Source organism: Blennius ocellaris (genome assembly GCF_963422515.1).
Source record: "Blennius ocellaris genome assembly, chromosome: 14".
NCBI lineage: Eukaryota > Metazoa > Chordata > Actinopteri > Blenniiformes > Blenniidae > Blennius > Blennius ocellaris.
In genome coordinates this window covers 18,627,876-18,692,351 of record NC_137663.1, presented here as the reverse complement: position 1 = coordinate 18,692,351, position 64,476 = coordinate 18,627,876, and the positions used below count along the sequence as shown (strand labels likewise).

The 64,476-nt window shown below is 43.4% G+C and overlaps 3 protein-coding genes across 5 annotated transcripts; 2 read left to right on the top strand and 1 right to left on the bottom strand.

Annotated features, from left to right (window-relative positions):
* The first annotated feature begins 7,430 nt into the window (after positions 1-7,430).
* On the top strand, positions 7,431-13,514 carry LOC308139103 (signal-induced proliferation-associated protein 1-like). Its single transcript, XM_080508444.1, has 8 exons — positions 7,431-7,545; positions 7,614-7,773; positions 7,864-7,905; positions 9,207-9,300; positions 9,505-9,603; positions 10,211-10,283; positions 11,568-11,646; positions 12,967-13,514. Exons 2-8 carry the CDS (start codon positions 7,696-7,698, stop codon positions 13,108-13,110), a joined length of 609 nt encoding a protein of 202 aa, XP_080364570.1. The 5' UTR covers positions 7,431-7,545; positions 7,614-7,695; the 3' UTR covers positions 13,111-13,514.
* Positions 13,515-28,693: 15,179 nt separating this feature from the next.
* Positions 28,694-53,883, top strand: LOC308139927 (sodium/potassium/calcium exchanger 3). Of its 2 annotated transcripts, none has more exons than XM_080509533.1 (17): positions 28,694-29,151; positions 35,809-35,913; positions 43,985-44,061; positions 44,432-44,506; positions 44,603-44,687; positions 45,087-45,190; positions 45,698-45,772; positions 45,858-45,883; positions 47,956-48,009; positions 48,649-48,788; positions 48,876-49,042; positions 49,151-49,388; positions 49,513-49,679; positions 49,769-49,883; positions 50,567-50,679; positions 50,758-50,823; positions 50,923-53,883. In XM_080509533.1, the coding sequence occupies exons 1-17, from the start codon at positions 29,046-29,048 to the stop codon at positions 51,031-51,033; spliced, it is 1,824 nt and encodes a 607-aa protein (XP_080365659.1). In that variant the 5' UTR covers positions 28,694-29,045; the 3' UTR covers positions 51,034-53,883. The 2 variants fall into 2 exon arrangements, with proteins under 2 accessions (XP_080365659.1, XP_080365658.1); XM_080509532.1 differs by having other exon boundaries at positions 35,803-35,913.
* Positions 53,884-54,929: 1,046 nt separating this feature from the next.
* Positions 54,930-62,539, bottom strand: dpf2 (double PHD fingers 2; the record flags this gene model as incomplete). 2 transcript variants are annotated; one of them, XM_080508786.1, is made up of 12 exons in its annotated part: positions 54,930-56,237; positions 56,687-56,768; positions 56,848-56,960; positions 57,056-57,187; positions 57,286-57,426; positions 58,951-58,992; positions 59,341-59,419; positions 59,513-59,605; positions 59,711-59,889; positions 60,301-60,408; positions 60,558-60,718; positions 62,508-62,539. In XM_080508786.1, the coding sequence occupies 12 exons, from the start codon at positions 62,537-62,539 to the stop codon at positions 56,155-56,157; spliced, it is 1,245 nt and encodes a 414-aa protein (XP_080364912.1). In that variant the 3' UTR covers positions 54,930-56,154. The 2 variants fall into 2 exon arrangements, with proteins under 2 accessions (XP_080364912.1, XP_080364913.1); XM_080508787.1 differs by lacking the exon at positions 58,951-58,992.
* Between the last annotated feature and the right edge of the window lie 1,937 nt (positions 62,540-64,476).

Below are 64,476 nucleotides of genomic sequence, written 5' to 3'. Positions count from 1 at the left end.
GACTGAAGTGTCTCTAGAGGCTATCATTAATAAAGTCATGGCAATCAACACACCCAGCCACAGATGTAATTACAGTTGCCTCAATCACCATGCAGAGCTTCAGCAAGATCTACTTTGACATTGTTTGTTTTTTAAAGGTGTGTTTCACGAGTTTTTTTTATTAACAATTTATCTGTCTAAATATTCCACTGACGTGTATCATTATTTTCTCCAAAATAGAGTTATCATTGTATCTCAAACTGCTCAGAAATACATACATATTGATAATAATATAAAGAAATAATCTTAGATACAAGGCATGTGATAGACTATACTGTATATAGAGGAAAAAGTAACTAGAATGTAGGTAGCTGCTTCCCTGAAGTGAAAGTAGAGGAGCAAATATTACAGTCTTGGAAGCTTACCTTGTTATGTTTCAACTGCTGGGATTGATGTAGATACCCTACAAAATGTGGGCCAAACCTTCTGAAGAACACTTTACATAACATTTTTCCCTGAAGAAACTTGGAAATACATGAATATAAAACATTAAATGTCAGCTTGTCATCATTTGAGACAAGAAACCGAAAAGAAAGACATTAAATGTTTCAAAATTCTCCAGAAATTACAGTTAAGGCACAAACGTAAAGAAAAAGCAACAGCAGATCATCCAAACAGTTGCTTACACGTCTACTCTCGTGTTGAAATAAATGGACACGTTCAGCTGGACCTGGATGTTTATTCCACAAGTGTTAACCTAAATCGTGACGTTCCACTCGTCACTGGCAATTCAAAGGATGTTTCTTCTCTCCATTTACAATAATGCGTCTTCAAATCCTCTTGTTTTTGAATGCAGCTGAATTTTCAGCGAAAGGTCGGAGTGATGTACTGCCGGGCTGGGCAGAGCTCAGAGGAAGACATGTACAACAACGAGAGCTCCGGACCGGCCTTCGAGGAGTTCCTGGACCTTCTCGGGGAGCGGGTGCGGCTGAAGGGTTGGGAAAAATACCGAGCTCAGCTGGACAACAAGAGTGAGCTGAAATCGTGCACTTACACCCGGATCGGTTGGCTGCATCTCACCTTGTCGTAGCGCCATTATCCGAAGGGCATCAGTGCACCACTGAAAGCCCAAGATAACTCCTATCTAGCCACATGTAATCTGAGTAATGCCTGCAAAATAGCATAGTCACTGCTGATTATCTCGGCGCTGTTTTCCCCTCAGTGGGCAGCAGGAAACAGAAAATGGGACAGATTTATCCTGACTGTGGCAGTTTGAGTTCAGTCTTTCATTCAGACATGTTGACTGATTCAAGTGACTCTCCACCTGCGTGGCTCTTTGTGTGACGTAAAGTGCGTTTCTCTGTGTTCTGTGGCTGTACAGCGGATTCAACCGGAACACATTCCCTCTACACGCGCTACCAGGACTATGAGATTATGTTTCACGTGTCTACTATGCTGCCATACACAGCCAACAATACACAACAGGTAAAACAACCAGAGTCAAACTGAACAAAATGTCTTTTTTTCTTCTTCCTCTTGCACTTGAAGTGTCTGTGTGCCTTTGTGAAATCTAAGAGAAAGCCTCTGTGTTCTGCAACAAGGATGACATCAAAATTCTGCCCCCCCAGAGTTCACTCCCACCATGAAGGTCTTTCTTACTGTCGACTCACAGGCAGTCTTCCTGAGCAGCTGGCTGCCACATCCTCATGGTTTAAGCCTGTCTGTTGTTATTTACAAAGAAACCGAAAGACATACAAGCAGAGGTGAAGAGACCACTGCAAAATGTTGCTCAAGTCTCGCCACGTTGCTTAAAATCCTACTCGATCATCAAGTTGAAATTATTACGTTTTTCAATTCAATTGTATTTGTAAAGAGCAAAATACAGAAACACATTCATCTGATGAATGTAAAACAATTTAGAAATAACACCATTGAAATCAAACAAATGTTGATGCAAGGCAGGAATTTATAATAAACTTAAAATGCAGCTCAAAATGTTTGAATATTAATTCACATTGCCAGCAGACACTGTGATGACTTATCGTTTGACAAGATGCATGATTTTATGAGTTCAATTTCATACATGTAAAATACAAATACCACACAATATCACTTTTTATTATGAGTATTTTGCTACTTCCTCTCAAACAACAACCAAAAAATGATTTACTCCCGACATACAATTTACTCATGAATTAAATTTCTGTTTCCTTGAACCCTTGATGTTGATTTTTAAGTCGTCAAAACGCAAGAAACATAATCAATGTACCTGCAATAGTCAAATGCATTTGACTTAGTCAAACCAAACCTGGTAAATTAATTTATCCTATTTATCTGAATAATCGCATTCGTCGCATTTTGTTTTCATGTGAACTAAACCTTTAACTGTTGCCTCTTTTTTCCTGGTTCTCTCTCTTTCAGTTGCTGCGGAAGCGTCACATCGGTAACGACATTGTGACCATCGTGTTTCAGGAGCCGGGCGCTCTGCCGTTCACCCCCAAGTCCATCCGCTCACATTTCCAGCACGTCTTTATCATCGTTCAGGTTCACGAGCCCTGCTCCGACAACACCTACTACAGGTCTGACATTCCATCTGGTTTTGGTTTATATTTCATGTGACTGCACAAATGATGGTGTGGGGATTATTCAGAAGTTATTACAGTCTTTAAAGAATGCTTCAAAGTTCTGCCGTCGGTGAAATCCCTCAGGTGTTTGAGTTTTATGCGTTGTTGGGGAAGTGTAAAGAACTGATTTGTAGAAAACACTGCAGGGCAACACATAACATCTAAAGCGGGTACTAAATATTTCTGCAGTACTCACCCTTTGCCTTTACTTTTACTCTCTCTGTGTTTCAGAGTGGCTGTGACTCGCTCTAAGGACATGCCGTTATTCGGTCCTCTGTTCCCGAAGGGCGCCCGATTCCCCCGCTCGCCTGCCTTCAGAGACTTTCTCCTCGCGAAGGCCGTAAACGCCGAAAACGCTGCCGAGAAGTCCGAGAAGTTCCGCTCCATGGCCACCCGAACGCGGCAGGAATACCTGAAGGACCTGGCCGAGAACTATGTGACCACCACGCCTATAGACTCCTCCACCAAGTTCCCCCTGCTCTCGCTGGGCGGCAAGCGCAAAGACAAACTGAAAGGTGCCAAAGGCGCCGAGCTGCACAGTGCCGGGGCGCTGGTGTGGGCGGTGATGGTCAACAGTCGAGACGAGTGGGAGGCGGGCGAGCTCCGGCTTCCCTGTCTGCTCGGGGTGTCGGCCGAGTCGGTGGTGCTCATCGAGAGGCTGACGCGCAGGGTGGTGTTCAACTGCTCCTGTCGCGACGTCATCGGCTGGAAGGCAGTGACGGAGCCTAAAGACGGGGGACCCTGTTTGGATATTTACTACGAGCGAGGGGAGTCGGTGTCGATCACTGTGATGGAGAGCCAGGCGGAGGACATACGCGAGGTGGTGCAAAGGCTGGAGGTGGGTGATCACGCCGCGACTGGAATGCTTTACCTTGTGCAGTTTGCGTGTTTCCGAATCACACACGGTGGGTTGCTTCCATGCAGCTGGTCACGAGGGGCTGCGAGGCGCTGGAGGTCACCCCGCTGCGGGACGGGGTCGGACAGCCCGGCTTCCTGATGAACGAGGAGGGCTTCGTCACGGAGCTGCAGCGGTTCTGCTACGCCGAGAGCGGCGGCCTGCAGCTGTGGGCCCGAGTGGTGCGCCTGTGTGGACACTCGCTCGTTCACCTGAGCCCCGAGGAGAGGACCCGACTGCTCCGCACGGCGCACAAGATCCACATCACTGTCATCCCGCCGGATGAAAACGGAAAGCCTCGCAGGTCGGTGTTTTGCAGCAGCATGGACACACGAGGGAGAGAGGAAGAGGAGAATAACGAATGCACATTTGAGTGAACAGGCCAAGTGTGAGACTGGAAAACAAACTCATGTTTGAATGAAACAAGCAGGCGGAAGTAAAGAGCAGTGAGACGAGGTGAAAGAGAGGTGGAGGAGGAGGAGGAGGAGAAGGAGGAGGAGGAGGAGGAGGATGAGGTCACAGAGACAAGCCAAGTGCCACCGTGGGGTCACAGCTTGTTGTTGGTCTGCAGTCGGTGACACGCTAACTGGCTAACGACCAATGCATCCCTCTAATGATCTTTATTCGAAGTGTCACATGCTGCCTCACTCTTATCAGCACCTATTAGAGCAACAGAGCATTTCAGAAAATCCTTCAAATTGTTAGACAAGCACTGAAGCTGTCATGGAAAGTAATTTACATGAGCCCTGAATGTTCTCAAAATACCAATCTCCCAATACAGCAAGCTAAAGAAACAAAAGTTTATTTTAACAAGAAATATAAAGCAGCGCCGAGGTCACTTTAAGTGAGGGCTGCACGGCGCTGTAGCGGTTAGCGCTTTCCTCACAGGAAGAAGAGCCCCAGTTGCAACCGTGGGCCGGGGCTCCTTCCTGTGTGGAGTTTCTTACTGTGCATGTGCGAGTTCTCAGGTTTCCTGCTGCAGTCAGTGTGGCGGATATGAGGCAGAATCTGTGTCTTTTAAATGGATCATTGGCGTGAACGAGTGTGGGTGATGTGGACTGACCCTGCCACTACCTGCAACTAAAACTTACATAACACCGTGACAATCAGTTTCTATTAGTCATACTATTTGGCCTTTTGTGTGTGTGTGTGTGCGTGTGTGTGTGAGAAACATGTTTGGTAATATTGGTGTTTGTGTCCCATCTGGAAAGATTTTCCTGTAAAAAGAGTTTATTCAGGCTGAAATCAGAGGTAAACCAGAATTAATGAATTAAACAGCTCAGAGTGAAACATTTTAAAGTCGACAGCAGAAATGTCTTCAGAGAACACCCCTGATTTATTTATTCTTCCTTTGTAACTACAAAGCACAAATTGTCATGAGTATCTCATGAGTCGTGACAGAGAGTTGAAGCTCAGTGTAACAGAAGCTGACTGATGCAGCAGTTTCGTTGCATGTCGTCATCGTTTTTTTTGGCTTCTCCTCGGTTGGTGGTTTGACTCACGGTCTGCTGGTTGCTTTACGTCCCGCAGGAGTTTCTCCGAGCTCTACCAGAAGGCCATCAAGGATGCGGAGTGCAAGCCCGGCGAGGATCAGTCGGGAGAGGCGTGGGTGCTGGACGAGAGGGAAGAGGAGGACGAGGAAGAGCAGGAGGTGATGGAGGACAAGCAGAAGGCGGCGGGGGCCAATGAGGCGGAAGAGGGGGAGGCGCAGGTGGAGGCCGAAGACGTCGAAGAGCAGCCATGTGATAGGGGTCAGAGCGAGAGAGGTCACGGCTCACTCCTCATGCCGCCCAGCTTACCTTTGCTCCGGGCCACTTCGCTGCAGGATCCACCGGCCAATCAGAACCAGGAGGGCAGTGCTTCACAGCTCACACGCAGCTTCTCTCTGGAGAGACAGCCGACCTACAGGGACTCATGTGACGGGTGGGTCTCACTGAAGCACAAGTTTATCAGGGTGACAAACAACAACAAAAAAGAATCAATAGATCATAATAATTTGAGATTCTGCACTTTTATTACTTTTATTTATTATAAAAGCTAAAATATTCTAGTTTGTGTGCAGTAGTAGTAGTAGTAGTAGTAGTAGTAGTAACAATAATAATAATAGCAATAATAATAATAGAATTAACTCAAAAGAGAACTTTTCCCTTCTATTTGTATTTTTCCAAATGTGCCTTGAATTTTTTTTAGTCACTATAAAAAATATTGTGTTCAACAATTGTGACGCTGAAAGACAAAGCTGATCAGTGTGTGTAAATTAATTTCACAAAAATTCAACTTTAGTTAGTTAGTTTATTAGAAACATTTTTTTACTCTGATTAAAATGTATTTTGTTTTCTCAGTATTTCGGCTTGGCATTCATTTCCAAGTTGAATATTGTACTTTTGCTTTACAAATTGGAATTTGCTTCTCCAAAATATGATTGATTGCACTATACATACACATGTACCGTTTAGACTTAAGCAAATGAGGTTACATTTACTTACCAAGCTGTTAAAATATCTTTTTTTTTTAGCTCTCTCTGATAAAAAAGTAACAATTATTTTAGTTTTTTTTAAAATCTTTTTACACATTTAGATAATGAGACCAGAAAATGATAGAAACCAACAAACTAAAGGGAAACAGAAATGGCACAAAACCATCCATCTACTTTCCATCCTCACAGAGACAGACAAGATTAGATCACCAATCATCTTGAAATGTATGATTTCTGAGCTGTGAAAGGAACGACAGAGAAAATCCATGCACTCAAATAAAGAAAACATACAAACTCTACACGTTAGAACTCCAAACTGCACTTGAGCTGGGGAATAATTTCACTGTTCTAACTACACTCTTACATTCCACCACAGAAACCCCAATGACTGAAACCACTTCACTATAAAACATTGCTAGTTAACCAAACCTAGTTATACCAACGCAACGCAAAACAAGTACTGAAGTTAAGACAAAGCCCGAGTTATTCGGATTTTTAGGTTCTGCTTTTGACGATGCAAAGGGATCTACCTGGTTACACGAGGAAAGAAGTGTTGATTTCTCGCACAAAACACACGTTGTATATCCACAATACGTGAGAATACTTCTTTCACTTGTACAACAGTAGTTGTTCAGATGATCTGGATTATTAGTAAAAAAAATTGAAGTGAAAATCATCTTGTTTCCAAGATAATTGTGAGATAAAAGTTAATTGATTTTCAGTAAATTATTGGTTCTGCTTGGCGTTGTGAAGTGTTGGAGTCCTCGTCTTGACAGTCGGTTCTCCAAAGCAGCGTCTGTCTGCTGCAGAGTGAAAGCACTCTGGTCAGTTGCGGGAAGAAATGGCGCACAAAGGACATATTCATAAGCTTGATATTAAATTCGGCTGCTGCACCAAATTGAATTTATCTGTTTTTTTATCATCGCACAAAACAGAACTGAAATATTTGACCGGACTGCATCACATGATACCTTTGATAGATAAATCTGTGGGGGCACGACATCACATCTAAGCCATCGCAGATTACTTTTTCTACGTGCTCCAGTTTCTCTTTTGACCTTTGGATCAGATTTCATTTTGATAAATATAAAGAAAGCTTGTAAGCATGAACAGCTGATTTCCCGTGTTTTCTCCCCCCCCCCTGACCACGTCTCTCTCTCTCTCTCTCTGTCTCTCTGTCTCTCTCTCTCTCTCTTCCCTCCCATCTTGGCCGACAGGCACGTATATGACAACGTGGGCCTGAAGGTGGAACACCACATCTATGAGAACGCCGGAGAGCTGAGGGACGCCACACCTGATCTGATCCTGGCCGTCAAGCCCAAGGTGCCCCTGGAGGACGAGCAGGTGACAAACCAGGACAAACTTAGGATTTCTCTCCCGGATTTCGGTCCTTCTTCTGACAGTTTGATCTCCTCTCTTGGTCGACCTCTGCTCTCAGTTCACGGCGGCGGAGTTCGACGACGACAGGGCTTCGGCCAGCGACTCCTCTCTCTCGTCGTCCCGACTGTCTTGCATAGACCGAGCGGAGAGAAATTCACGAGCCTTGAGCCTTCATAACTCAATCACCAAGAGTGAGTACCTATTTTTTTTTTACGATCATATCTAGAAATCCACATCCATTCGTCTTCATCCAACTTAGCGGTGCGAAGCACCGGAGCTGATCGCAGCTGGCAGAAGGCAAAGCTACATCCTGGACGGATCATCAGTCCTCCTCAGCGGAGATGCGGCGAGACAGACAACCGCTCACATTCACACCCACAGGAAATTCAAACTCAGAAATGAAGCGCGCTTTCACGTCGGTTTGTTTGGAGCCGACTGCACCTGATGAGGATCACGTTGTAAATGAGCTGCAGTAGTTTGGCGCTTTCACACCGACTTTTCTCTTCCAGTCACGTTCGCTTGACGACAGGACACACACGGGGAGCATCACGGTTACGTGGTCACAGAGCTTCTCTGTTTGAGGCGATCACTAAGCTTACACATTGATGTTACTGTGTGTTGTGGATAGCAGTGCATTTATAAAGCCACCTGCATTAAACTACCACACCCTCCTCAGCTCAAACCTCTGGTTTTGCTGCGATTGTTCTCACGCCACATTCATGTTTTCCGCAGACTTGGTCTACAGTTTAATTACATTTTTCACAGCCACAACACACTCGGACTGAAAAGTCAACTAAATATGGCCCATGTGAAAGCAGCCCGAGACTGTGGACGAAAACACACACACAGGCGAAAAGGTCTCCATGCCGGGAATTAAACCAGAGGCCTTACCACTACACCACCACACACACACACACACACACACACACACACACACACACACACACACACACACACACACACACACACACACACACACACACACACACACACACACACACACACACACACACACACACACACACACACACACACCTATAAAATACATGAACCCCTATAAATCTAATTAAGATGAAAGTATACAAAATATTTACAAAAATAGTGGCATAAGAGTAAATAAAGTCATTTTTGAGAACATAGTGTAGAATTGAAGACCCCCATCATGGACTCATACAAAGCCCACCCCCCCCCCCCCCCCCCCCCCCCCCCCCCCCCCCCCCCCCACCCCCCCCCCAGACACAACAGCTGCTCAGATGATGCCAGAATGAAACAATTACATGTGTTTGCGAATCATATCTGCCCGCTTTAATCCTCAAATTCCTTTTTCCCCGAGATTTTTTTTTTCTGCCTTAAACCCCTCTCTTCATTATCCCCCCTCTCGTCCCCCCTTTGTTCCCCGTCTTTCATCCGCGCTGCCCCCTATTCCGCTAATCTAATATCACCCCTGCGCTGCTGCCACCCCCTGCCAGGGCCGGGATGAAAAGGGGACAGATGGGTAGTGGGAGGGGTGGAGTTTTTAGGCAGCCCCAAATCAAGGAGCCCCTCTTACGCCATCTGCTCGGCCTCCGCTGAGACCATGAGACTCATCGTTTAACCGCCATAAGAGCACGCTTGCTCATCCTCTCGTCAGATCTTTCTGATTTTTGTTGGGGGGGGGGGGGGGGTGAAGCTTTGAAAAGCTGCTGATCGCTCCAGACGACGTCTTCTCATTGGAAATTCACGAGTCTCTCAGAAGCGACTTGAGGAAAAGTGTTGAATCATAAAGCAGCCGTTTCACGCCATTACCTCATGTTAGTTTGACAAAGTTTTTTTTTTGTTTTTGTTTTTTTTAAATTATAAACTTGCACTTTAGAACCTGCTGAGATCAAACTCATCATCGTCCAGCCGCTCTGATTCACGTCCTCTTCTCAGATTTCATCCTAACTGTTACCAAAGACACCTCAAAGGTCAGAAATCTATAACCCTGCAGGCATCATGCAGATAGGGCAGCATTTCCTGCCTCTCTGTGCTTCTCCACGCTACGATCTGACCAGCTTTAACACAGCAGCGCCCCTCAGTGGCCGCTCGGTCTTACTACATCGTGGGTCAAAATTTGTGCAACTCTTCCTCTGCTGTGCTAAATTAATCTAATAAAACTTTCTCTCCTGCAGTTCTGTCAGAGACCACGGACACGACGGAGGAGGAGTGGCAGTCCATCGCTGACCTCGCCACAGCCTGCCGCAGCATCCTGGAGGCTTTGTCACGAGAAGGTGAGGGAAGCTTCACAGAGGCGCTATTCACTCATTGTAAAATTAAATGGTGACACATGCTGTTTTAGTGGTAATTACAGTCATAAACCTGCATTTTTCCATCTATGACTTGGCTGCGTCGCATTAATTTGACTGTTATGAGCAAATAATCATTAGAATAATCGTTCTACTTTACTTATGTAGAAGCTTATATACATATATTTGTAATAAATAAATAAATATATACTTTGGTACATGCCCCAACATAAGTAAAAGACACATGACACATGACACATTTTTCGAGGCAGTAGATAACTCCAATGAGTGAGCACATCAACACATAATATATAGGAAGATTCTCTCTCTGGATTCAGTAGTTTGAAAATGAGCGCCCAAGATCTTGATTCAAATTGTGTTAGTTTTAAATCTTTGCTTGACTTCAAAATAAAAACCAATATATTTCTTTAAAAGCTTTCATTTTGGAAAGAATTTTTAAAACTGCAAGCAGGATTCTTGATATTGAGTCATTACCGCTGAAGCTCGCCAGTATTTATAATTGTTGCAGTCATCTGCTTCAAGCTATCGCTGTAATTCTGAATCCTCGACCGACGTATGTTCGTTATCACAGACCGAAAAGCCAGTGACCCCAGCCAGGCAGGGGGCGACCAGACCGACGGCAAGCTGAGAGACTCAAAGGACAGGTGGGTTTCCTACACTGGGGCGTACAAAAGGAAACAGTTTGATGCCTCTGTGGTTCGTCTCCCTTTCCTTTGCCTCGTTCATTACACACACACACACACACACACACACACACACACACACACACACACACACACACACACACACACACACACACACACACACACACACACACACACACACACACACACACACACACACACACACACACACTCCTCCCGAGCTCAGTAAGATCTGCGCCTCTATTCTGTCTCCATTATTTTGACTTTATTGGCTCCTTCTGACTGTTTGAGTCAATGTGATGGCTTCTCTGCCCTCGTAAAGAGCGGCCTCTTGCTGACTCAGTGATGCACTTTTGTGCATGCACAGCATGTCTGATTCACCACCATCGCCTTCTCTTTTTGCAGCACCCCAGCTCTAATCCATTTAAATTTTTGGTAATAGTGCTTTCCAGCTTTTAGGTTGCCACATTTTTTATGTTACATGCTGTGAGTGAACTTACACAGCTTCAAAAAGTGCCAATTAAAAACAAACCAAAAAAAACAACACAAAAAGCACTAAAGCAAAGCTTCTGTTTTTTTGTCGTGGATGCATGCATCCAAAAATTGTCGAGGTCCATTACTATTGGAACTGGAACCAGCTAGTGCCTGTAATATGCTTTAAGTGCATGTGAGAGACCATCGTGGCTCAGTTGCGTCCGTGTGTGAACCTGAACTCCCTAATATTCAGCCGTGAGCTGAACAGATCGAACACGCAGCCCCATCATGAGTCTAAATATACACCGCTCCACTCAGATCACTTCACAGCAGTGCCATGTCTCTCCCTTCAAACTCTTTAAAGGCATCACCAGGAGACCACTTCTGCATGCTCTGCTGGGTGTAGTCGTTATGTGTGGCTGCAGTCAGACGCAATGCATCATGGGATGACTGCACTCACTCAGAATAGGTCTGTTTGTCAGACGTGGCAATTACTATAAATTGATCAGTGAGCATAACAGGTTTCATTAAGGGCAACGAGGACGTGGTCTGGAGCCGGAGTGACAGGCTGCTCCACGACCAATCAAGCAAATTGAGAGGTTCGGTAACCCCGTGAGAGATGAAGGGAAGTTTCCTTTGAGGAGATGAGAACTGTGTCTCCCCGAAAGAGTGCATTTGTTGATTTGACGGCTTGGAAAACGAAACCACTCCGACACTTTTGGCTGCCATTTACACATTTATCCATTTGCAGGCGGTAAAATACCATAATTGCTTTTGACAGAGTGTCACTGCTTCTCTTTTTTTTTGCAGTGACTCTCCAGGCCACCTAGAAGAGAAGGTGTCGCAGCTGGAGGCCATGCTGAAGAAGCTGCAGGATGACCTGCAAAAGGTGTTTTGACTTCCATGAATGTTTTTTTTTTTATTCTGTGATAATGTTCCCAGTACACTCAGAAAGTCAGCAGGTAGGAGGAAATTATATAAACTGCTCAGCTTCTTTTGCTGGAGTGCGGTGGTTTCTTTTTTTTTTAAGCAGAATTTTGTTTTGTCATCCATGCAAGTCACTGCTGACTCACTGTAGAAATGTAATAAATAAAAAAAAAAAACCACTCTAATAGGCATTTATTTATTTATTTATTTATAACTTTGTGTACAGACAATTTGAGATATTTCAAATACTCTCAGATTTTTTTTTTGTTGTTGTTGTTTTTTTTTACATGAATCTGTGTTATCCGTGCTTGTTTGTGCACATTTCTGCTGAACGTAAGTCTGTTGCTCCTGTTTATTCCTCATGTTGCTGCACTGGAAAGCTGTATGTGAAAAAACTCAAAAGATCACTTTACAAATTAAAACTACCACTGCGAGTTCCCCTTTGCTTCTTCAGAGCTTTCATGGCCTCACTCAGCAGATAGAGTCTCTCCGTCTCGCCTTCAATTACAGACAAGCAGGCCTTGTGTTAATGATCTGTTTTTTTATTTATAATTTTTTTTTGTCAACTCTGTATATGTCTCTGTGTGTACAAAGCATGGTATTTCCCCAAATTATGTGACCTGTGTTCCAAAGTCATTCATTAGGATTGCAACTATAACTATTTTCATTATTGATTAATCCAATGACTATTTTTCTAATTGGACAATCGTCTTTTAACTGAAAAGATAAAAAAAAAAAAAAAGTTGAAACGGGAAGTTCATGTTCTTAAACATGAGGACCTCCTGCTTTTCTATGTTTTGTAACAAAACAAACTAATTTGTTTATGAAGTGTTTTACTGTTGAAACATTTTCATGAAGAATAATCATCAGACTATTCAATCATGAGAATAAATATTAGTTGCAGCCCTATACATGTAGTGCCTGCTTAACTAAGCAGCAGACTTTAAAGCACTGATTTTAATAAATGATGTCCAACAGTGAAAATTCAGAGAATGTTTGGTTGTGTTTACCTGATACAAAGACTTTAATCTGCCCTGTTAAGCCAGTCATCACTTCATTGACTTCCATGTTCCTGCACTGTTTTGGATTCCGACTTTATGCTGACTTACTGCTGATTGATGTGCTTCTTTGCACTGTGTGTGTTGTTACATTCGATGTCTTGCTGTCATGTCTGGCCACCAGATTTCCTTTAAAGCCACCGCTGTACCTGTCGCTCTCCTCCGTCCCTGCCACAGTGATCTGAGCGACAGCTTTTGTCTTGTTGTGTGCCGATGTGTTTCAGGAGAAAGAGGACAAGGCGGTGCTGCAGGCCGAGGTGCAGAGCCTCAGGCAGAACAACCAGCGGCTGCAGGAGGAGTCGCAGAGCACAGTGGCCCGCCTCATCAAAGTCACCGAGCTGCTGTGCAACGTCAACAAGCCCTGTTAGCTTCGCTGTGCACAAAACCCCAGAAATCACCTGAAAGATGCAAACGTGCAATCGTGCACTCAATACACCTATTTTGTTTGTGCAATTTTGCAAACGTAAACACACATACTTTGCCCCCACCCCCCCCACACCCCCCCTCTCAATCTGTGCATTACCACAGCCTCTGTCCTAAGTTGTGGACCTGCCTGCTGGTGAGGGAGCTCGCAAAATAACTCGCAAGAGACCAGCTAAGAGACTCTTTCAGCCTCCCGTTGATCACTTTCACAGACGAACCAGCACAGGCTGCTGTGTTGATGCGCAATGCCAGAGTGCACGCACGCGTGTATGTGTGTGTGTGTGTGTGTGTGTGTGTGTGTGTGCGTGTGTGCGTGCGTGCTTCAAATACTTGACAAGCTGGGCTGAAATCGCACTTGCATTAAAAAAAAAAAAAAGTGGCAATTAAGACTGAGAGACACAGTATAGCATGTTTGGTGGTGTCTTATCTGAAATGACCAAAAGTGTGTGTGTGTATGTGTGCGTGTGTGTGTGTGTGTGTGTATATTTATATATATATATATATATATATATATATATATATATATATATATATATATATATATACCAATCACCAATAATATATGTGAGCAGTAGTATTGCTATCTTCTCTGCCAGTCTGAGTGTGGTTCTGCAGGGCGCTTGGTAGGAAGGCCAGGGAGAAAAAAAAAGGGGGGGGGGGGGGGGTGACATGACAATTAGGAGCCTGTAGGCTGCCTTCAACTTCAAAAGATGTAATGACGTTGACTGAGTCGCCTTCGAGCAAGGTCTCTTACATAAGGACATAATTCTCTGCCCTCTTCACTTCTCAGTAGTACTGTACTTAGACATTATAGGCAAAGACTGAAAAAAAACAAAAAACAAACAGGGCATAAACTGGAAATGCATTTTTTTTTAACTAAAAGAAATGAGCATGCTTGTTCCTTATGGAAGTATGTATGAGACCAGTATTAAAGGGATACTGAAAAAGGGTGATACCTCTCGTGAAGACACAGACTTACGGCAGGAAAGAACGGCTTCAGCTTCCTTCCATGATTGCCTGTAGCTGTGATCTTCTAAACCTCACTATTGTAGCAGCCATACTGTAGAAGATCTGCTGGCCTGAACCACTGAATGCCAAACGGCAGCTTATTTCTCAGCTGGCAAAATAGCTTTAGGTGAATGAGACACCTTGACCTAAAATAGTGAAATACAGAATAGTGTATTTGAATATGTTTTGTGTTTGGCTGGATGTCTACGGTGACTATTTTTTGGGGTAATTGTTTACTATGGCTTATGAGTGGTAGCAGTAAGGACAATAGGGGAAATCTTACCATCCCACCTTAGTGTGTGTTTCTGTGTGTTTCTGTGTTGTTCTTGCACTTTTTCTTTTCTTGTTCAACTCTAGCACTGGACCGGGCACGTACTGTACTTTAATTAGTCTGCCCAGGGTTGTGTGTTGCTCAAAAAGGTGGATAACCCCCCCCCCCCGACACCACTTGACCTCCTCCTCTTTCTGTGTCCACTGCTGATGGCGCCGATAACAAAAAGTTCAGAGGAGGTGGACCACTTCTCCTTAGTGCCAATGAAAAAGCCCGGGCAGCTCTCCCGGTCCCCCCGAAAACAAAATCAAGCAAACTGACCTTAAACCAATCTCCGATCACAAACTCTGAACATAAAGGTGGTGCCAAACGTTCGCCAGACTCTGATGTTTCTTCTTGTACAAACCTCCTCCTGTAGTTTTATTTTAGAGTCACTTTGAATACCAGCATATTAAGAAATGGTATATACAGATTAAATTATGAATCCAAACTTTATCAGTATGTGAAGATACTGTATGTACAGCGGAACTGTTCCTTGTTAGTGCGATGGGTCGTGTTCCTTTTTTTTTTTTCGCAGGATGATTATGCAGACAAAGTGTTAATCACGGCCATGCGGGCTCCCGTATTCGTCTCCTCCACATGCTGAAGCCTCATGACTGAACAGGGACACAGACAGTCGGTGTGAGAAGACCTGTTTAACTGTGTCTTGTATAGCTATTTAGATTGTAGGAGGTTGGTGAAGCATGAGAATGTGCCAAGCAACTTCCCAGCTCCCTCTCTGTATGTGTGTATGTATAAAAATGTAACTTATTAATCATGCAAATGTGGATTTTCTTGTAGCTGTGTAAACTGGAAGGACGCTGTGGGGATGAAGATGTGAAACAGGGCGGAGAAAAGAATTGTGGGCTTGGTTATTGAATTTTACTTTCTTTTGTAGACAACATGACAAAACGCTGTCTGATGCTCTCACTTAATGTAACTACGGATCTTGTTATCGTCCGAGTACTGAGCCACTTCATCGGTAGCTCTTACATATTTAATAAGGTCTTAAAACACCATTAGGTACGCCTTAATAAGTGAATCTCTTTCTGTCAGGATGGATGGTCAAACTCTTGTTAACTCTGACTTTGTGCCTACCTGAAAATGTAATGTGTGTTAATTCAGCATAGTGATTTCGGTCCTTTCTTTTTCATTGCACTTACTCAGACTCCGCCCCTTCCTACTCTTTTTATTTTATTTTTCTTCTCTCTTTTTTTTTTTATTCGTTTGTGGCAGATGAAGGATTTTCTGAGAGACCATCACAGCATCTGGTCTTTCATCCGCTGTGCGAGGAGAAGGCATTGTGATCCATGTGATCTGAAGACCAGATGATGATGTGAGATGTGCGTTGTTAATCTGAAGGCTCACAGCTTGAAGTGTCACGGATTGTGGAAGGAACCAACATATATATGATTTTTAAGATGCGCATGAAAAGAAAAGGTGCTGGAAATGACTGATGATGCATTGAACTAGTGTTAAAGTGGATGCGGTTCCATTGAAAGGTGTTTGCGTCCTTTAAGAGTGACTGATTTGGGGGCATTTATCAATTGAAAATGTGTTTGAAAATATAGATTAATTATGTGGCAATGGTGGCGGTGGTGGTGGTGGTGGTGGGGGGGGGGGGGGGGGGTGGAACTGCAATAACTTGGATACCACATGCTTCCTTTATCTCTTTCTTGGCCTACATTGAAAGTAAAACCATTTGGTCTCACATCAAAGTCTCTACAGATGTTTGACAAATACCTCCGAAGCAGATTACGCTGAGACAATTTCTGACTTTAAAATACAATGTTGTGACCATGGAGGATGTTTCAGTTGAAATCAGAGGATTTTTAAGAGATCGCTGAAACGTCATTTAATATTTTCACCACCAATTTCTTTCTTTCTTTCTTTCTTTCTTTTTTTTTAAAGGTACAACTCAGTTAGCGTTGAGGCAGATCTGCTGCAGAACATAAATGTATTGATTTTCATGTCTTTTGTATTTACACTTTTGAAATGCCACACATTGTTAATGTGAAATTCAAATGAAAATGCCCCCCAAGTGGAATGGAGTCAATGAGTGTTGCTACGGATACGGATGTTCGCGGACGTGGGGAGTCGGACCTCTGGGTGAATTTTTGTCCAGGCGGAGAGACTTGTGATGGTCACACACTCTCAACTGGACTCTGGTGAACCGGAGGGCTGAAGATAAACCGGAGCTCAGGAAGAAATAGTTTTAAAGCCTGACAGCAGTGGTGCGGCCGGTGTCAGATGGAGGTCACGGCCGAATCAGACTCGCTTGAGAAGAATGAAACATAAAAATCAGCTGACAGATTGGGAAGAGATATGTATAAACACAAGATGACGGTGTTTTCTGCGGGAAGCAGCAGGCTCCTGGAGCCGTAAAGCAAGAGGTGTCTGTTGTAATGGAACCAGCAAAACGATAAGCAGTATAAAAATATGTCTATTTATATGGGTGAATAAAGGAATGTTTTTGGTATAAAAAAAAAAAAAAAGGAAACGCTGTGCTTGAAGTATTTCTAGAGTGGTCTTTTTGTCTGTTGCACACTGCAAATTACATCTCCAAGAACAATAATCCAGCACCCAGACCACGTAGAGAGGAATTTACAGATATAATATCATCTCCTGGTTGAAGTTACCTGTGCCTCGTATCGTCGATGTCTGTACGGTGCCCTGCCGGGTGTCTGTCATTAGTACAGAATCACAATCATCTTCTCAAAATCAATCTACTTGCCTGCATTTCTTAATCTGATTTCGGTTTCCTTTTTGCAACGTCCGATTTTCTTAAGCATTTTAAAGAAACTTCCTCTTATTTTCTTCTTGACTAAAACTATTCAAACTAAGTTTACAGCCAATATGGTTGTTATCTTTGTTTTGTTTTGTTTTTTTAAAGTCCAGACTCTGTTGGTAGTTGATTTCTCTGCTGTCTCTACATTTTTGTTTCTCACAGTTTCACACACGTCACATAAATTTGCATATTGTAAGTTGATTATAGGCAGTTTTCAAAGTACGTATTGAAATTCAGAACATCACTGATTTAAAATATAAATTGATTTCACATGTCACATGTTAATGTTGCAGCTGTGCATATATCTACCATTACACTTCATTAACATAAAATTAATTAATAAAACTGACTACGTTCCAGCTTATATAAGCTCTGTTTCTGATCATAGCATTAACACAAAGGCATTGACACACCTTGACTCCAAGTTTTAATGTTCCAAATCCTACACTGGATTTTGTAATGATAGTGTTTCATTGACAAAGAAAGTATATCACAAACTGTTTTTTTTTTTGTAGATACAACTGTACCTAACATCTTCTGGAGATATATATAAGATCACGTTTGCCTCCTATTAGAGGTCACATCCAACCAGGAACAGTCAACGATATCTTTCAGTTGATCTTGGAGCGACTCTGGGTTTCCCCAGAAGAGCTGGAGGAGGGGGAGACATCTTTCCACTGAAACCCCACGTGGACTGAGGAGAATAGAAGATGAAGTATTTGTGTTGGCAGAGACAGAAAAAAAGAAAATTAATTTAAAAACAAGCCATTTTTGTTGTTGTTTTGCAATAAACCAGTAATAATGTAACTGTTGTATGAAAGTAATGTGACATACTGATATTCAGTACCAGGGCACTCTGTCATGTCATGTGACCCAAAAGCAGCCCCTCAGCCTGAAACACACACACATGCAGAGATTGAGACGGCGATAAAACATTTTCAAAACATCTCCTACACAAACACCAAGATGTCCCAGATTGGATGCACATTTTTGTCTCCCTGAATTGATGCCACATGAGGTAAGACAAATACACTTTCCAAACGCTTGCTCCATGATCATAGCCAACCAATTGACCTTTCTTGGCCTTTCTCTGAAAGTGAATCTCAGTCGGATGGTTTATATTCTGAGCATTTGATGTGGACTTTTTGGACACCCTCACACATACAATTTTTACATGTTATCAAATAGATATGGAAACATGCGTATTCACACCGTTTGCTGACACACACACACACACACACACACACACACACACACACACACACACACACACACACACACACACACACACACACACACACACACACACCAAGGTGGACGGCCAAGGTGTGGCCGATACCGGGTTGGCCCCAAAGAAGACAAAAAAGACTTTCCTCATATTGTTTGTTTTGAAGTTTTATTTCAAAATGACTGAGTAAAAAAAAAACGGTTTAATACTAATGGCATGTGCATGTGAGTGTGTACCCATGCTCGTGCCTGAAATGGTTACAAAAAGATTAAATATACTCATGAAAAATATGAAGACGTGTAATTAGTGTTTACATGTGTATGACAGAGAGTGTGCAAAATGACCCAAATGAACAATTTGTTTCTTAATTTCTACATTTATTAATAGGCCATATCATGTCAGTCTTTGGAGAAACAATAGAAATTATTTCAGCATGAAAGCATGCACTTTGCATGTTAAAATTTAGCGAGTGATGATTGATTATAGTTGGACTACACCTTCCTCTATAGAAATAAATGGATTTGAAGCGCATGGTGCCCCATCCAAGATGGCGTTGCGCTGCGACGTCAGCTCCACGAGGCAGCAACAGTCAACGAGGCGTCTACATGTATTATGTCTATGGCTTCCCACCGCTCTTGTTGTCTTTGATGATGCTTCCCTTCTTTTTCACTTGGGTTTAACGGCAGTTGGCATCTGTGAAGTTACACTAGCGCCATCTGCTGGTTCCAGCAATTCCATACCATTCCCACAGCTCAAAAAAAGATGAAAGGACAGAAAGCTTTGACTTGGTGATTTGATGGCATCCATCAAAGCAGGACTTGAAAGTCATCAGTCAACACTGCCGTCATAGATCAAAGGATGACATCAATGGATAGAACCTGGAAGCTTTGAGCACAGTCAAGATGTAAGAGCACTACCAGATTAGTTGTAAGATCATAAAGAGATTTGAGTTGGAGGAAGGCTATATCAGAAAACCTGAGAGCGATTGAAAAACCCAGAAGGAGTACCCAAAAAGATTTCAAGAAAACCTGAGAGCGATTGAAAAACCCAGAAGGAGTACCCAAAAAGATTTCAAGAAAACCTGAGAGCGATTGAAAAACCCAGAAGGAGTACCCAAAAAGATTTCACCATGACCAGCGTTTACAGAAGTTCAGCTGGTGGTTCCCATGAGAGTTCAATTGAAAGTTCAGACGAGAGTTCTTATGAGGGTTCATACGAGACTTCAGATGAGAGTTTAGATGAGAGTCCACGATGGACTTCACATTGGAGTGCAGATAAGTCTGAAGAGTGTGTCTGTTACCCCTTCATCCCAAAGGCCTACCGTGTTGTCGAACCCTTGGGTCAAGGTACTTTTGGAACCGTCTTCAGGTGCCTCAAACCAGGGACTGATGAGGAAGTGGCTGTTAAGGCAGCAAATGGTTCATTTTCCCATCTGAAACATGAGGTACGACAAACATTTTACATTTGCACAAATTCTACTTTCTAAAAGGCAGCAATAGCCCTACTATTAAGGTCTACTGTTAAGTTTGCTGAGCATTTAGTTTTTTCACGTCACTGATTGAACTGTTCATGTCACAACAGGCGAAGATCATGAGAACTCTCATGTCTGAGAATTTGGATGAGGCCAACATCATCAAGTATCACGGGGAATTGTATGTTGACAATCAGCTGAGTCTGGAGTTTGAAATTCTGGATGAGAGCTTCGAGTCAGCCTTGAATGACATGGACGAAATGATGACCCTTGAAGAAATCAGTAGTGTAATCCAACAGCTGGCTGTGGCTTTGGATGGACTGAAGAAAGTTGGTGTGATCCATGCTGATCTAAAGCTGGACAACATAATGATGGTGGATAAAATCAAACAGCCATTCAAGATTAAGCTTATTGACTTTGGCGTGGGCCTCTTTACCCACAAAGCCAAAACGGGAACACTATTGCAGGTTCCTGAATTTAGGTAAGAATTGATGACATTGCAAAAAAGGGCATCTACCACTGTGGATTGCTCACACACATTGATGTGATTCAATTTGTCACTGTTCAGTTTTCACTTTTTATTACAATTGTCTCATTTTCCATTAATCTGACAATAAAACTAATATTATTTCTATTTCTTTCTTCACAGAGCACCAGAAATATTCTTTGGACTGCCCTTCTCGGAGGCCATTGATGTCTGGTCGTTGGGTATCATCATGGGTTACATACTCATTATGAAGGATCCTTTCACGGGCGAGGGTAACGACAAAATAGTACGTAATTTACCACATCCATATATTATTCTTAAAAGTAACTCTTCTGCTATAATTCTTTGTTGCAGTATGATTGTTGTGTACGATGTCACTGCTCAATGACTACATTAGTTTAGCAGTCAATGCACATTTGACAGTTCAGTTGCATTGCTTATCGAGAGCAAATTCAAAAACCACATTTCGTTTGCAGTTGCACACCTTGATCAACCTATTGGGACTACCACCAACACATCTGCTGGATGCTGGGATAAGAACAACACAATTCTTTATGAAGAACGGGGATTCCTGGACATTGAAGGTACCATATTGACTCCTGGCCCGTCTTTATCACCCTATATTAGAATATGCATTTAATGCCTATTTTTGTCTTTTAAAAGCACAAGAAGTGTAGGGAAGAGGGAAAACAACCCCTTAATGAAAGTCAACATGAAGCCCACTCCTTGGATGACTTGATAAGGGTACGTCTGTAAAAATCAGTCGCCACCCACTGGGAAGGCCCATTGTTCAATTTCCTCCATGATTTGACAATTTGGCAAGTTGATTTATCTTTGTTTTTCTCTGTTGATTTCCATTGTAGCAACGCCAAGGGGTGGAAGACGACCCGGATGAGCTCAGGGAGTGTCTCGATCTGCTGAAGGCCATGCTCCAATGGGATGTGAACGAGAGGATCACCCCTGTTGGTATCTTGAACCATCCGTTCATAACAAGGAGCAGTGCCAAAAACAGGTCGCCCTCCAATCAAACGTAAGTGTCTTCATGTCTGATTCTTTTTTTGTTGGGGGTTGCAAGTATACATTTTCATAACGATCCTGAAAAGCTCTTTATTCCGACTGACAGTATACAGACAATGTAGTCACTGAGAGTGCTTGAAATGTATGTAAAACTTGCTTATTGCCCGCAAAAAAGGTGATTACCAAAAACTGGTGCAATTCTGAGCCTCCGAGCCTCACATATTTGATGGATGCGGTTAAAGCTTTATTTAGGATGGAAAAAAATACTGTTTTTAAGAAATAGAAGAGAATTTCTCAAAAAATGGAAAAAATGCATTTACTTCAATAGAAGACGACACTGAGACTGCACAACTGAATACACTCAGCTTAGTTTAAGTTGATGTGAATACTTTGTCTGTTTGTATTTTGTTCGAAAGAATGTGAAAATGTTTAATTGAAAATACTAAAAAACAGAAAAACAACAAGAAAGCAGTATGAATCTCCTGTTAACGCTCTACATTTCTACTGTCTTCAGGCCTGAAGGTTCGGGACATTCCTTAGGAACCAACTGTGATGAAACTCCAGAAGGTTTAAAGCTGTCCCCAGTCAGCTGTGATAAAACTCCTGGAAGCAAGGAACCATCACCAGTTAGCTGTGATGAAACTCCTGGAAGCAAGGAAACATCACCAATCAGCTGTGATGAAACTCCAGAAAGTTGTAAAACTCGACAAAATAATTCTAACTCTTCTGAAACTCCAGGAACAATCCACAGAGCTCCTGCCTTAACCAACGGTTGTGTAGTGCATTCTCATCCTGAGCTCATGATCATTGAGTTAGGGGAGGAGGAGAAGCCTATAAAGGAGAGGAACTGCTTCGTGAGATTTTGTTCGTGGATGAAGAAAGCATTCATCTGTGGGGCATCATAAGTATGTATAAGTATTTGGGGTAAGTAGGTGTGTATGTAGAGCGATGGCAGAGCATTTGGAGAGGCCTTTGCCAGCAAAGACATGGACAGCAAGACTCGGAGGTATTACAGTGGATGGTGATGCCAGGCTCTTCAGTTCCTTCCAAGAAAGAGGTCTCAACAACAGGGGACATAGTGACTGCAAAGAAGCCCACACTCTCCCCAGACAATGTAGACATCCTTGTCTTTTTGAAAAAGAATTAAAAATTGAAAGCTCAAGTGTGCTTTGCTGTCTTTTATTCTTCTTTGATGATGTGAACATAGGCGTTATGTCACTCACCATGTTCCCAAGAAGATGATTTGCCTTACTGCACGACAACATCATACAAACATTCCACAGGACTTTGTCCGCTGGAAGGCTTTCCTAAACACCGGCCACAGAGAAACACTTTATCTTCTCTGCCCTGACACCGGGAGGAGAACTGACGACAACAATGCCCCGGTCCATGTCTTTATTTGGGGTTGGAGTGCAGGAGTCTTCACTCTGGGCTTCATGTCACACACACACACACACACACACACACACACACACACACACACACACACACACACACACACACACACACACACACACACACACACACACACACACACACACACACACACACACACACACACACACACACACACACACACACAAAGCCAGTTTGACTCATCCGTGTTCTGTAAATACAGAGGCCATGCGCCGGCGCATGTGTTTAGGCTTCTGCTTTGCAGGTTAACGTTTGGACTGTGATCATACGCACACGGAGCCGCGGAGTCTCGGTGTGACTCCGCAGCAACACTGCTGCTACACTCCTACCGTTAGTTAAACCCCAACGTCAGATACGTGGCTCAAATTTTAAAGGTTTCCATGAATGATACACATCCACAGATACAAACAGGAGGTAAATATTTGGTCCATGAGGTCTTGTCGTGTTTAGAAAGGCCTTCATTTGCTGGAGGATTTCCATTTTTGGAAACACCAGTTTTAATGCATGAGCTTTGATGTTTCATTTGTATGTAACGTTTGTCATACATTTGTTTTTTTTAAATCTGGACAATCTAAAAGTTTTGTAAAGTAAGAAATCTGTTAATAAGCACCTTATATAACACTCTGTGTAAGTCACTGATAAACCTATCAGTGCCGCACAGGCCTGTGCCATAAACCGACGAGTTAAAGATTAAAAATGGAAAAACAGCAGCAAGCTCCGACACTGAGTGAAGATTTATACTTTCCAAGGTCCTGAATTTTAATAGAAGACATTAACCAGACACTCAGTCAAACTTGCACTTTTACACTTCATGGTTTGTGTACGAATGTGCACTGTTAAAAAAAATAGCACACAACTGCTGAAAGATTCCCAGTGATGGGTTGTTTTCCTACCTGTAAAGTATTTAAACACCAATATTTCACTGTAGAATTTACATTGACCACAATTGACCACAATAACTACATCTCTAAAAAGGATTCAAGACAACTGGTGCAGGTCATTTCACTGCCGTATATAAAAGCAAGAGGAGAAAGTGTGGTTAACCAGAGTTATACTTTACCAATAATGTGTCATGAAAACAGTTCCTGCGTACAAATTGGTGACAGTATGCACTTTAGAAATGCCTTGCAATCCGACTCAGGCCGATAGGGGGCAGCACCGAGCTCACAGGCTTCTGTGGTATAGGCAATGGAAGATTGAAATGAAGCAAATGAGCAGAGAGTGGAAAGAATTTGTTTCAAGAATAAACCAGAAGATCTAGTCCAGAGGTCTGCAACCTTTATGGCCCAAAGAGCCATTTTTTCTCACTTTCCACCAAATAAAATTCACAAGGAGCCACAAAACGAAGTCTAACCTTTGCTTTGAAGTGAACACAGAAAATTGTAAAGTTTTTCCATATATATAACTATAGCTGCGTTATCGTGATTTCATGCCTTTAAAAAAAAACTTTAATGCCTTTACTTTATCCATTTTTACTTGTTCGTCTTTTTTGAATGTTTGTCATTCTTTTTTCTTTTTTGTGGTTTCACCAGTTTCAGCAATTTGAATAGTGTCATCTATTCAAGCCATTTTACACTTGTTTTTTTTCTAGTTAAATAATTTTTTATCATTTATTTATTTATTGTTAGCTATTTTTCCTTTTCTGCCCTTTCTCGCAATTTCAGCCGACTAAAATGTTTTTCCGTTACACATTTTTTCATGTATTTTTCAAACTGTTTTCTGAAAGCTGTCTTTAGAGAGAGAGAGATTAATAACTTGGTCAAAACATCTAAATGCAAAACTTAACGAGAAAAAGGTCTCGAGTGGCCTAACAATGAAATATTCCAATTATCAACAGGGATATTTGCAGTTTGTTCATAATAGACGAGATTATGCCAGTTTCCAGAATCAAACATAAGCTTACTGCAAAACACTGTATATATAAGAATAATTCACTTTTATTTCCTGCCAGTACATTACAGTGAATTTAACGTGAAGTGTTTTACAGTGCACACTCTCTGAGACTCTGAAGAGGTGGATCATGACTGTAACAGTGGTTGTTAATCTTCACAATGTTTCTGGAAAGTCTCCATGAGACGAGAAGTCATTGTTTCCCAAAACAGATAGTGGTCCGCTCACTTTCAACTAATGTGGGTTTTTTTTTTTTTTTTTTAATAACTCAACGGAGGGGAGTAATAAAATGCTACGGTCATGCAAAACACTGGAGTGACACGATAGTATCATATCATATTTTTACCTTAAAATCTCAATAATTCTAATAAACCAGAGTCAATTTTTGTTTTACATTTGACTCTTCACATATCCCAATCCTCTCTAAGGATCAAAATTCAAACTGTGTTTTATGATAAGAACAATAAATCCTAAAGTCGAAGATGTTATAGAGGCATTTACGAAATAGCAGTTGCTGTTTTATTAACGCTTTAAATTGTGAGCAAGCATTTTAAACGATAAAACAGGTTTTTCCTGTCCCCGTTTTCTTTTACATAAATACTTATAAGATAGACATACTTACTATTTTTCCAGTTACCTGTCTCACCTTCACCCATCTACTTTTCATTTTAGGTCAGTTATTTACTTCTACTATGTTTGTTGGTCATGAATTCTACCTGTGGACATTGACACAAATCAGGTTTTATGTTTGGAAACCATGCATATCTAAAAAAAAAAAACCCAAAAAAACCCCACTAATACTAAAGTAATAGAATTGTTTTGATGTAGAAAAACATAGATTTATGTTTGGAAAACAGTACGGGTGAAGAAATGTCAATCATTGTGAATAAACTTAACAAGTAGGTTTGAGATATGTAAAAACCCTCCTTTAATACTTAGGTATTTATGCTTTACTTCCCAATGAAAAGTTGATGAAAACTCGGTTCTACAAATCCCAAGCATGGACATTTGATATTCTCGTGACAGACTCAGAAAGCAATTGACTTCTTGTGGGGTTCGAGGTCCAATCAGATCAAATTCTACTTCAACTGTTCAGGAAGTTTGCCCATTGTGAGAGTGACTCCACTGGGTCGGTCGGGGTGCCAGCGCTGGGGCAAAGCCTTGGTGATGGAGGAGAAGCCGAGTGGGGAGACAAACCACAGAGCTACTTGAGTTGAATACAGATGGTCCCGAAAGTGCAGGGAATGAAAGAGCATTGTTGAAAAACCACAAAACTGTCAGAACGAATGGCACAGCAGAAAGAACGTGTTACTCGCCCGAAGCCGCGACGCACCTGGAGGCCGCATGCTGAAAGTGGAGACCAGTGAGGAAAGAGACTCACTGAGTTGGATGCTGGATGCAGTTGAAGGCAGATTCTCCATGTCATTGTTTGGTTAGATTGACTTTCCTCATACAGAAGCCCTTTCTTGCCATGTCAGCAGCCTCTCTGCATTTACATAAAGAGTCAGGATGATGTATTTGCTCTCATAATCAATCACAAACCGGTGGTGACGACTGCCATGAGAAGACTTTGCGTAGTATTTGGAAAAACGTTCAATTTGGTGTTGTGCAAAAGGACACTTGTACGCAGATTTTTTTCTTCTTCTTCTTTTTTTAAAATGTATTGATACTCATGTAATGGAGATGTGGACATGGTTACCCGAAACAAGACAGTTATTTTAGTGCCAAGAGGTCAAGGACAAAATTACACATCCCTCTATGAGGCCGGGGCAGAAGAAGAGATGGGGACCAAAAGCTCGGCAAGTGGTTCCGGGGAAGGGGGGGGGGGGGGGGGGGGGGGGGGCAGCAGGAGTAGAAGTTCACACCACGAGGAAGGTCAGCCACAACAGCAGTCCAAGAGGCTGAGTTCAGATTACATCACAAGGACATTGTTGGAGCTGTAGCAATCAGCATGGGAGTTGGCTACGGTCCACAACCAAGCTGGAGCGAAGCCAGGCCAGGGGAGGAGGGGGGGGCGGGGGAGGAGGGGGGAGGGGGGGGGGGTGATGCAGACAGAGATCTGGCTCATGGTGGAGGACAGAAGGCTGGGAACGGCTGTTTGGAAGAGACAATAAGGCAAAGGGACACAGTGGGAGGGAGGTGGAAAAGACCAGCAGGGTACCTCAGAACAAGGTTCTTCACATGTGTCTGGAACTCTACAAATGGCAGCTGGAAGGTGATCCACGGCACTTCCAAATCCTTCAGCAGATGGATGGTACCTGTGGAGCATTGAGAGGGAACAATGCTCCCTGGGGGGGTGTAAAAGGTGCTAAATGTCTAAAGATCAGCGGTAGGAAATAAAAGATCTGCAGGCAAACAGTGACACAAGAGGGAAGAAGAGGACGGCGTTTCAGAAGACAGAGCTGAAGTGTCAGAAGACAAGCAGCTGCCACGGTGTCAGGCCAGATTCAAGCAAACAGAGGAAACATCTTCATGTTGTTGACCCACATAGTTTGAACGTGTTTGAACCTTTCAAGGCCTCATTAGGTCGACATCCAGTGGAAGTCACTGAACAGGACAATAATCATAGAGACAGTGAGACTAATTATTTCTCCACAATACAACTTGCTTTATCCAGAATATGTAGTACTGGCCGAGGTTTCGGTATTTGAGACCTGTGGTTCCCCTGTAGCCCCCCCCAGACTGAAGTATGAGGGAGGCTGTGAACTTCCTAATTCATACTGTTATAGTGAAGCCAAATGCAGGGGATTTCTAAATAAAAGCAAGAGGAGTTTTGCAGGTCTGCTCTACATTCTGGAAACCTGCCTTCTTGGCTTTCTTTTTCACTTGCCGGTCTAATTTTAACAGCATAGAGCCAGCTTGCCTTGGGCCGCTCCCATTGGGATCTCAGGCGCTGCCCCAAGTGACCATATTTCAATTTCCAAAAAAAAAGAGATACTTAAATGATTCTTGTATGGTGAATATAAAGTTTAATCTTGTTGACACAAATCAGTAAACGATTATTAGATGGGGATCATTTATCCTGCTTGTCATAATGAATATTCTTCATCAAACATTTCCCCCAAAAAAGTTTTGTCAAAAACTGTTTGACAGCTGTTAACAATGTACTTGGATTTCTTTCTGATCCATGTAATTATGCTGATGACATATGTTCAGGTAAAGTAATGGTGGTAATAAACTAATGAAATGAATGAATAAATGAATGCATCCCAAAACAATGTCACTTAAATTTGACTGAGGACAAGCCTCTCTTAGGATTTATATTACAAAAGGCTTTTAAAAAATATAAATATCCCTCATCTGAGAATAACACTGACTTAATACTTATTGAAAAATCCCAATGTATCATTTGACAAGTGCAGATCGGAAATGGTATGTCCCTTTAAAAATAAACTGCTGCAGATAAAGGTAATTGTTTTAAAGTAAATATTTTTACGTCCACTTTGTAAACATGACTTATTCTCAGAGTAAACAGACCTGGATTTACTCCTTGTGCGCTTACTTGAAAAGCACTGCTGCGATATATGAAGTGATGGTTATCATTTGATTAAGGTTAAGGAGCAAGATTAAAAAACAAATAAATAACAGGCGGGGTAGAGGAAAGGTTTGTTTGATTATGAGCACAAGCTGCACCTTTATCATGCGGCTGCACCAGAGCTGACGACTCCATACACAAAAGAGTTACGCTTCCATGCACTTGGCGTGCTTTATTTACATGCACATTCTGTGTTCTTGTAGGTTGTTTTTTTCCCTTTCTTCTACTAAATGATCAGCGAAGGAAGTCGGAGAAAAGGAACGCGGGGCCGGGTTTCGTCGCCGCCTGGTGACCGCGGTGTGCGGGTGCGCCGCCGTGCGGGCAGACGGAGTTGAGCCCCATGTCGCCTCCTGTTGCTGCGCCTCACTGTTGGGAGCCGCTCGCGACCTTTCGGGCGGTGCACATGAGCGCAGAGAGCTCCACTCCGCGTCTGCTCGCTATGTGCGTCCCGGAGCTCCGGAGGACTTTACTCTCACGACATCTGCTCTGAGGAGCGGGGCGGAGAAGAGGGGGCGAAGGAGGAAAAAAAAAAAAAAAAAACCCTGCGGGGATTTTCTGACACAACTTGTCAGGAGCGGAGTCGCTCGCAGCCCGCCGCTGGAGGAGGAGGTGGCGGCTCGTTCCTGGAGCGACTGGGGGGGGTTAAAAAAAAAAAAAAGAACAAAGTATTGAACAAGTGTCAGAAGGACAGCAACAGATGTTTTTTGGCGGATATGCGAGCGGCTGAGGAATGAGAGCAGCTTCAGCGAGGCACCGGCGGCCCTTCCAGCGGTTCTGCTGCTGTGCGGTCGGGCTGGTCGCCGTCGTTTGGCTCGCGCAGGTCATCCAGGCACCAGGTGAGACCTTAATATAGACCCGCAGGCTTGAGCGCGCGCTGCGCCGCCGTGCGCCTCCGGTGCGCGCTCAGCCCTCCGCGAGCCTGCAGCCAGGCATCCCAACGTCTCCGACGCACATTAACTCCACCTGGGCTTCTTCTTCTTCTCCTCGTGTTTCTTCACGCTGACGTTTGACCTCGCGCAGACCGAGTCGTGAATTATATTAATTAACTCGCAGTGTGTGGCAATTAAGGAGCAGGCGACGCGCGCGCGCGCGCGCACACACACACACACACACACACACACACACACACACACACACACACACACACACACACACACACACACACCTCCTTTATTTGCAGTCATGTATGACTCTGTTGACCTTTACTCCGGTTCTCCGTTCTGCATGAAAATGTATTAAAAGTAGATTTATATTCTGATATTTTGCAGGCCTGCAAGAGAGAACAAGGAGATACAATTGAAACCATCATTTTCAAGTTCAATTCTCTCTCTCTCTCTCTCTCTCTCTCTTAGACAAGAAAAGTCATATTGGCTTTCAAGCAGCAAACGTGCATGTCTGAATTCTCGTAGATGTTTTCCACCATCACAGTCAATCAGTCAGTGTCTGTGCCGCTGACGATGATTGACTCTCTCCACACTGCAGGAAGGTGACAGTTTGTTGATTATGTAAAGCAGACCAGGATTGAAGTGTGTATAAATCCAATCATTAGGGATAAGTTCAGTTGTAGGATATGGCTCTCAGTAGATATTACATTTTTATCCAGGCAGTAATGCTGTGTGCAATTTCTGTGCTGAAATATCCCCCCCCCCCAATATCAGTGAGTCACTGAAGTGAAGAGTGTATCTTTTTTATTTATTTATTTTGGCAAAATGATGGTTCACACTCACTGTCATGTCACTCCATTTGTAACACAATTTTACATATGTGATCGGCATAATCCGGATTTCCCCATAGACGTGGAGTCCTGGCTTTCAGCCAGGATAAAATATACTAAATTGAACACAGTAAGGAGAAAAATACACCTTTAAAAGGGAAATGTCCTACCTATAATGCTTGGTAGGTTTATAGATGTGCATCTCATAATGAAGCTGAGGATTTTTATTGAGTTGGAACATCTCAAAGAGCAATCCCAATGTATGTGGAAATAAGATTAGAAAACAATACTACGAGTTTTAACAGAAGATATTAGTGATTAAAAAAGTTATTGAAAATCTTAACGCTCGATCGCAGAAAATAAAATGAAGAAAATATAAAGAAAACATAATTTTATGCCTTGAACATCACATTTCTCTTTCTAAGCAGACCAGCTCAGGAGAAGCGCAGAGTTCCAACTTTTACCGACAACAGTCACGATCATGTCGTACCTCAAAATCCTTCTTTGTGTTTTCCTGGGTCGACACAGTGGATCATGTTCGGTTTGGCACACATTTTACACCAGACGCCTGTAGTGAGTCGGTGGTGGTTTCTGAGGGACCGACGGAAGTGACCCATTGAACCAGTAAATCTGCTTTCTCTACCGCAAGGCTATAGTGCTTTCAATATATGTGGAAAAAAGAGAATTATTAGTTATTTCTTAGAAAGCAGAGAACATTGAGAATAAAACAGCAGCCATGTTATTTTATCCAGTTGGGGGGGGGGATTCATGATACCTCAGCAACTATCGACAAATGCAAACAGACATATACGTTAATGTAAAAGAACAGGAGCAGCGCTTATCACCATTATTGCACACGATACCCTCGGCGATGGTTAAAATGTCCAAAACCGTTGGCACAAAAGGATCTCCTGAACCTATCGGTCCTACAACACACTGAATCCTGAATGAGGATATTTCGTTTATTGTCACAGCCGACAAATAAACAGCTGGTTGAGGTTTTGGTGCAGCAGCAGAGCGGCTCACAGCGACACTCCCACACCCCCCCCCCCACCCGCCCTCCTCATTACCCTCCGCTCACCTTTGCACGCACTCATCACATGCAATTTTTAAGGACCTGAATGGGTGAACTTTTCATGCTGCCACGAGTGTTTTCATTTACGTTTAAGGCCTCATCTTGGTATTTCATGCCGTCCTTTGTGATAGTCCACCCCGGCGGATGAGCCGTGTCATTAATATTTATACTTCACCTTTAAATCATGAGTGTGCCATCAACCACGAGAGGTTCTCTGAAGCGGGGACTGAAGCCGCTCGACTCGGAACGGAATAAACAGCGCCGGGCGAAGCGTGTGGATCGCCGCTTGTACTGACAGGCGGGTTACTGTCACAATACACGTATAACACCGACGGCAGCATCCTCAGAAGCTTCGCTTGGTTTAACCGTTTATAGACGAGTCAGTTTCAGCCTGACACCGCGAGAGAAACCCCGCCTTTTGATTCTGTGGTAGAAAAATAGTTAACAATCCAACATGTAGATGGAGCTCAGTGGCACGTTATTCATATATAATCGTGTTGGGTTGTTTTTCTTCTCCATTTTGCATCAGTAGAAATCCGCTTCATGTTGTGAAATTAACACAGCGAAGGATAGCGAGCGGTTTTGTTTCTATTTCTTTAACTCTGTCTTCCTATTTAAGAAATCCTTGAAGGAAATACTTGACTGGAATGAGTCTGTAATGTTCAAAAAGGAGATTTTCAAACGGGACCTTATTTGCTGGTGGTTTTGAGGTCGAAAACAAGAAAACGTTGTCAGGGGTTATAAGGGCTAGTGTTGTGATTTTAAATGTTGGATCTCTCTATTATGTGCTTTTACCAAGTTAGTCACCTTCTTCTTAATCTAATAGATTTTTCATATCGTCAGCTTGTTATTTTCCTCAAAACACCAGAGAACCGAGAGCGTTACGCCTCCAGAAGACAGAAGTGGTTACATGACACCGTTTCAATCAGCTCGGCGTCTTCTCACATTTATTATGTGTCGGTACAAGAAGCTGGACCGATGGAGTGTGTGAACAATACATAAAAAAAAAAAAACATACTCTCAATGTATAGAGAGAAGCATGAGAGCAGCGAAGAGTGACCACTGTTTTTAAGTTTAAAGTGAGTCACATAACTCAGGACAAAAATAAAGGAACAGCTGATCTCAACACGAAGAGGACAACAAGACAACAAGGTATAAGAAAGAAAACCAGCATTAAGAACAGTGAGATAAATATGAAAACATGCACTTTTCGTACCATTTAGAACAAGATAGGAACTTTTCCTGCTGTTGGAAGAAGTGGAAAAACGTTGGGTTGTGGGACTGCAGCTGCAGATAAAAACATTTCAGATCTGCGATGACACACTGTTTTATCAAGGAAAAGGAAAAAACCAAACAAACCGATTTACCGGAAGGAGAAACTGTGACTGTGTCAAACTGCCTGCTGCACCAACAGATGATATTACCGGTAAGCTACTACTTTATGTGAGAAAGTGTTTGTGCTCCGCTGCGTCCGCGTTAGATAACAACTGTTTGCTTCATACTGCTTTATTTGTTTCTGCATTTGGACTCGATGATGCTCACGCTCTGTTTATGTAACTGCAGTTCGGATCCCATTTAAGGTTGAATCAAGTCTTCATCGGCCCTTTTGTTTACTGCAACATGACACTTTGAGCAGGAACGCCGCGGTGCAAATCCTGCAAAGGGATCTATGTGCATAAGTCGCTGCACGCCCTCTAATTCGATCTTTTTAACCTCATATCTGGAGACACAAGCTTCAGAAAGGCTTCACCTGCATTGCCAACACCGAGGACTTCAGGCATTTATTGCCACAGAGTGGCGTCTGCTTTGTGGAGGCAGCGAATCTGTTTGGAGTTTGGTCAAGCCGGTCTGTCCAGTCGATGTGTGATTGATGCGATCAAATGTCTTGTTTCTCCTAAAGAAAGAGGCGTGAGGAGCAGAGTGTGACTTTCCATCATTCGTGTCTTTTATCGCAGTTTCTCCTGAAGTGGCCCATCGAAGGTTTTAATAGTATTTACTTTTTATTGGGTCCCTACTGCTATAAACAAGTATTAATGCTTTTCTGACACCTTTCATGTGAAAAAAAAACCAAAACAACAACAAAAAACTGAAATACTGATCAAGTAAACTGCACATTTGTCCAACACTGCTTCAGCCTTCGGGCTCGTCTCAGTCCACAGTGTGAGACTTATGTGTTATTTATACGTAACATTTTTGTATTTACGCTTTCTGTGTCATGAGGAATGTGGAGGCAGGATTAGAATATTTTCATACAAACAACACATTTCACGTTTCTTCGGCTTTAATGGCAAAGTCATTCCAAAACCTCTTTCCATTATTTACGTTTGCCGTGACACGGAGCCTCCAGCTGGCCGTCTTATCTAAACTCACAATCACTTGCAACTGTAAAGTTGGCTCAACCATGATAGATCACCCAAGATCTTCACCACTTCCGAGGTGAAAGTTCAACGCTGGAGGGAAGACAGGGCTGCTGAGTGTGTGGAAAGTGTTGCGAGGGGGTGATTTTTATGGCCAATTTAAGGCGGTGTTGTGTAACTCGTAACACTTATCTTGTGTTTTGGAGATAGTTTCATTATAGGAAAGGGGACAATTAACAGAAAAACTAATAGCTAACTCAACTGATCGCAAGGTAAAACATTGTCAACTCACCCCCTGAGTGGAAGGGATCAACAAAGAAGTCCCAAATAGTTTGATTTCTTTAATCGGGCTAAAGGTTTGGGTTCATATCAGGGATTTTTAAATTGTTTGAGGATAACCCCTCATTTTAATTTGAACATGTCACCATTGTGACTACTCTTTAATCTTTTTCATTTCGTTTTGTTTTTTAACTGTTGTTCTAAACTTGTTCTAAACCACGATTCTGCCTGAGATTTATAGTTGTCATATTACATGGCTGCTGCCCGATTTTCACCGCTGCATTACAATAACATTACTGCCTTGTCATCTTTTCCCAAGTCGCTCATTATATTCACATTTTTGTTATTAATAAAAATGCAACATATACACAACACTGCAGAGGTAATGAAGTGAAGACATTTAAAACACGGTGGCACTTGTTTTTGCGTTCATCGACTTGCCAAGTGAGACGAATAAGTGAAGCAAATGCCAGTAAAAAGCTGATGATGCTTAAATAAAAACCTGTAAACTTTCACATGGTTTTTTTAGTAGTTGGCATTCTCACCTCACAGTAAAAATATCTCCAGCCTAATGTGGGCTTGGGGTCTTTTTTGTGTGCAGTCTCTATGTTTTTCTCTTGGTAGCTTCACTGGTGAACTTAATTTTCCCGCCTTTCTCTCTCTTTGTGTTTGACCTGTCCAGCCCACTGAAGAACGATTGATTCTTAGAAGTTATTGGCATTCATATGAAAAAAAGGGAGAAAAAAAAACTATAATGCTGTTTAGATGATTTCAATTTGACTCCCAACAAATACATATTTTTACCTTCCATTTCTTATTTTGTTTTGTCATGGATTTATTATAAAAGAAATACTATGCTCAAACCATGTTGGGTTAGTTAGTTCATGAAGGTTTTTCATTCATTACACCAAAACCATTAAGGCCCCAACACAGAAAATCATTTAGATTTGCCAACTTTAAATTGTTTAATAGTTTAAGAATCCAGTTTAATTTTTTTTTTAAATCTCTATTTCTGGTGAGACGTTGCTTCAGGTGTGGGAGACTTCCCCCTGCTTACGAGTGTGAACATGGTGCAGAGCCATCTGTGGCAGAAAAACCTATTTGAATTTCATACGACCGGAGCTCCTCTTGATGCCTCGACATGAAAGCCTCCACGTCTCTCGACCGCTGCCCTCCTGAAACGGGCCCATTGAGCTGTAAAAGTACAAAGGGTACACGACAGCGGCGGGCAATCACGAAACGTATCGCACACGGACGCCAAGCAGCCTGATGATAATAAAAGAGGAGCGTGCCGTAGCGAGCGCAATAACTGGCACCAAGATGTTCTCCTCAGCCCTCGGTTGGAAAGCTCGCCGTAGGTGGTGTTCAAGGCTAACTGTGTCTTTTTTTTTCTTTTTCTTTTTTCTTTCCACGATGAGACAGATCTATCTGACGGCGGCTCTTCAGCTGTCACCCCACTGAGAGCTGTGAAATTCGACGCTGGCACAGAGATTAGTTCTCGAAGAATGAAGCGCCGAGCTGAAAGGCCGTTTATAAAGATTTCACTTGCGACGGCTCAGCGTCACTCTGAACAAGCTGCTGTCTCATCCAGTAACGTGGAAATACCTCGGGACAGTTATCTTTTTTTTCCTCACATTTCTTCCTTCTACAAACCCAGACATTCTGATAATCACGATCCAAAATAGTCAAATTATAGTTGTTTAAAAATTTTTTTTTTTTAAATATATTTGCAAACATTTAAAAGGATGTAAAAAATGTTTAAAAAGTGGAAGAAGTGAAGTGCTGTGAACGCGTTCCGAATGCACTGTACCGTATTTTACATTTTCTTGACTTATAAGATACATTTCTATGCGAAATCTAAAGCACGGCACATTTCAGTTTGTGTATATCTAAAATATACCATCGGCCGTTTGAGGCGTTCATCAAACCAACATTTCAGTCGCGTTGCCTCAGTGTTAGATTTGATTCCCCACTTGAAATCGAAGCTCAGAGGGAACCTTTTCCAGTCCTTGATGTGTGTCTGGCTGAACTCAAATACCTGATGCTGTTGTTTTTGTTGCAGAGACAGATTCCTCTGGATTTGGGCCAGGCGTGAGCGGCGAGACGCTGCGATGGACACGCAGGTTAATGCAGGAGAAGACAGACAACCAGACCCTGGGTGAGCCCCGGGCAGGTGAGTCACTCATCTTTCACCCTTCATCACTTTTCCGCGCTAGTCACTCCATTTTTTTATTTTTTTTTTGCATAGTTGAGAAATTCTGTCTAATGCTCGGATGATCATTGATGCAACAGTGCTGCTCACTTCGTCTGACACAATCATATACACTCATACTCTCATCACATGTATTGACAAAGTGTCCTTCTCCAAGTAAGCGGGGTTGTAAAATTTGGTTTTGTGACCACCATTTTGATAAAGCAGTTATTTTCTCGAAGAAACAAAGGTGCAGCAGCAGGGATGTGTGCGTTGTGTGTCGAGGCGCGCTACAGATTCCTGCCTCTTCCCTGCAGGTGAAGCGAAAGGTCACATGGACGAGGGTTCGTCGGTGTTTGTTGTCAGGAGTGTGCGCTGAAATATTCGACGAGACGGATGAAACGCGCGAGAGGAGGCTCCCCGAGTGAAAGTCAGATTCGATTTTGTGAGGCGGGTCTGTCTCTTTCGCGGGCGCCCGGTTACTCTCCAGGCCCTCTCTGAACGGTTACATATTGAAATCCACCGTCATGAAATTACAATGGAGACAAGCAGCCAATCGGACGCCATAATCGGACCTCTGTTGCTCTGGTTGCGCTGGCTGATAGGCTGCCTGGCTGACATGAGCCGCATTCATCACGTCTGACAGTTTCGTTATTAAAAATTCAGATCGGAGAGGAAATCTTTTCATGAGGGCGGGCAGAGAGTAGATAAAAAATACAGGGCTGCACAATGAAAAATCTGTTGCCTTTCTGACAGAATACAATTGTGTATCTTCATATCATTTGAAGTTACTCTATAGCCGTGCTATTATGAGGCTGTCGGTCACGACGCTGCATTGTATGCAGGCGGCGCGGTTATTGTGAAAGCTCTCGTGCAACATTTCGACCTCATTCTAACAGAAATCTATGCAAATCAAGTTATGCTAATGTCATGCGATGCAAATGTCCTTCCCGGATCACACGCTGCCGAAATGCCACCCAAAGTGAGCCCTGCCAGCTGAGTATGTTTTCTAACTAGCTTCTTTTTTTTTTTTCCCCCCACCTATTATTTCTTTCCACAATATTCAGAAAAAAAAATTCTCATTTAACAAGTGAAAATTATGGCTCAAGGGTTAAAAGCAGCAGGCACTGGTATTCTGAATATCAAGGAATGGATTTAAAATGTTATCCAGATTATATAAAAGCTCATGGAACTTGTTAAAGGTGGTCTCTCAGTATGAATAAAAATACTATCTGGGAAAGGTGAGGAGGGATGGTCTTATGTAAATCGCAGTGAATGAAAGATCTGCACAATATGTCACAAATGAAGCTCTAAAATCACCAAATGAGAATCACAGTCAGCAAACTGCCAGGATAAGGAAATATCTCTGGTGGGAACTGCAGAGTGATGCAGTGATGAGAGAGAGAAAAAAAGAAATCGCAACTGACCTAGATTTGGGGAAAGAGAACAAATTCCAAAGCACAAAGACATAAAAAAAAAAAAATCATCGTAGGTGTTTGTATCACAAGTCATATTATTGCAATACTGTTCAGCATCATCGTATCTTTTAATTAATATTAGCCCTGGTAGGTGACTTCATCTTTGCACCGTTGGAGGGAATCGATATGGAAAAACACTGTGAAGGATTTTTTTGGAGGCTGGAACACATTCCCCACAAATTTGACCCCACTGGAGAGATATTCATGAAACACCTGCAAACAGGGATTGAATTTCCTTTTAACACTCTTGACACTGTGGACAATTCTCTAATGGGAATAATACTGACTTTACAAGCAGATGCCCCACTTGGTTAAAATTACTTCAGAAATCTAAACGTTATTTTTATGTATATGATGAGCTGCAAAAATGACGAGGAATGGACTCCATAAACTAATGTGTGTGTAAATGTTCACAGTTAAAGTGGATTAGAGGCAAACTATAAGGAGAATAGCTCTATCTAGGTCGTCTATATTCTTATGCAGTTATGTAAGTGTGACTTATGTCATTAAATGTCTCGCAAACAGGGACTGAAAATGATCTATCCCATGGGAAAGAAAGAAAAATCATCATATTAGATTTTTCAAATGAATTTGACACCATTTTGGGTCATTTAAAGTTTTTACAAGATGATGTCAAACAATAAACAATGCATTTAGGGTCAGTTGACAACTTTATTATCAGTATTGGCTCCTTTATCCAACCTTAATACTTATTCAAGCTGTAGAGATTTATTGTAGAAGAGTTTCTATTTAAAAATCAAACTAACATGAGCTCTTGAGGAACATGTGATCTGACACTTGCAGTGAAGCCAAAGGTTCGCAGCACCACATTGTCCCACCCTCCCTCCACACACCCTCCTCTTTGATATCACATTCAAGGTGCCTTCCCCCCCCCCCCCCCACCCCCCCCTCCATCCACACTCCTTTAAAGTAATGAGGCTCCGCGTCTCTTCCCTAGTGCTCCATTTGCAACCATTTGTGTTTCAATTCGCTACCCGATAACACACTTAACCTTTTATTGAGTTCCTGGTTTGCGAGCAGATCTCCCTCATTATCTCCCACAAAGACGCGGGCGTGAAGCAGGAAGGAGACCCTGCAGTGGTAATACGCTGGAGACAAGGAGGTGAACAAAAGACTGGACAAGTCGTAGAAGACACGGCAGTGTGCACGGCTTCGGTCTCAGGTTGCCGCCCTCATCCTCAGCAGGCTGCCTGACAGTGATTGCATAATCTGTAGTGTGATTAAAAAGCCTGCCCCAGACCTTGGGGGATATTATCTTGGGGATTGCACACAGTAACGTCCAGCCCCGGGCTTTCGTTCTCTCTTTTCATCCCTCCTCTGCTTAACAAGATGGAGACTATGTGATCCGGCCTCAGCTGACAAGACTCGGAGATCGCAGTTGCTAGGCAACTAAATGCTAAATTTCGAAACCCAGACAATTTTCTGTCTTTCAGCCATTAAAAGTGCAAAGAGAGGGAGCTAAAAATAGACAGCCGGCGTTGGGGTGGGGGCTGTAGTCTGAAGAATCCAAACAATGTAAATGAAATAAATGGCTCAGCCCGTGTGTTGTTGTTGAGGTTTGTTATGTTGTTTACTTTGGCAAGCGATGGTCAGCTGAGAATAGTATCCTTCCACAGTCATGTTTTGGTGAGGTTTTTTTTCTTTTTTTTTCTGGAAAATGTTGAGAAAGAGGATCTGGCAGATAATGTAATACAAAGTGTTTCAAAAATTCTTATCAGGAGATACATATTGTGCAGCAGATGATGTGTCTTGATTTTCAAGGCATGTGAAGTTTTGGGAAATGTGATGCAAACATGGGTTGGATATTGCTGTTGCTCTTCTTTGCTCAAAAACACTGAATTAGTTGCATCAGGCAAAATAAACATACTCATTCATACTGGTGGTATTTTAATAAGACCATTTTAATCATCATAAATCAGCAGAAATTAACATAAGACCCAGATAAACAAGCTGGAGACCAAAATAAACCATTAGACCAGCGTGAATCAGCTTTATACTACCATAAATCAGCATAAACAATCAAATAACCAAAATATTAACCAGCATTAATCAGCAAAAGGACATCATAAACCAGGATAAAACAACATAAACCAGCGTAGAACACTATCAGACTCATATGAATGACGATTAAAACAGGATAAATCGGCAGAAACCAACATCAGACCAGCATAAACCAGATTAACCAGCATTAAGCCAGCATGACGCAGGCATTAAACAACATAAACCGTCATTCGACCAGCTTACTCAAACATTAGACCAGCATAAACCAGCATAAACCAACAATAAACTTGCCTTAATCAGAAAGGTTATTTTTTGTGTCTTTCAACGACTTAATATTTCAGGAATCAGAGGTGTGACATGACAGTTTAGTTGTTATTGATCAGTTTTGTTTTGTTTATCCATGTTTTCTCTCTGTGCCTCTTACATGTGATGGGTGGCGTTGTGTGAATAAAATACGCTACACCCGAGCTGGGTTTTTTTTTTTTTTTTTTTTTAGTAACAGGAGTGTAACACGATGTTTGTATTTTAATCGATCAGCTGTGCTGTTTGAAACTCTGGTGCCGTTTCATCGGCCTTGTACTGAAACCGCCTCAAAGGAGTAGAAATCAAAGAACAAATGCATAATTGAATTTACATTACACACCTGGATGAAATATTTATTTTTTGATTCCTCATGAAAAATGCAGCTGTGTTGGCAGAAGTGTGTGTGTGTGTGTGTGTGTGTGTGTGTGTAATTGTGTGTTGGCACACCAACGGCAGGCAGTTTGGGTGGTGCACGATCGGACTTTGCATGACGTGCCAGTCGATACGCAGCTTGACTCCAGGACTCCCCGCAGGCCCTCCGATCGATCACATTAAACCGCGCCGCCCTCTGCTCATCACTCGGCTTCACACCGACTGATCAACGCCGCTTTCACTCGGAGGAGATTTCACCCCTCCGGTCTCCTGAAACATTTTCCCTGATATTGACCTTATGCTCAGAAATCCAATTCTCTATTGGCAAGGCTAACTTATGAGAGAATCTTTCATTTATACTCATTAGATTATCATCTACTACTGTTTTAAACACCGCAGTACCTGGTTCTTAAATCTGCAGTGTGGCAGAGGCGACATTTTGTAAAAGCCGTAAACGCTGTTGTGGACTCAACTAAAAGCTCATAAAGTTTTATTCTGTGGACATGCTGTGTGGTATGGATGGACGGAGACATATGGGGGTCCATTTACTGGAAGCCTCTTGACAAACATATGGTGTAATTAGTCTGTTTCTTCTTTTCCATCAGTGATTTCTTCATTATTGTAATTTGCTTGCGTATTTATTTCTTTACCTGACAAAACCAAACCTACCAAACAGCTAATAAAGAAAAAAAAGTAGCCATAAAAACAGATGATCCACAGCACTAATTCAATCACTGGAAATAGGTCTCAATAATTTTGGTTGTCTTATTATTCTTGGCGTTGTGTTGAGTTCTGGGAAGGGTTTGGTGTGATTTACATACATCGGACTAAACCACGAGCGGCGAGTTGATGATCATAAGCCAACAAAAGGTGCTTGATAATGTCAACAAGTCATTTACAGGCTTTAACATCTGATTTGCTTTGCATGGCAGCGGGGATAGTGTGTTACGGCCTGAACGAATCCACTGAGACAGGATGTCTGTGCAAGAAACAGGCCGAAGACACTGCATATGAAACCGGATGTACCGAGAAAACAGGGGAGTCGGCAAAGCTCGCCGCAACCATCCCCACGCCTGTGTCCTGTTTATGGCGTTTAAAAACGTTGACGGCAGCTTTTCGATTCCATGTGTTTTTATCGTCTTTGTTTGGGGGGAAATAAAATGTATGTCCTCATAAAAACATTTGTTCCAAAACACGAGCCTTGTAAAAGAGTGGCTGAGCTCATAATCATGGTGGTTTTATGTTTGAAACGTCCTGAACCTTAAACACGAGTCCACCCAGGGTTTATTTCTCACCAATTAAGCTTTTAACAAACATGTCTTTGGCTGATGGGGGGAGGGGGTCAATTATTTAATTCACAAATCTCCAGATGACAGTTTAATTCAGGTCTCTATATTGTTTTAGAGTTGAATTGTTAAATCATTTGGAGAAGAAACTGCAGAATCTGATTGACACAGTCTAATAATAAATAGCGGCTCTTATTTACTCCCAAAACATTCTGTCTAACTTCTTTGAAGAAGTCTTCCCCACTCGGCAAACGAGACAGGAAGCCACGGCGCCGACTCTGATCTAGGACCTGAAGAGATGCAGGAGGTTTGAAGCAGTCGTTTTCTCAGCGTCTGTATCTTCGGGCGACTTCAGCTTGTGTGGGAGTGAGACGAAGGTATGTGAGCAGCTGTGAGGCTGTGACAGACAGAACTGGATCAGAGGTGAAGGAGTTGTGGGAGAGCCTCGTGATTCAGCCGGCGAAAAAGACAAGAGAAGTGCGACGCTTCGAGATAATGCCGTTCAGCCAGTACATTATGACCAGTAGCAGTTTGACAAGAACAACGGATAATGGCTTCATTAGTCCGCAATGAATAAGCATAGAAGATGAATGGAGGGAGAAAATCTCTTCATCACGGTGCCTGATAGTGGGCGACAGCAATGGGACATCTTGTCTTCAGAATAGGTGCGTTAGAAGCAAATACATTTCAGCGAGTTTGATAAGTGCCACATTTCCGATAAGAACCGCAAGCTCGTGTCTGACATTCTCAGTCCGCGGTGATCAAATGTGGTCCAAGGAGGGAAAAGCTGTGAACTGGCAACGTGCTATTCAAAACTCGCGTGTGGCGTGTGAAGGCTGTCCCGTGTGGTCCGATCCAACAGACAGACTGTAGCTCCAAGTCAACGCTGATGGAAAGAAATCAAAGGTTTTTGCACATGGGGCTGCAAAGCACTACGAGCCTGCCTGTGTCCTCGGTTTTAATTAAAGTGATGGCATCTCTTTTGGAAGGTGTGTATGTGTTGAATGTCAAACCGCCGCATGTCTTGGCAAAGCTGGATTTTGTGGACCGTTTCTGCCTCTTGTGTATCTCTGATCCGTTCACCCCTCCCTCGTTACTCTCTCAGACCTCTCCTGGGGGTTTGTAAGGAAAAATAAATATTTTTAGACATTGCAGACCAGAGCTGCTGTCACTTCTCTCTCTCTCTCTCTCGCTCTCTTTTTTTTTCATTTTTCATAAACCCCAACCATGGGAAACGCATGTACACCTCCCCCTTTCTCACTGTTCAAGCAATCGCCTTGCCTTTGGCTTCCTACTGCCACCCATCAAAAAAAAGAAAGGGAAAAAAAAAAAAAAAACCTGCCCCCAGGGAGAGGGTCGCCATAGCAACTACCTTCACCAGAGCAACTCCTCAAAGCGTCCATCTGAGCGCCATGAAGTAGCCCCGCGTTTCCAAGAACAGCATCACCTGGGAGTTTATGTTTTGTGGGCGGGGGGGGGGGGGGGGGGGGGGGGGTCTGGGGGGCTTCCAGGACTCCGGGTGAGGACGGGGCTGAAAGCGGAGGAGAAGGTGGAGGAATTGAAGCTGCGGCCCGAGCACAGATGTCCAACAGCTGATCGGCTTGACTGCGGCCACCCATCCGGGCTCCTTTCTCTCGTGCGATAAGATGACATAAAGTTAACATGCTAAGCCTTGATGATTTATTGGATGAGCCTTGCCCGGCGATAACAGCTGGCACACTATGAAAATAGTCTCCCAGTCTTAAGAGGGCACACGGCAGGGACCCGCCACACGGGCAACCTTCAGAAACTCCACACGGATCTTAAGAGTTGCCTCCGAGAAGCAGTTTGTGGCACAAAGTGGAAGCAGCCACACAAATAGTATTTTCGAACAGAACGCGAGCATATTACTCTCTGTTCCTGGAGACCATATGGCCTCTTACACCACAATGTCAAAGATCAAATCTCATATTCTTGATCACAAGGGACCATCTCTTAATCCACGCAGTCTGTTGTTCAGTTTCCATGCGGCCGGGCTGAGGTGCAGCGTGACGGCGACGCTCTGTGTATTGTGCGCCTGTCGACCCACTGTTGTCTCGCACAGCAGAGGAGCTATTAATAGCTCCACGCTCCCTGGTAGTTTAAATTCATCCAGCTCGGCTCAGACTTGTAAATTGGAGCTGTACCACACTCTCGAGGCTCCCTCTTGCAATGTCGAGGGAACAGAGGGGGAGCTAAGCTGTCATTAACAGTTTGTTTTTTTGTTTTTTTTTCTTCTTGCACTCAAGGGAAGACAGGAAGCAGCTGCCAGTTTCACTTCCACCTCACTTCCTGTCTCATTCTTCACTGCAAACAAGCACCGTGTTTACACGCAGTTGTTGTGGCTCTTTTATCATGTTTGAATCTGCGACTGTAAGAAGTCACACGGGATCACGACGACACAAAGTTTTGAGCCGCCGCCCTGTTTATCAGATCACTGTCATTATTATGAAATCGTTCCTTTTTTGTTTTTTGGAGAATTTATCTGGGATGTGACGGATAAACTGAGAGAATGTGGCAAATGTTTTGGCTTGACAAGTTTATGTGACTCTGTTCATGTGTCGCCTCCTGCAGCCATCCATGAGTTTCCACAGGACATCTTCACGAAGGAGCAGAGGAAACATGGAGCTGTGCTGCTTCATGTGCTTTGTGTGAGCTTTTCTCAATTTATCTTTATCTTCATCATTTTAACTTTAACTCACAATGATGACACCGGACATTACAACTCACATCTCCACCGTGAAGCCTCAGTTTTTTGTTTTTTTTTACTAATATCTACAATGCGGGATAACACATAGTGGACTAATTAGGAATAGCAACTGTTTATATTGAAAACTACAGATTTTCGCCCCCGAGTTGTGTGATCGTTGTGCGAGAACGCCACGAGTTTGATCCTCCAATAATAGCAACGATCGAAGATTACGAGAAACATTAGATTCATATAAGATAAACACACCTTGCACAGAAGATTGTGTGTGTGTGTTCCTCAAACATCTTGTCTTCATCTCCTGCACCTCCCAGGCCATCTACATGTTCTACGCTCTGGCCATCGTCTGTGACGACTACTTCGTTCCTTCTCTTGAGAAAATATCTGAGGTGAGAAAATCCACATCTGATTTTTTTTTTTTTGTGCATATATTTCAGCATCCTCATTGGATGGTGCTGTGCTTTCCCTTTACTTTCTTTCTTTAGAACCTGCGGCTCAGTGAGGACGTGGCCGGGGCGACGTTCATGGCTGCAGGAAGCTCCGCTCCAGAGCTGTTCACCTCCCTCATCGGTTCGTAGCGCAGCCAGATGTTGTGACGAGCTGCCTCGAGTCGCTTTTGCGTTTCGTGATATTTAATCTCACTGCTGTGGTGTGCACCTGAGAGGGAGGTTCTCCCAACCAGAATGGAGTGGGTGTGTCGGTCACGTGGTGTGGTGTTGATAGTGGGAGGTGTTTATAAGGGGAAGTGCGGTGACACTGGGGGTTGGTTATCTGACAGGTGAACTGTCAGACGGTTGGAGAAAATAAAGGAAAAAGCAACTCGACTCCTTCGTCCGTCTCCTCATTCTCCGCCTCCACACTGCGTTAGATTTTCTTTTGGGGAAGCGAATGAAAACAGGATAAATAAATGAGCGAACTGCAGGTATTTTATATCTCTTCGGCAATAAACCAGACGTCTTCCTCTTCCAGGCGTCTTCATCACTAAGGGAGACGTGGGAGTCGGCACCATCGTGGGCTCGGCGGTCTTTAACATCCTGGTCATCATCGGCCTCAGTGGAATCTTTGCGGGCCAGGTTGGGATACATTTTGACAACTTGAACCGATTCTAGTTCTGCAAATTCAAGTGAGATCCAGATTAGGGCTTTGTGATATTAAGTTTATATACAATAATAACGTTGACTCTTTCAATAATCATGTGATTGGTAATAAATACAACGACTCGTTAATGAATTTGTGCCTTGAGATTTGTGTTTCTAAATAATAGTGCTCTTTCTCTTGTCTTTTTTTAAATCACATCTGCAGTTTCCACTAGCAGAGTTTCAGAATAGGAGCAGTTTGTTAATCCTATTGTTTTATCTCATTTTCCCTGAATGGAACAATCAGGCCCGTCAATCGGGTTATAATCACGCCATTGTTTGATAGCTACTCGCAGTTAATCGTATTTTTCTTTCATATTTAAAACTTTTGAATTTGCAGAGCTTGAAAGCACAAGCGCATGGACCAACCCCGCCCCCAAAAGATACCTGTACATTTTTTTGGCGCGACATCTTCTTGCATGTTTTTTTTCCCCCCCTCCACAGACGGTGGTTCTGACGTGGTGGTCTCTCTTCAGAGACTCTTCTTACTACATCCTGTCTGTGCTGACGCTCATCATGGTGAGATGTAGCTTCATTCGACTGCTCTGTGTTGACCCAACACTCCTGCTCGTCTTCATCAATATTTATGTTCTGCCCTTTCAAGGTGATCTATGATGACACCGTCGTCTGGTAAGTTTACATACTTAGAATTACTTTCGTGTTCTGCAAAAAAAAAAGAAATCCCGGAGTAATGACGGTTACCGACTGAACGAATGACGACAATATTCCAAACGACTGTTAAAAGAGCAAGAGGCCTTCAGCTCATGATCACGTTTCCACAGAAGCCAGCCTGCAATTGATGTCTTTATTTATATCGACTGTCTCACCTCTTTCATCTCACTCTGATTGGTGTCACTACCTCTGCTTCAAAAGACTGTTATTACAATCACGGCTGCGAGACTTGTTGCATCGATCAGGCTCCTGATTTGTCATCGACAGAGACTAAAACAGCAGATTAGTATTTCCAGTGAGCCGGAAGGTGTTTTTTTTTTTTTTTCTTTCTTCCCCCGGATCGGTTGTGGAAAAGGTTCGGTTTGAAATGTGCTGGAGAATGAATTTGTGCTACTCCAATTGGCGTGGAGGTTTTTTTTTTGTCTTCAAAAGCAGCTGCTGCACACAAGAGCCGTGATCCGCCGCTCAGCTGGTGAATTGATTTGGAAGTTGTAGTTAGATTGATTTCTTTTGTGTGGCTGCTCCTCTCAACAGTTCCACTCAACGCTCTAAACACCTTCTCAGCCGCTTGTCCAATGATTTTTTGTTTTGTTTTGTTTGTTTTTTGGTTTTAATTCTCTCACCTTTTGTAAAAAAAAAAAAAAAAGAGAGAGAGAAAGGCTTCCCATTGCTACATGTGTTTGTGACTTTAATGAAAAAAGTAAATCTATTCAAGTACTTAATGTCTGTTGTCGCAGTGGCGACTTTGGTGATATATGGCAGGCCTTTTTTTTTATTAAATCGCAGTGTGCCAAGCGAGCGGATTTATTTCACTTCACCGTGGTTTCCCTGAACACACGTTTGGCAGATTTGTGTTTCTTAATTCATGGTCAGACCGACACGTGTGCCACAGTGGTCAACCTGTGTCCACACTGATTAGTTTGTTTGGTTGTTGTGGTTGATGAAGTTGACATATTGTTACATATATGCATTTGTATCGACAAAATGCTAAATGTAGCCGCCTTGTTTGACATTTAGAGGAGTGAATTAAATTACTAGAAGCCATTGTTGGATTAGAGACCATCAGTTTTTGGCCTAAAAGTGATTTACTAAGCTTTTCATGTTGCAACACAGGACGTTAACATTACTGTTTTTGTTTGATCATAATAAGATTGATTTTGATCGATTATTCAATGTTTATAATTGAGTATTTTGTGACATAGATGCAAAGGCGCAATCTGCAGAGAGGGATGGAGTGACCCACCCCCTCTCTGGCTGCACATCCCCTCTTCTACCGGTACTTGAAGGAGAATGAAATCTTATTTTGTTAACGTTAGTTTTAATGGCTAACCGGACAGAACACACCAAATAACCATGCTGCGAAGCTCAAGCAAAGCCGGGCTCCAACACGTCGCCGATTTAAGGTCACACTAGCAACTACAAGCTAATTTTAGTTTATGATTGACTTCCTGAGAAATTTCACATAAAACGATAGCGTCAGGAGGCGCATCCGGCGCGAAATAAAACAGAAGGATACAGCCCAGAGACAGAAGGCTGCTTTCATACATGTTCCACTGATTCACTAAAAGGTCATTTCACATTTGTGTAATTAAATTTACATTACATTCGAGGCAATTGGAAACGCCGCCGCTTCTTTTATGCTGTGAGATAATGAGAATTGTGTTGCTTGGTTCTAATAAACACACAAGTCCATGAAACTTCAGAGAGGCCTGAACGTCGTTGCCCTTCCTCCTTCATACCTTATCTGCGCTCTCCGTTAGAAGTTTAAGGTTTTGTTTTCATTAAGACAGAACACTACAAATCTTTTAAAGACTGATTAATCGGGAATCGCTGAGCATCTCTATAAATCACAGCTTGCTCTATAATTCCTATCGTGCATGAATATGTTATTTGTGGGACATATGCAGGAATTTAAGCTGACCTAAACTGAAATATACATCCAGCATGTATGTTTGTGTTATTGGTAACTTGTCATATAGGATAAATGTTTATGTTGCGTCTGACTGACACGACTGTTGTTTTCTGTGCAGGTGGGAGTCTTTGCTCCTTATGACCATGTATGGGATCTACATTATAATTATGAAGTAAGTTTACCGAACACCAAACCCCTCAACAGTCACCAAGTTGTGAATTTAAAGCCCTGTTGTGCTCCATAAACGCACACTACTCACAAAAAGTTTGGGATATTTGGCCTTTGTGTGAAATTGATGGAAGAGGTAAAAAAAAAAAAAAAGTACATGCTACAGTGATATAATACCATGAAAGTAGGGCATTTAAGTGGAAGCATGCAAAGGGGATTTCCTCACGTCTCACAGTGTATTGCAGCAAAAGCCAATCACAGTGGAGGGTAAACCACAACAAAGGAACGTCAATGTCTCAATAACGTGTCGTTTTCCCTCGAGCATCAATTACAGCTCGACAGCAACGCCTCCTGCTGTTCACAAGTTGATTCATTGTCTGCCGAGCTATGGCGTCCCAGTTTTCTTGAAGGTCGGCCCTCAGATCATTGAGGTTCTGGATAAAGAGTTACAAGCATCTACAGCGGCCACTCAGCTGATCCCAGAGGTTTTCTACGGGCCGTACTGCTGTAAACGCTTTACAATGGTCTGATGTGGCACCCGGTGCCTCTCGCCTCCCTTTAAATTTCCCCCCGAAGACCTGAAAGTCCCTAACGGATTGGTGAGTGGCGTATGTGTTGGACATTGGTATCTGTTGGGTTGCAGGTTCAACTCCCAGCTCTTGGTGTTTGTCACGCGTCAGTTCAGGAGAGCCGGGCCGTGCTGCTTCAGCTCAGAGGAGCACCGAGGCGACAAGATCGGAGACGACGCCGCGTGCAACAACTCCATGGTGCTCCTCAACAAAGGCAAGGGCGACGACCGGCGTAGCCAGCGAGTGTGTCGTTTCGGACTTCTGAACGACTGGGAGTGTAAAGTGTCCGTCCGTCTCACAGGTCAAGCCCACGGCCCCGAGGCTGCGCCCGTCGTCATGGTGGACGAGCTCCTCATCCTCAACCCTCACAAGCTCTCCTTCTCCGAGGCCGGTCTGCGTATCATGATCACGCCCCACTTCTCGCCTCGCACCAGGCTCTCCATGGCGGGACGGATGCTCATCAGCGAGGTAGGCGACGCCGCGCCGGTCAGACATTTTGACCACGCTCGAGCCCCGGGAGCTCCCGGGGGAACACAACGCAAGCTCATCAGCACAGCCTGCCACTGTTCGCCACAGAGACAACGACTGATCCGTAGCTCCAGGGGCCAGCGGGACGGGGAGGCCGGGCCCGGGTCCAGACGGGCGTCGGCCAGCAGCAGCCTGAAGAGGACGGGTTCCTGCAGCCTGGAGAACGGAGGCGGGAGACCCGGGACAGCAGACACAGAGGCGGGAGACAAGCCGGGAGGCGAGACGGGCCAGCCGGAGGAAGAGGAGGAAGAGGACTACGGGATTTTCAGTCCAGTGCGCATACCGGGTGAGAGGAAGACGGTTCAAGCGGCCGTGTTTCATTAAGGGGAGGTTGTAGAGACGCGTCGCTTGGACGTTTTAAACGTCAGTCCACTGTCTGACAGCGCCGCGTGTTTTCCCGCTCGTCTCAGACGGCTGCGGCGCGCGGGTGAAGTGGCTGATCTCGTGGCCTCTGGGCGTCCTGCTCTACTGCACTGTGCCAAACTGCATCCTGCCTCGCTGGCACCGCTGGTTCATGGTCACCTTCGTGGGCTCCACCCTGTGGATCGCCATCTTCTCCTACCTCATGGTGTGGATGGTAAGAGGCGAGGCGGACGGGGGGGGGAACGGCTCCACTCTTGCAACAGCATGCACACGACTGTGATTCTGTTCCCGGGATGTCTTCAGGTCACCATCATCAGCTTCACTCTGGACATCCCAGACTACATCATGGGTATAACCTTCTTGGCAGCGGGGACCAGCGTGCCGGACTGCATGGCGAGTCTGATTGTCGCTCGACAAGGTGCGTGAACAAGGTGTCCCAACGACGCAAGGTCTTTGCGTTCTGGCTGGGCTTAACCACACAACTGCATCCAAGTAATTGATGCTACAACTCGGCAACTGAACTCGAGACATGTGACCAACTCAGGCAGACAGAAACACAACAAAACACATAAATTATACGCATTCAATCAAAGAGTTTATGGGTGTATTTATATTGAACAAATAAAGACAAATCAAGGAAGAGGAATGAAAATTAAATAAATTCTCTGCGTGAACGAGTTTACACTTATCGAGGCCAACCCTTCAATTCTACTTAATGATAGTAAAATTAACATATTATATAGCTATGTGGTATATAATGTATTCTCAATAATATAAATGCTGCAATGGGAAACTCAAATTTCATACGTCAATTTAAAAATTCACCAGAAAGCACTCTACTAAAGGCAGGCCTTTTACCAAAATCTGATTGGTCCGTCAACCTTCAGTATAATGTGGCTTCAAGTAAACAAGTTACCATGGCAACACACTTCAACTCAATGTTGACCATCATTCTAATCCCCCCAAAAAAGCCAGTTTCCCCTGAAGCCACCGGCCTAAAATGAAACCCTACAATTTCAGTACAGATCGTTTCAAGTCGACATTATTTTGTACTGCAGACGTTTTAACGTCGACATTTCTCTGCGGCGTTCTCCTCCTCAGGCATGGGCGACATGGCGGTCTCCAACTCCATAGGCAGCAATATCTTCGACATCCTGCTGGGTTTGGGTTTCCCCTGGGCTCTGCGCACTCTTGTAGTTGACCACGGATCAACAGTAAGCACATTTCCACCGCCATGACACTCCTGCTTGCTTTTATTTCTCAATTTCATTTCTAATTTTTTCCCCACGCAGGTCTCCATAAATAACAAAGGTCTCGTATATTCTGTCGTCCTGTTGCTGGCTTCTGTGTTTCTCACAGTAAGTAAACAAAAAGTTGTGGGTTTAAAAAAAAAAAAAATGTCAGAATAATAAACATGTTTTGAAGACGCAGCCGATCCGCGTTTTTGTGTTTTGCAGGTGGCGAGCGTTCATCTGAACCACTGGAGGCTGGACCGCCGGCTGGGTCTGGGTCTCATGGGTCTCTATGCCATCTTCCTGCTCTGCTCCATCCTCTTTGGGCACATGTGAGGCGTTGAGGTCAAAGGTCAACCCCGTCACGCGTTTCTCCCATGTTTTTTTTTTTGTTGTTTTGTTTTACCAAGAAGAGACAAAACAAAACAAAACGCTCCGTGGTGTTTCCCGTGCCCCTTCTTCGGACTCACTATTGTACATTTTCCAACACGGACACACGTTTTGTTTGTTTTTCGTCCCCCCTCGTACGGTGGCAGTGTTTGAAAGTAGCTTTTAGAGCTCAAGTGAGACGACGTGGCGAAAAGCGCGATGACGTGGTGGATGAGAGCAGCAGGTACATCGGGCCTTACTTGACAACAATTGTAAAAGTGACACCAAAAAAGAAAAAGAAAGGCTTTAGTTTATAGTTTTCTTTTTGAAACAGTGATGTGGCTCTTTTAATATTTTGTTGGCGTTTAAAGATTTTTGTCCCGTAAAAAGTTTTGCACTGGATTTTGTGCCTGTTGATTTTTATTTTAAAAATATAACCCACTCGTCTCCCGATGTTTCCCAACAAAGCAACTTCTTTCGACTCAAATCAGCTCCTACTAAATTAGTAAACAGGCGAACGAATCGCTTCGATCGTACGGTCCTCGTTTCAATGTTTCGTCATAGCAATAAGCCAGTGATCATTTTACAAACGTTTCTCTCCAAATTCCTGGAACCGAAGTCTCATGTAACACTTTCTACGACTGTTTTTCTTGGGCCCGTTTTTTCAAGATAAAAGCTGTCGGGGCTTAGATTTTTTTTTTCATACCTTTGTATGTTCTGAATGTACGGCCCGGTTCTTTCCACGCACTCACATGTAGCAGACGGCACTGAAAACACAGCGAAGAACCTCTGGAGGAAAGTCCAGCACGGACCTGGAACTACGATTGAAGTCACACCGATTTCCTCAAGTATTGGTACAGCTTAATGTACGAGAGGATTTAACCAAGTATTACAGTATTTTTTTTTTTTTTTAGAGGTCTTACTACTATGAAATCTAATATAATGTACTTCTATGAGTCTGGGTGCAGGCTAGCTGCAGTGCTTCACGTTTAGGTACGACAATCAATGTTTGTGTTGTTTCTTGTACATGTTTGGAGATTATTTCACTTTGGTGGGACATTTTTTCTTTTTTTTTTACACTTAAAATGCTCACATTTGGACGCACGCACCGCCAACAATAGCCACATTCACAGCTTCCGTGTGTTTTATGGTAAACAATGCTGAATACTCTACCAAACAAGATGCAGTCACAAGAAAACTACGATTCGCAGACAGGGAATTGTCTGTTTTTGATATTTTGGTTAATAAATCTGTGAATTGAAGCATAAATGTTCCACCAATGTGGATTGTTGTGATTTAGTTTATATATATATATATATATACATAATTTTTTTTTTTTTAAATGGCTGTACAATTGTCTCCCAGACAATACTTTTTACCGTTTGTAAATGTTAACTAATTGACATAGTTTTACAATAATAATGAATGTCTGACAGAGTTTAATTTAGTGGTGTTTTTTTTTAATTATATTTTAGCATATTTGTGAATTTTTGTCAGGATGGATGGACTGTGTGCTCGGTGGGATCTGATTTTGATTGTTTCTTTGATTTCAGTATTGATCCCCTGACACTCAAGAGAACAGAAAATTAGGCTTCCAACTAAAAGTTCCAATAAGCATATTTATATCTAATTAAAGCAAGAAATTTGTGCGCATATAAATAGTGCATTTTGTGTTCCTGTGCAGAATTGATTAGGCGTAGAAAAAGGTCCGTTTTAATCTAAACATAGCTCAAATGCCACTTTATTGACATTAGGTCGGCGTCTTTTTCCCTGTCAATTGTGTTAAAAACACTTTTTTTTTTGCAAAATGACAGGTGAGGAATTGTTGCTGCAAAGTAAGATTTCTTTAAAAAAAAAGTTTATATTTTCAAAGTGTAAAAAAAAATTATTCTACGTCTTTTGTGTAATTCCTTTGTATTTGGCAGCATGCTCTGCAGTGCTGTATGACACAATTAGTAAATATCAGATGCAATAAATGCATTGTTTTTTTTTAGTATTAGCTGGCAGATGCACTGTTATAACGTCAAAGAGATACAACTATATAATAAATGTGCATGTTTCGGTGTAAACCTAGAGATCCTTTAGTTTTGTAAAGAGTAAAGTGCAGACAAATGTTATTGGTCTTTATAGAACATTAGTAGTCACAATGGGGGGGGGGGGATATTAATGTGTAAATGTGAGTCACAGGGTAAATAGCATTACTTGTATGTGAAATCGATTTCTGAATTGATGAGACTGGTTTAAAATGTATTTATTTTTAATTGAGCTACTCAAACTGATCCAGTATTTTGAGCAATAGCCCGACACCGTTCTGCACCGAGTGCCACAAAGGAGCCTTTATTTAATGTTAAAAAAAAAAAAGAAGAAAAAAAATGGAATAAACGTATCTTACTGTGTAAACATGAGTTCAAGCAGAATCAGGACTCCTGGTATTTTTATTTGTGTGTGTGATCGCAGTCCAGTTGTGTACCTGGAAAATGTGTCCATTCTTTGTTATATTGCCAAGTCAAATGAGCAATAGAAAAAAAAAAAAAAGCCAAATATTCACACGACCGTGAACTTCTTTCCTGGAATCTCTTTTTTTTCCTACCCCTCCTTTATGGTTTAAAAAGTCAAGTTTGGTGGATATTAAATAACTTCTCTCCTTTAAATCCAATTTAATTTGGGCGATACCCGAGGCGGGGACGGTCTCGTTCCATCCTCGGCGTGTCGTGCCGATGGTTTACAGCAGGCTGTGACGTTCACGTGTCCTCCCTCTTTACTCGGCCGCGGTCGAGCCTCATCCCCGGCCTCCAGGTGGACCGCTCACATTTTACTGCGTTTATACAGACTGTGTTGGATCATAGAAGACTGTTCTTGTATTTTGAGTGCAATAAAAAAAAAAAAAAGAAGAAAAGTGCAATAACAACTGATCTCATTAATGTGTCATTGTCTGCAGGAGGCGGTGAGACTTGGGAGGAGGGATGGAGGTGGCGATGTCTTCATACCATTAGAAATGAGGCAGAATATCATCGCCATCTAGTGGAGCGAGACAAAAATGTGTCCATTTGAACGTGCGGTTTGCAAATTGCCGGTGCAAGTCGATCTGCTCGACCAGGAATAGATTCCATTTTCACATGATGGAAGAAGGGGAGCAGACAGCGGGTGATAGTGCCTAGTATTTTATTTTCCTGAAGACAACTTTCATAACAATAAAACATTCCATCACAATCCAAATGAACAGCCACCCTAAGAGGTGTCGCCTACCGTGTAAACCTGCGATCTGCTTAAATATTGTTGCAAAGAGCGATTCTCTCCCAAAGCCAGACGGGAGGACTGACGACGGCCGATGTGCGAACGCAAGTCTCGTTCGGATGCGGGGAACGTTCCGGCGACGGCGTCCTTAAATCACATTATGGACTTCCCGTGTCTCGTTTTTGAGCTTTGGAAGAGAGCGGCTCAGAGGAGACACCCTCCTCCCCCGAGCGCAGGATTAACTCACAAGCAACTTTCAACCTGAAGTCCCCAAAAAAGTCCCAAACGTCATGGATGGAAACAAAAACAAACCGGCAAAAAAATAAAATAAATCCTAGCAAGCCACCGTCTAGATTAAAAACAGCTTAAAAAAGGTGATGAGAAAATAACCCAGGTTATACTTCGTGTAAATGCTTTAGTAATCATTAGTTGGCTAGTGAAACATGATAGCATGGTTAATTTATATTACACCACTTCCTCGACACCGCCCCGCCTGCACGGCATATGAGAGTTGCCGGCGTTTCCCCGAAACGTGCAGGTGTTTAAACTGAAGGATACGCAGGTGTGGAAGCGGACGCTGCAGTTCTCCCTCCATCCCTCCCTCCCTCCATCCCTCCGTCCCTCCCGCAGCACCGGTCCGCCCGTTAAATACTGATTCCGCTTGAGGTAAATGCGATTACTTGAGCAGTTTAGCAAGGCATCGTCTCCAGCCTCGCCACAGAAGAAAACTATTGCATGAGAAGACGATGAGAACCACCGTGAACTGCTGCCTCGGTGTCTGCAATAGTATCTCACCAAACTCGATCTGCCGCGAATCCCCCCCCCCCCCCGTCCTCTCGCCGTCTTTAACGGAGCTCTTTTATTGCTTTGATATCCCGACGTGACGGGGGTCACACGGCCCTCGATTGCGTTACTGGTACACGACGGCAACGGACGCCGAATGTGCTGCACGATCATGCAAACTGCTAGAACACAGCCTCACTTCAACCCGGGCCGGTGCCTCCAGTTAAGACTTTTCAACCGTTTTAACATCCGTCAGCGCCTCCTGCCGTCCAAAAGGACCAGAGCGAAGCGCCAGCGCAGTTATAAAAACAAGCAAAAAAATGGGTAAGCAAACGTGTCTCGTCATAGCTTTAATTATTAGTTCCTATGTGGCCGGTGGCAGTGGCTGAGATGGGGGGGGGAAAAAAAAAAAATCATTTACAGTGAATCCATTTGAAAAGCTCCAAAATATCAGCAGTGCCTCAACAAAAGTGGTCGTTTTTATTTTCCCCCCGTAAAGATGAGATGGGCACCAATAAAAAAAATGATATCTTTTTTTAAAAAGACCATTTACGTGACCACCCCGTTTCCAATTTGTACATACTTAACACCATTCTATACCATAGAAATATATAAATATTATAAAATGTCTTTTCTTTTACTATGAGCAAGCATTGGCATGCTATTAGCTTTCAGCGAGCTTTAGTTCTGCTCTAGTCATAAAATCAGTACATTGCAAGATAGAGACGAAAAGTTTGAGCAACTTTGTGTGTGTAAAAAAAGAAAAAAGAAAGAAAAAGCTCAACAAGTGGTAATTTGGCTGTTTTATGCTGTCTGGTTGAAATTAGTGCTGCTCAAATGTGGCAAAGAGGAAAAAAACCAAAACGGGTGGGTTTTGAATCCGAGGTCGAAACTGTGTAACAGTCGTATCTGATGCTAAGTGAGGCCAGTCTGGTAAAGATTACTTCCCTTTTTTTTTGCGACTCGTGGGTCCAGAACACGCTCCCTGCGAGGTTCGTTTTGCATTTCGTCTTGGAAGGGAAGGGGGGGGTGGGGGGGGGGTCACGAGCGTGTTGCAGGAAGGAGCTGCCATCACGACGGCGGAGCGTTGGGGTTCTGGTATATGGAGGCTTTGTCTTTCAGAAGGTCCAGACATAGATGACAGCTCCAGCTCCCTGAGTGAGAAACAGTCATATCTTACCGTACACTTTGCTCCCCGAGAATATTATTATACTTTATTATACTCTGTGATTTTTTTTAGCTTATTTTAGTCCTATTTTATTTTACTTATTATTACTTGTACTGTAAATACTTTTGGCCCTTAGAGTTCTTGATAGTCATTGTATATAAGATACCTCTATTCTTTGCACATTTCTTGTCTTTCCTACTCACGAGTGTCCTTAAGAGCAGAATGTAACAAGTACATTTCTCCTTTGTGAGATCAATAAAGGCTCATCTTATCTTATCTTAAAGCCTTGATACACTGAGTCTGAAGTGGGAAAACAATGGAGGCTTTGATTGCAGAGAACACTGCTGCAGATGTTTATTTCAATGTTTGTCCATCTTTTTTTTTTTCTTGCCATTTTGAATTTCGCGAAAAGAAAGAATGGCAGCAAGCACTCACCCTCTGGAGGTTCAGCCATCGGAGGGTTGAGACAGTACATGTGGTAGCCTCTGTCGCAGTCGTCGCAGAACAGAAGCTGGTCCTGGGAAGAAAGAAGAAACTCTCAGTCCGCCGCACGCTGGCCGCTTGAGACGCAGAACTTCGCGGAGACGAAAACTCACGTCGTTCTCCGACGTGCCGCAGATGTTGCAGCACTTGCACTCTATGCACTGCCAGCGGTACGTCTTGACGGCGGCCATCATGACGGGAGTGAACTGCAGGCAGGAGGGGTGGCCTGCACCCCCGCCGGCAAAAAACAAACAAACCACAGGGTCACTTTTCAAACTCGTCGAAAAACTCGACGTGGCCGAACGCGCGGCCCGGGCTTACCTGAGCGTCCGCAGTCGGAGCAGGACACCAGCTCCTCCGACTGGCCCGTCTTGTGGTTGGTTTTGGAGTCCCCCAGGCAGAAGTCACAGTAATTGTTAGGCAGCGCCAGGCCGTCGGGGCCTTTCTTGGGAGCTGGAGGGAGGAGAAATGAGCACGGGTAGGGGGGGGGGGGGTTCAAAATATACAGGCGAAGCGAACGTCGACGTCCGGGTTTTTGCCGGCGGGCGTACTTTTTGGCTCCTCGGGCGGCGGCGGCGCGGTGGGCTCGTTGATTTCCATCTCCTCCTTCTCCTCGCCCTCCTCCTCGGCCAGGTGGGAGTGGGTGTAGTGGTAGCTCAGGCCGGGACGGTTCTTGTAGCGCTTCCCGCAGACTGACACCAAAACCACAAAACACCACATGTGTGAATATCCAACCAGAGGCCGACGAGGGGGAGACACTAATGTCGCAGGAGACGGCCAATTCAGAAAACACTTACGAATGACTTATTAGGAGTTTTTTTCTAATTTGGAACAATAGATATACACAAATCCAAAAGGACAGACGACACAAATACAGACTGAAATGTTCCTTCTATGGTCTGCTTGTTGGAGCAAAAGCGATCCGGGACATTTCTACATCTTTAAACTCAGTTTGGAGATTCAGCACTACAGCATTTTAAACAAGCAAAATGTTCATCGCATATTCTTCTACAATGTAATTTCCCTTGATTGCGGTTAGTTTTGAAGAAAACATAGAGAAGTCACCAAATATAGACACTTGCCGCATAAAGAGTTAAAGGAGGCGCCTTGTTTTCAACTCCTGAGTCATTTAATATTGTCGACTTCGCCTTAAGTGGTTTCTCTTGTTTCATTTTACGCCGGTAGATGTTTTTTTTCCTGTGAATGCCGCCAGACTGAAGGGGGATCTCCCGTCCAAAGAAAACCATGCTGCCGACATAAAGTACCGGGAGCTTGTAATTTGACACCAGCCCCATTGTGTTGCCGAGCATAGGGCAGATAAGCATATGAGGAAAGTGTTGACAAAAGATACTGAACACCTGCTTGCAGGGGAGGTTTTCCCACCCGGAGGGCCTTGCGTGTTAATGAAGCCGTCTCGCTTGTTTCTGTCGCTCACACTAAATTCATTCACTAATAAAACCCGAAATAATTCCTCCAATTCCCCCACGCTTGGATTCTCAGAGGCCCCGGCGCTAAAAGTAGCCCGGCGGGCTTGCGTGCGAACGACCGATCGACTTAAAAGAAAACAAAGATGCCCCTGTGTGATGTTTGTCACAAGATAAAGGCGCCACTTCTTCTTTCACTTCTACACTTTGTCGTTCTCACTTCCTCCAAAAAGCGCTCCGTTTTCTACAACTGTCCTCACGAGGAGTGGCCCGGTGTTCGTGGGGCATCTCGGTCGAGTCAACGAGGACACGGGCGGCAACGTGACCGGGAACGGCACAGCAAAGAAACTCGGGAGGGGGAGGGGGGGAGAGGGGGGTCACACCAACATCAAACAGGCTTAAAACTCAAGCAAAGATGCTCTCAAGCAGGACGCGAGAATTCACAGGGTGCAGAGGAGGAAGAACAGGCACAGGATCTAAGAGAGTCTGTGTGGCGTTCAGGGACTGGGTGGAGTTTTAGAAAAAAGCTCTCGTAAAGTGAGGCAGCTCACACACGTGGCCGATTACTGACAGAGGTGTAGAATAACTGGCTCTTGACCTTTGTCAATCTTTCTAATTACATCGATGTAAACGGCGCCGAACGGAACATTCATCATGTCAAGGCGACACAAAGAACAGATCGACTCGGTAACGTAAAAAAGGAGAAATGAAAACAACAACAGGCAGCAGAGACAAAGAACAAGGCAAGCGGGGAGAAGGGGGGGGGGTGAAAAGGAATGAAGGAAAATATACCTCGTTCAGAAGGTTTTGAAATATGCTTTTGTTTGATAGTGTCTGGAAGAGAGAAGAGAAGAAGAAGAAGAAAAAGCACAGACAGACTCAGAGAAACTCACGAGGGTCGGTCGGCACCGAGACGAGCTGAGAGTGAAAACGCTTCACAAGAGAGGCAAAAAAACCAAAAAAGACATTAAGCCGTATCGATATGTCGTCTGACGCAGAAGAACAGGGCGGCACCGTAATGAAGCAAATATCCAACTTCGCTTTATAAAAAAAAATAATAATAAAATAAATCATGTTCACAAACGAACAGAGAGGAGATGAAACGGAAGCAGACGGAAGTTGAGGTTTGGATAAAGTCCTGTCTGATTCAAACGACGAGCACTTGAAGCTCGCACGACTCACTGTCGCAGGCGTACGGCTTGTCCCGGTCCTCCAGCGCCGCCGTGTCCAGCTTCTTCCTGCCGCTGCCGACGCCGCGGCCCTGCGGGGAGCACAAAACGGGCTGGGTACGTACGTGCCACGTCGCTCGCTTGAGAGCTCGGCGAGCTGTTGCGCCGCAGCGGTTTTTGTTTACCTTTCCCTTGCCTTTGCCTCGCCTTTTAGGGGTGTCTTCCTCATAGTCTTCATCGTCGAGGTCATCCAGGAAGTCATCGGGTTCCAGGATTCTCTAAAGTTTATAAAAAAAAAAAAAAAAACCCACAAAATGAATGAGTTTTGGGGTTTTTTTCTAACTTGTCTGACACTTGACGAAACTCCGGCGCCGCAGAACAACCTTTCGGATCCGTGCGGCGGGGTTCAGGCCTCCAGTGTAGTCGCTCTGGTTGGAATCCTCCTCAGACCCCCGGAGCTCCGCAGCCGCGCGTTTGTCCACAGAATCCCCCTTCAGCAGCGCCTCCAGGCTGCTGCCGTCCGACGACAGCAGAGCGTCCTTCTTCAGGGTGAGATCCAGCTCTACGAGGGCAAGGCGTTGGAAAACGAAAGGTTTTATTGCTTCACAATTCACAGTGAGAAAAAAAAACAAAAAACATCAGATTATGCCTCTTTCACATCACAGTTGATGATGTGTTCTGTGCACATAAAACAACGGCAGGCTGGAGAATGTCGACTTTCACACCTATAAATCTAATGAGCTCAAAAACTGGTACATTAAACTGCAAGACAGCAGTGATGTAAATCATGTGGGAAAAAAAGCACCACACAATGTTTTACAGATTAGACACAATGGACAGGAAAAATTCACACAGGTTTTATTATTCTGATAGTTTACCGTCTATTCTTTTTTTTTTTTATTATTATTATATGGTGTTCTGTAGCTGGCGGGGTAAAACGGAGGAGGTGCTGCGCTCGGTGTTGCTCACGTACCCGACTTGACAGGAGGGAAGACAAGCCGGGGGTCCTCTGGAGGATGAGATCTCCGTTTCTTCCTCCACCTCCTGGATGGGTAAGTATAGAGCTGTCCTGGAGCCACGCCTGAGAGACGGCACAACAAAGTCATCTGCATAAGACGCCCACCGGCTGCCGGTCACCTGTCACACTTCTGACACACGGCGCCTTTGATTCCTTAAAAAAAAATGCTCACAGAACGCAAAACATGTCAGCAAAACAGAGGAGCGTCTCACCTGGACCCCTGTGCCTCTTTTCCATCCAGATGTAGCAGTTGCTCTGGGCCACGCCGGTCTGCGAGTCGAGAAACGGCATCCTGACGCTCCGCTCAGCGCACAGCCTGGCGTTGTAGTTGTGACACTGCTCCATGGCATCTCTGTAGTATTGTTCTCCCAGCCTGACAACAACGAAACAACACTTGCAACACCTCAAAAACCAAACAAAACAAAACAAAACAAAAAAGGTCTCACTTTAGTCAGAAACATTTGCGTGGTTCTGGTGTCAGAAAGCATTGACTTCGTACGGAGGAGTAAATTATTGAGCGGAAGAGCAACAGCAGGTGCTCTTCTGTTGGTGCATCAACTACAAAGATCTTCGTAGTGCAGTGTTTCCACCATAAATACACAGCAAGGGGGCTTATTCCTTTTTCCGGAAAGAAAAAAACAAAGAGCAACAACACTCATGATGAATATCTCTCACATGTCAAACAGAAAATAGACAAATGAACTGAGCAAAGTTTTGATCCGACAGCTGCAGAGGCTGCAGACGCCCCGGAGCGTTTTCCATTGCTGACAACATACAATGTAGATGTGGGAAAGACTGAACCAGCCGTTCACAGACTATAGACCCTCATCATTTCATTTATGCGCTCTTGAAATATCAATTCTGTGGAGCTGACTCAGTATTGTAAATATTAAGAATCAAATATCAAAGAGTTAAAATGTCACAAAGGTAAACACTTATCTTAACACCAGTTTATTGGTCTCTGCAACGTGGTAAATGTGAGTGCTTTGCAAGGATTTCATTCATGAATTCGAGCGCAGATTACTTTCGAAGCACATGAAACATCAGCAGCGATTTCGAGGAAGCATCTTATTTATTTTTTTTACAAGCGAGCCCATGACAAGACACTGTTTTGTTTCTAAAGCCCTGAACGGGATCAGAATAAACAACCTTATGATCGAGAGACTGTGGCTGACAGTCTGCCTCGGGGCCCTTTAAAACAAAAACAGTAACATTAGTTGTACTTAACTTGAAGGGAATTATTCCAACTCTGTTGCTGCAAAAATACTCAATTGAAGATGTGCTGCAATCCAAAGCTCAGCTAATAAATCAATAGTAGTGCACATTCACATTCATTTCATGTTAAATTGTTGTAGGATGTTGCACAGAAGCCCACAGATTCATCTTTAAAGATGTAAACACGCCACAACAGGGTGAAAACTGCCGTTAATGTGAACATATTGTCATCCCAACAGGATGTTTTATGTTGCTTTCTCGTCAGTGAAGTCTGTGACAGGATCGACAAACACTCCGTGGAGTGAATGTATATCGTCTTTTTTTTAAGAGTCTCGTGCTGAAGCTGCAGGCTGACAGGCTCGTGCCGTGTCTCTCATGAAAGCAGGGCTGGGTCGCAGCAGCGACGACGGAAACTGAAGCGCAAGCAAACGTGGTTGAAGTTTAGATTTGGGTAAAGTTGATGGAGCGGGTGTGTGGAGGAGGGAGGACGGCAGCGACCTTCACCTCCTCCTGCCGCTCCTTCATTCATTGTGAATTAAGAGTCTCTCCAGCTAACAGCGCTGGAAAGAAGCCCACTCTTTAGCTGCTTAGCCGCGTCGCTCCACTCCGACGTTACACAGCGCCACGGCAGCCGTTTTGCCTTCAAACGCACAACAACGCGCCACATTAGGGCGAAAACGCGCTCGAGCTGCCCCGCGCGGACAGCGGATTCCTGCGCGAGAGGCGCGTCAGCTGCGTGTTCTGCTAACTTACACTTCCATTCCAGGATGTGAACAGACACGACGGAGCCGCACCGCTGGCTAACCTTCACTAAGTCCCGACGAGCGGCTGCTGCGAGAGGCCGAGCGACGGAGCCGGCGGCCGCGAGGCTGTGAGGGCGTCAGGGCGCGGCGGCGCCGGGTGTCACCCGCTCGGGGGCGAGGAGTGTAGAAAAATGAGGCACTTACAGTTTGACAACATTCTCAACAACAGCTGCCATCTTGCTCCAGCGCACGGGGAAAGTGGCCGCCGGGTAATGTGTGCCCTCGGTCGGGACTTGTAGGCGTGGAGAGCAGGAATGTGACCGCTACTTCCCCCTGCTGGAGCCTCCGGGCCACTGCGCACAGGAAGCACCAGTTAAACCACATCCAACTGTGATAGAATAGAATAGAATAGAAAGCTCTTCTCGGGATTCATTTCATGGTGTTGCTCCTCAAAAGAATATAAAACAATACATTGAATAGAATGTTAAAATATCAAATGAGTCTGAATACAATTTTAACAAGTAAATATTAAATAGCAGGTTTAACGGTGACTAATGTATGCATGGATTATTTGCACAGAATAATAATATAATGGAGAATTACATGATATAAAACCTCAATAGACATCACCATAATGAAAAACAAAATATGCAAAGTGAAGAAAACTAACACAGGAGTTAACTAAAACAAGTGACCTAAACCACACATCATATCAGGTCAGAATCAGTGGGATACTATTTGGATAGGAGATAATTAGAGAATTTTGCTATACAAAGGGCCAAAGTAGAATTTAAAAAAAAAATTGTTTATAGATTTCCAGACTTGGGGCCCCATAAAACGTGTAAAAACGTAACTTTTTTGTTTCATAGTTTTGCGTTAACCTACTATTCAAGCTGAATCAAAAAATTGTTCCACATGCTAGTTTATTGTTGTAGACATACCGATTTACTGCACATGCGCTCTCCGTCTAGTAGACTGACTTCCGGTCAATAAGTTCAAATCACATCCGATACTGAACTCTCAGAAACTCCGAGAGGTGATCAAGCATCCTGCATAGGAGCCAAGTCCTTCTTGATGTTCATTCTCCTTTTACATAATGTAATCAATGTATTTATTTCCAGGCTGCACAGTTGGCACTCCTCGCTCAGACGTGTAACTGACGACTGATGTGTCATATTATAATAATAATACTCTTGTAATAGATAAATTAAAGAGATATCAGGCTGTCATAAAAAAAAATCAGAAAACACGACATTCTTGATTAAACCATGTTTTATTATTCCTAATATTAGATGTAGATACACAAGTCAACAAACATTATCTTCGATTTGTAATGAAAATGCTCCACAGCACACTGACATCGTGTGGAAGGGTCTGGTATTACAGACACGTACCTGAAAATGGACAGCAGTTATAATTTTTGCAATAAGTTGCATTAGTAACAGTAGTAGTAATAGTAACAACAGTAGCAATAATGATAATAGCAATTAATAATAGTAGTGGTATTAACAACTCTGAATTACAGAGGAAGGAACAGACATTCGTCAAAAGTAATGAGAAATGAAGGGAAGGTGGACAGGCTTATCAAATGCTGCAAGACAGACCACTGAATGAAAAAATAAAAGCTCCCACTAGACAGCAAATACCCTGCCTTCTAAAAAAAGGAAGCTCAAATTGTCACCAGTCTGTTTTCACTCATATCTAATACTTAACAATTAAAAGTTTTTTTTTTTTTTTTGTTTCTCTTCATTAAGTACTCTAATGTTACAAGTACTCTTGGAACCAAAAACGTATCTCTTTGACATCAATAATACACACTTCCCATGTTGTGGCCAAAGCTCACCAGTAGCACAATGTTACTTTAAAAAAAAAAAGAAAAGAAAAGAAAAAAAAAAGAAAAAGATGCCATATGCAACATCAAAGTCACAGCCAGCTCAGGACATTTCCACAAAACTGGGTTGCCAGAGTCATTCTGCGTTATGATACAGTACAGTATTGTTTGTGAGAGCGCGTGTGAAAGAGAGAGCTTGTGTACCCTACGTCAAGTATGAGTTTTCAGTTTTTGCTTCAACGTGACCAATTTGGCCAAACTAATTTGAATCGTTCACATTCAAATGGACTGATAAGAAAAATACACTGTGTGACCTTTGACCTCGAGCTGCCCCCGTAGAAC

Coding starts and splice junctions, on each gene's coding strand:
- LOC308139103 (XM_080508444.1), top strand. CDS start 7,696: ATGCGGCGAGACAGACAACCGCTCACATTCACACCCACAGGAAATTCA. Junction 7,774..7,863: donor TGAAGCGCGCTTTCACGTCG/GTTTGTTTGGAG, acceptor TTTCTCTTCCAG/TCACGTTCGCTTGACGACAG. Junction 10,284..11,567: donor CTGAGAGACTCAAAGGACAG/GTGGGTTTCCTA, acceptor TTTTTTTTGCAG/TGACTCTCCAGGCCACCTAG.
- LOC308139927 (XM_080509532.1), top strand. CDS start 29,046: ATGAGAGCAGCTTCAGCGAGGCACCGGCGGCCCTTCCAGCGGTTCTGC. Junction 44,688..45,086: donor GCTGTTCACCTCCCTCATCG/GTTCGTAGCGCA, acceptor TTCCTCTTCCAG/GCGTCTTCATCACTAAGGGA. Junction 49,884..50,566: donor TCTGATTGTCGCTCGACAAG/GTGCGTGAACAA, acceptor TCTCCTCCTCAG/GCATGGGCGACATGGCGGTC.